This window comes from Cupressus sempervirens, chromosome 9, assembly GCF_028749045.1.
Source record: "Cupressus sempervirens isolate cs-2001-9-10 chromosome 9, ASM2874904v1, whole genome shotgun sequence".
Taxonomy (NCBI): Eukaryota; Viridiplantae; Streptophyta; class Pinopsida; order Cupressales; family Cupressaceae; genus Cupressus; species Cupressus sempervirens.
In genome coordinates, this window is record NC_143126.1 from 67,743,787 (window position 1) to 67,815,875 (window position 72,089).

General features: G+C 33.6%; 2 protein-coding genes across 2 annotated transcripts; both read right to left on the reverse strand.

Moving 5' to 3' along the window:
• Positions 1-34,419: 34,419 nt before the first annotated feature.
• On the reverse strand, positions 34,420-35,846 carry LOC149537653 (uncharacterized). The gene is made up of 2 exons (XM_089801426.1): positions 35,059-35,846; positions 34,420-34,962 (listed from the first exon to the last, which is right to left on the reverse strand). The coding sequence occupies exons 1-2, from the start codon at positions 35,155-35,157 to the stop codon at positions 34,786-34,788; spliced, it is 276 nt and encodes a 91-aa protein (XP_089657552.1). The 5' UTR covers positions 35,158-35,846; the 3' UTR covers positions 34,420-34,785.
• Positions 35,847-57,872: 22,026 nt separating this feature from the next.
• LOC149537654 (protein GLUTAMINE DUMPER 5-like) lies at positions 57,873-58,307 on the reverse strand. The gene has a single exon (XM_089802361.1). It carries the CDS (start codon positions 58,305-58,307, stop codon positions 57,873-57,875), a length of 435 nt encoding a protein of 144 aa, XP_089658487.1.
• Positions 58,308-72,089: the final 13,782 nt, after the last annotated feature.

Genomic DNA, 72,089 nt, shown 5'->3' on the forward strand with positions numbered 1-72,089 from the left:
TTAGAGCTACAGTAACTTGGCATCAACATGCAGAATGAAAAAAATGAGCAGGATAACAAGGAAACCCAGGATGCTCCTACATCAGACAATCAGGGTTGAAAGAAATGATTCTCCTAAATCATTGAAATGTCACAATCTCAGCTGAATCCAACTCAAATTGAGAAATCAATGAAGCATCTTCAATAGGTCTATTCTTCCACTTCACCAAATATTCATAGTAATCTTTTCTTTTTGTGCTCTTGCCAACTCTCTGATCCAATATCCATTCAACTTCTTCAATCTACTTCTTAGGATAATAATCTAATACAACAACTTCATCCTCTGACTCATGATGCTTATACAAAATAGCAATATTGAATATAGGAGATATAGCCATTTCATCAGGTAACTCAACTTCATAAGCATTACCACTATACAAATTCTTTAGGATCTTACAAGGTCCAAAATTTTTCATCTTCATCTTATTATATGTTCCAACTGGGAATCTTCCTTTCTTCAGATGAACTATCACCTCATCACCAACTTAAAAATCATGGTGTCTTCTAGACTAATTAGCATTCTCCTTATACTTTTTACTACTTTGTTCCAACCTCAACTTCACTTCCTTATGCAAAGACTCCATAAAATCAGAAAATTCTTCTCCTCTAGTGCTTGTCTTTTCTTCACCAGCAACATCTCTCAAATCTGATATACCTCTAGGATGCATTCTAGTAACAATCTCAAAAGGTTTCTTCCCTATACTCCTATTCATAGAATTGTTATACATAAATTCAACTTGTGTTGATACCATCTCCCAATTACTTGGCTTATTCCCAACCAAACATCTCAAAAAATTACCCAAGCTTCTATTCACAACCTCTGTCTGTCCATCTATTTGCAGATAAAATGTAGAACTAAAATTCAACTCAATACCTATCTTCTTCCACAAAGTCTTCCAAAAATATCCAACAAACTTACTGTCTCTATCAGAAATAATACTTCTTGGTAATCCATGCAATCTCACAATCTCTTTAAAGAAAAGTTTAGTAACATGCATCTAATGTCTTCTTACATGGTATCAAATGAGCCATCTTAGATAATCTATCCACTACAACAAATATGGAATCATACCCCTTCATTGTCTTAGGTAATATAAGAACAAAATCCATACTAATGTCACTCCAAAGTTTCTTAGGAATAGTAATAGGTGTATACAAACTAGTATTTTGACTCGCCCCTTTTGCAATTTGAAAAAATCCACAACTCTTTACAAATTTCTGAGCATCCTTATACATTTGTGGTTAATAATACTTCTCTTTCAGCAAACTCAATGTCTTATCAATTCCAAAATTTCCAACCAATCCACCACTATGCTTTTCCTTAATCAAATTCAACCTCATAGAACTTTTAGGAATACACAACTGAATGCCTTTGAACAACATATCTTCTTGAATGAAATACTCATCATACTTACTTATGTGATCTATTAGATTTGGTGCTCTGCACTCTCTCCATGTCTCATAAAAATTAGGATCAACATAATAAAACTCTTTCATTTCATTAAAACCAAGAACTTCAACCTTTATTTTAGTCAACAAAGAACATCTTCTACTCAATGCATCAGTAACTCTATTAGTAACTCCACTCGTATGCTTAATAACAAATGTGAAACTTTGCAAGTACTCAACCCACTTCATATGTATCTAATTCTGTAAAGAAACTCAGGTGTGGAAACAACTTCCTATACTAATCTCATAAGGAAAGTATGATGCAAATCCTATTAAAATCTTCTACACTTACAGATTCAATATCATGTAAACAACAATATTGCAGCCAACCATGCATACAGAAAATAGACAAAGAAAGAAACACATAACACAAAGATTTTCCAGTGGGGAAAAACCTTTTGGTAAAACAACCCCACCCCTTTAGAACCTACACAATGTATTATCTTCAACACAAGGTTACAATACACTTGTAATGCAAGTTCAACATCAACAACAGAAGACTCCAATAGCAACTCGCAGTACCAACAATACACCTTTTTTGCATCATCTCTCTTCACAACCCTAAAAAATGCTTATAACATGCGCTTAACTTTAGGGTTACTCCAAAAGGTAAACCGTATTAGGGTTTTACCATTCTCTAAGAAAATAGGAATCCCACTATTGGAGTAGAGTGTACAGTACTCAAATATCTTAGTTACCACATGTCTTCACCTGTCATTGAATCTTCCTAACACAACTCTTACGTGTCATAGGAATCTTTCATAACTATTTTAGCCATGATCTCCTTACACACAATTCAAGATCTCAACACATCAACATTATTTGCAAGAAATACATTTTCCAAAACAAATAATAAGAATAGGAATGATACAAGGTTGAGACACCTTATTCCTAATAGATTCAATTTATGTTGACTTCCCAAGTATTGTAAAGCTTTATGATCAGTATACAACCCAAACTCCTTAGGAATCAAATAATGTCTCCACTTCTTCAATGCTTGAAGAATAGCATAAAACTCTTTATCATACACAAAATACTTCCTTTTAGCATCATTCAACTTTTCCCTAAAGAAAGAAATAGGTTTACCTTCTTGACTTAATACATCTCCTATTGCATTACCACTCACATCACATTCAACTTGAAATACCTTATTGAAATCAGGCATACCCAATATAGGTAATTAGCAACCTTTTGTTTCAAAGTCTCAAAACTCTTATCAGCTCCTTGTGTCCACTTGAATTCCTTTTTATCTCCCCTCATTGTCTTAGTCATAGCATTACTGTAATGCCCCGCCAAGGGATCCAAAAGAATTAGCCTAAAAGTTTACTAAGTTTTCCAAAAAAATTATTTTTTTTAAACATGAAAGATAAACCATTCGTATCAAACACATACTAGCAGAAGTAATAACATACATTCAACTAAAAGCATACATAAGCATACATAACAGGTTACATTTCTTAAGGATCTCAAGACATTGAGTCACATTTAATTTAATTAATACTAAGTCTAACCACTACAACATCCACATGAAAGAATAAATAGAAATTCCAATATCCATATTACACATTTGTTTCGAATGCCTCTTGGCAATTAAATTTGGAATGCTAAATCATCCATTGTACATGACACAGGGTATGAAAGGCTTAAAAGAATATACATGTGTGAAAATGAAGTACATCATCCTATTCTAATCCATGATTCAAGTGCAATAAAGTAAATGAAACCAAATTCCATACATGATACATCATCATAGAAGATATAAACATCCATCGTAACAAATAACCATAGATCACAAACATAACTAACTAAGTGCACAGTTCCTCCCAACCGTAAATAGCATCATTACACCATCATGGGCCCTAGCCATCCCTCCGTGCCTAACATCCCAAGTCACCAAAGAGATCATCGATATTATCATAGTAGGGATGTCACTCCTAAAACATACTACATCATTTGCAGAAGAAATCTAACATGCTACAAGATATGCATAAAGAAATCTAATCATGCAAAATAAGGCATAAGATAAATAAACAACATCATCTATCATATGCTAATCATCAATATAAGGATACATGTCCATCATCATAATCCTAGAATAGAATGAATATAGACGCCAACAAAGAATGCATTAGCCACAATGTCTCAGATGGATCTCAAATGGTAAGAGTCAAAAAGCACTAGCACCCAACTGCATGGGACCTAAATGGCCCCCTCCCACCATGCTGAGGAGATAGTCTCAAGTCCCAAAAAAGATATTAAATCACATAAGAAAAGTACTCTCTAAGTCTAGGAATCCTAGAAGTATACTAACTCAAGGTTCCAATTCACAAACCAACATCTACTCCCAGAGGCACAACAAAGACATGTAGGAACCTACTATGCAAGCGAGAAATTGAATGGATCATGCTAGAGTTACCCTGGTAGTCTCTCAATAGACCCTAACCCCCTAGTGATCCCTATGCAGCCACTAGTATCCTCTCATACTGACGAGACATATTATGGAATGCAAGGTTCGCAACCAAGCATTCTCTCTACTCCCATCCTAGCCTGTACTAGCACTCGAGGCATGGGTGAGAACATTCAATTATCTTATTAGGTTCATTTAATCCCCATTTAGTGTAAATTTTTTCACTTATTAAAAAAACTTACAATGAGTTACCTTGGCAGCCACTTAGGGCCCTGGCCCCCATTGCAAGCCACTTCTCAACACTACAAGTAGATAACCTACCCTAAGCTCATGGAATCATAAATCTCAAAATATCAAAAGATAATCCACAATAAAAGCATCAAAACTCCATGAGCAACTGAAAAGCATCTATTAATAATCATGACCACAATAGTTCTCTATTGGCAACTGAAGGTATCCCTAATAATCACAATAATCATTGGTTCTTAACAAGCAACCAAAAAATATCTCAAAATAATACTGATCGAAGACTCCAAAATGGTTGAGTCACAACATGACATCATCAAGATCAGATAAACAGTTTCAATTCCATCAAATGACTGGATAATAACCCAAGTATAATTGATCAATGACTCAAAATGGTTAAATCAAGTGTCTTAGATACATATAACTCAACTTCACACAAGAAGACTAGAAAGCAATAACAATCAGTAAAAACAAACATCTCATAGAGCATGCCATCACATTACCATGGTTGGGTTTTAAAAGAATCGAAACCAAATAACATCAACATGCCATCACATTCACATAACCCCTGAGCCTTTGGTAACAACCTAAGACTGGTCAAAGCTAGTACAAACCCCAAAACCCCAAAACACATATAGCATAGTGAAACAAGATACAAACACATGTTTTGGTTTTCTTTTTCAATCACATGATTAAGCCAAATATGATGTTTCCGATTTTGTTTCAAGTATATTTCAAGAGTATAAGATTCTTCTACAAGTCAACCCATTTATTTCTTTGAATAATCATAGAATTATCCCTCAATTATTTTAAAACAATTCTCTAAAATAATCATAAGATAATTATTTACTTCTTTAAATCATTGAACTAGTTCCCATTGACTTTTAGATAAAATCATTCACATTATTCAAAACATTAGAATAATACTTATCAACTTTCTAATAATTAGTTTACAATTTCCTTTAAACACTTCAAGGACAATCATTTATTTAAAATAATCCTCATTGATTTTAAGAAAATCAATTTTATTAATAGTTCAATTATTTAATTCCACTTATTAATATCTCTTTTCTTTTTCCCTCATTTAAAAATCCATTTGCTTAAATTGACTAATAATTAATTACACTTCTTCTACTATTAAATTATCTTAATTAAATTTGATTTAATTAGATTAGATAATAAATCATATAAAACTAATGCATATTAATAAGATTCTACTTTAATTCGAACCCAAACCTGAATCAATTTCCAAATCTTAATTATAAATGTCTTAGATCTATGTTGGTTTAGTTTTTAATTCATTCCATGCTTTGATAGATTATTTTTGTGAAGTTTAAGCACAAAGAACTCCTGCTTATGGAAAATGGAGGAAAGATTGTCATTGAATAAAATAGTCTTAGTACGGTGGCCATATTTTCCTAATGAATCTTTGGATCGAGCCAAATTTGAAATATGTTGGAGAGGGCCAAGTTGCGTTAGATCTGAATGGAGAGATCGAATAGATTTTATCTAGATAAAAGGTTATGAATGTTTGAGTTCGGGTCTATGTAAGGGGCAGTGACAGGGTAGTTTGTGATGAATTTCCTTCATAAATAAAACTAGGGTTTCCTAATGTTTCTTTGCAACCGAATAAAAATTATCATACATATCTAGATTCTAATTTCAAGATTGAAGATTCATTCATGGAGTATATTCAAACACATATAACAGACATGATGAAGACACAAAGAGAAAGAGCATAATAGAATATGCAAAATAATCACAAGTGCCTACCTGGATACTGATGCTAATTTGCTACACCTTAGAAGATTGCAGAGAAGCTCCTCCTCTCAGAACTTTTTTCTTTTTGAAAATTCCTTCCTTCTCCAACATTCACAATTCCTCCAAGAACCAAAACCCCCAAGTGACTAGAAGTGCTTGTAGAAGTATATGAGCATGGAGAAGCATATGAGCTTCTCGAATGCATGTAAGCTTGTCCATACACACTAGGAGAGCCTCTATTTAAAGCCCTCTAAGATGCATCTAGAATGTGTCTAGAAGGAACTAGGAGATAAGCATGACAACTAAGCACATAACTTCCACAATAAGAAGATAAACATGATGAGGTCTCTAGAATGTTGTAGACACCATGTGCTCAAATAATGTGCTAACTCCTAAGTGTAGACAACACATGCATAATTAGAGTGCAAACTCTTGTGTTGTCAACATGACAACTCCCAAGAGCTCGCATACTCCTATGTGAATAAATGTAATGCACATTAATTTATTTAATATTCACTTTATTTTATTTTTTTAATTTATTAATTTTAAATCTGATGCACTAACTTTAATAAATCCACTTGTTTTATCTTAATATATTTTAATCACATGCATGCATCATGCAATCTAGAATCTTTTAATAATTTTAATATCTTTTCCACTTTTAAATTTATTTTTGAAACTTAATTGATAAAATATTTACTAACTTAAATAATAATAATATTACTTAACATTTATTTAAAAATGAACTCTAAATATATTATTATTAAATTAAATAAATATCTCCATGTTCCAACTTTAAACTTATAACTTTCATCTTCAAATTTATTTCTTTTTTTTAATTAATTTCCCAATTAATTAAATAAAATAAATATCATATTAATTTTCTATTAAATTAAACCAATAATTTAATCTTTTAATTAGGCTTAATTAATATAAAATACACCAAAGACTCATAAAGTAAAATACAAAAACCCATCATAGCAAAACACATACAAAATCGAACCAAGGGTTAATATCATGAATTATGTCATCTGATGCATTTGGAGGGTACTCGATTTAAATACTTTTCCTAATTTTCAATTAGGACAAATGGCTTAAAGAGTTGGGATTTGGACTTGAGAAATTATCTCCCCTCTCTTACCATTGAGATAATGTCATAGGGTACGCTCATCCTGGCAATTCAAGGAAGTCGATACCCGGTACCTGCAACTTACATAAAATTTATGCATGTACAAGCACAATGTATACTAAGCTAAATAGGCAATGGCAGGAAGTGGTGCATTATGTAGATCCCAACTAGCAGGTGACTACTACTCCCTTCCTTAACCACATCAGAAACGCCATACAAAAAGAAAATAAACACGCACACCATATAAATGCAAGTATGGGGTAAGTATCCATAAGAAAACACATACAAAATAAACCATCTATCTAATCATCATTAATAACTGGAAACACTGTAATAATCATCATGCATACATGAAATATAGAATACCAAATGATCTCATCATATAATAAGTTGAATTTGAAACAATATCTGATAATTCTCAAAATAATGTCACTAATCATCAACCATAAAACTATCCTAAAAGAGTTCGGTCACAATAGCAAAATGCGAACTAGGGCAGGCACTACAATTACAAATAGAACTGAAATTCCTTATAAACATTTTGTAAAATCTAGCCAAACCATGAAATCATCTTACCTCACCTACATTCTTAGGTGTAGGCCATTCCAAAATTTCTTTAACCTTCTCAAGATCCATCTTCAATCCATTAGCTAAAATCCCAAATCCCAAATGCACAATCTCCTCTTGCATAAAAGAACACTTTTTCAGATTAATCAACAACTTTTTTTCTTTCAACCTCTGAAATACTTGTCTAAAATGCTCAAGATGTTCTTCCTTAGTCTTACTAAATATTATAATATTATCCAAATAAACAATCACAAACTTATAGAAAAATCTTTTCAAAACTTCATTCATCAACCTCATGAAAGTACTAGTTGCATTAGTCAAATCAAAAGGCATAACCAACCATTCATACAAACCATCTTTTCCCTAGAAAGAAGTCTTCTATTCATCACCTTCTCTAATTATGATCTAATGATAGCCACTCTTCAAATCAATATTGGAAAAATACTTTGCTTCACTCAAACAATCCATTATGTCATCCATCGTCAGCATAGGAAAGCTATATTTCACTATGATTTTGTTAATAGCTTTGGAATTAGTACACATTCTCCATTCTTTTTAGGTGCTAATATAGTAGGTACAGCACATGGACTCAAGCTTTCTCTAATCAAACCTTTCTGCAACAACTCATGCACTTGTCTATTAAGTCCTTCATTCTTTGTAGGTGTTAATCTCTATGGTGCTTTATTTGGCAAACTAGCTCTAGGAATCAGATCCATACAATGACTTATACATCTTACTAGAGGTAAACCATCAGGAATATCAACAGTAATAATGTCTTTATACTTATTCAGCAATTTTGTAATTTCTACTAGTACTTGACTATCACTATCTACTATCACTTGCTCCATCATTACTACCAACACTTGGTCCTCTAGGAACTATGGAAAAAGAAATTTGATTCTTCTTCACTTCCTTTTCAAATTGCTTTCCATTAACCATGCAAAATTTTATTGTAGTACAACTACCTCATCTAGACTTTCAATCAAAGGTAGTGATGTTTGTTTCTTCCCATTTACCCAAAGACTATATTGATTCAATCTTCCACCATGTACAACATATCTATCATATTGCAAAGGTCTACTGAATAGAATATGACAACAATCCATAGGCATAATATCACACAAAACTTCATCAAAGTAATGTCCAATTTTGAGCTTCACAAGGCATTGCTCACTTACCAATATCTTATGCACATCTTTGATCCATGAAACATGATAGGGTTTAGGATGCTTTAGCCTCTGGAATTGCAACTTTGTAACTAGCTCCTCTTATGAAAAATTTTTAGAACTTCCACTGTTAATGATTACTTTGCAGCATTTTCCAACCATCTTACATCTTGTCTTGTAAAGACTTCTCCTTAAGAAAGGTTCTCATCACTTCCCTTATTACATAAGGTTCTTCTCACCATCAAATTTTCTCCAGCCTTAAATCCACTTGGTAACCCTCATCATCTCCTTGAATCACAACATTTTTGTTACCTTGCCAACTTTTAGAAGATCTACATTGAAAAGATCTATGTCCCTCTTTACCACATCTAAAATAATTACCATGAAATACACTTCTAGAATATGAATCACCTCTTCCTTGATAAGAATTAGTACCTCCTCAGTAAAAATTACCACTTTTCCATTTAGTCTTGCCTTTTTTATCATTCTTCCATTCAAATTTGCCTTTATCTTGTACAAAATTGTTAGATCTACCACCTTCACCATAAGATCTACCTCTGCGTCATCTAGAATCTACCACCTCTACCTCTTTGTCTTTGTTCATTCTTCTTTGCTAAGATCTCCTCAGCTTTCAAGGCATATTGGTATGCTTCTTCCACAGTTTCCAACTTCACAAAACTTATTTCATCGTGTATTCTAGACCTCAATCCATTAATCTACCTTGAAATTTTCTCAACATCATCATCCAGATGTCCAGCTCAGATGTCCAATCTATAGAATTCCTCAATATACTCTTTCATAGTCATGTCCTTTTGTTTCAAATTTTGCATCTTTCTCAACAAGCTAACTTGGTAATCAGTAGGGAGGAATTTTTTCTTTACCTTCTTCACCATCTTTGGCCAAGTTCTAATCTTTTCCTTTCCTCTCCTTTGTCTATCAGTTTGCAAGTGTTCCCACCATAGTGATGCATGACCTTTCAGCCTACTGACTGCAAACTTCAGCTTTCTATTATCAGGAGTGTTTTCATACTCAACAAACTTCTCCATATATATCTAAGATCCAATCCAATAAAGCATTAGTATCCAATTTTCCATCACAAGGAACAACTTCTATAGCAGGCTTTGAATTTTCCCTAGACAACACTCACAACAATCTTTCCTCATCTTGATCTTCTTTAGGTTCTGGATGTTGGTTCGGTACTACTGCTTCATCATCACTTACATCATCAAGATATCCTCCTCTCCTCTGGGCTATTTCCATAGCATCTAATCTTGTTTCAATTTGTGTCAACTAATCCAATATGGCATTATCATCATTATTTCCTCTACCATGAACCATCTTTACAAATTAGGTTCCTGCAAGATCGTAACCCTCTACAAGTTATAGGTCAAATTTGCAAATCTTACACCCTACAACCAAATCTAAATCAAGGTTCTACATGATCCAATCTCCACAAGGATGAACCTCAAGCTCTAATACCAACTAACATAGGAAAAGGATGATAACTAAGGCCAAAGGCTCACTCAGCTATCCAAACCACCCTCCAAGAGTTAATACCACATAAGCAAACACAAAGAACAACAACCAAAGGAGGAAAAATAGTGAAAATAGTTTTATTGATTCATCAAAATATCTTCATACATGCCTAGGTATAAGGCCTTCTGGGTCATGGCAAAATACAAATACATTCAAATTCAAAGATCCAATAGCAATTTTGCACTTTCTAGTTCTACTCTCAATCCTCTTCCAAAAACATGCCTAACTCTAAGCCTAAACACTCTATATATACTTGCTGAAATGGCTTATAGATCATTCTAGAACATTACATAAGAGGAAGGTCGACCTAACAATGGTCTAGACACATCCCAAAAAAAGATCTTAACATAAATGTCAAGATCTTAGCATTCACTAGGTAACTTGGCACATGAAGGAGTGCTATAGTAACTCAGCACCAACTAAGTGCTACAGTAACTCAACATCCATTAGAGCTATAGTAACTCAGCATCAACATGCAAAATGAACAAAATGAGCAGGATAACAAGGAAAGCTAGGATGCTCCTACATCAATATTTGAATATTTTGATTAGGAGGAGCCACATAGTTATTCTCATTATCTTGACCCTCAACACATAAAGCATTGGCATCAACCAAATCTTGAATCTTATGTTTCAAAGAATAATAGTCCTTAGTATCATGTCTAGGTTGTTGATGAAATTGACAAGCTTGAGGACTAAAATGTGGACTTGATGTAGTAAAAGGAAAAAGAGGTTTAACATGAGGAAGTGTAATCATATTAGCATTACCTAAACTATTCATAATATAATGTACAAAGACTTGGAAAGAAGAGTAAACTTATAACTCATCTAAAATTTAGAGGAAGAAGTAGCGACACTCTAAGATGTAGCAACTACTTCATCATCTACTACATTCATGGTTTTGTAGATCTTGATGTATTTTTGAGGTCTATGGAATTTCTTAGGATTATGTGTGGTGTCACTCTTATCAACAAGTACATGAGCCATTGGAATGACCAGCTTTCAAACTATCTCACTTGTAACTGATAATGATGAAGCATTGCACAAAGTTGTGAAAAAAAAAGGTAATCTTAGTAAGAAGAATCTTATCTCTAATGTAGTTTTGTAAATTTACAATAAACATGCGTTGAATATCAATATCAAACACATGATAATAAATCTAAGCATACAAATTCTTAAATCTACCATTAGAATCAATAACTTTATCTTTACGCACTTGTTTATAATGCATCAAATTAGTCAAAGAAATAGAAGGAGAAAGGTTAATTAAAAAATTTTGTATGAAGGAATTAGAAATTTTATGAAAAGAATCAATATAATAAGGTGGAAAAATTAAAATACCGTTACAAATCTTTGTCACAAGAGGTGAGATAAAATAGCTTAGCTAGAATCATATGGTCATGAGCATAGTGACTATATAGAACTTTGAAAATCTTACGTTGTGTGACAGATCAGCTTTACCATTATAAATGTTAGGGAAAGGCATATCAACTTGTAAAGAAGCAGTCATATGGATAATGTCAAAAGACAAAGGAATATCCATATCAGTTTAGGAACATTAAACTTAGATTGATTGAAGGAAGAAAGTTGTTATTGTAAAGAAGAAACAATCTGAGAAAGACTAAGAATAGCAAAATCATTAGAAGGAAGGGATGAAATAGGCACATTTGACACACTAGATAAAGTGTATGAATTAGTTGGGTTAGAAAAAACCAAAGGTGGAATGCTTAGAACCATGATAGAAGGGTTAGGATAAGTGAAAGGAACATTGTTATATGAAGGTGGTGAAGTTAGCAATGAAATAGGTAGAACACTCGTAGGCAAAGAAGGGACAAAAATACCATTGAGAGGATTAGATATATGAATACAAGTAATCACAATAGGAGGAACGTAAGTCAAAATTCTTGAGATAGGAATAAAAATAAGAAAAATAGGCTCAAGAGTAAAAATAGGAGGAGCCATCCCTATTTTAGAAGCAACTTGATTTAAAGGATTAACATGAATATGGACAAGGTGAGTAGGAAGACACAAAATATTAACACCATGTTCATTAGTGTGACACTTTTTTAAGGCCATCAAAAGTGGCAATAGTCTTAGTATTGTAATTTTCTTGTAAAATCCAATCATGCATTCTTTCGATCTTAGTAGCATGCTAATCAAATTGTTTAGGAGGAACTCATAAAACCTCATCCTCATCATGAGATGAGAGGGAAGAGTTATACTCCATATAAGGATTAGGATCATGAGAAACCATAGGGTCACTAAGGTTTTGAAGAAGACGAGAAGAGGAATCCGTATCAAAAAGAGCCATGAGTCTAGATATGACTTCTCCTAATGGTCAATGCTATAAGTAGCACAAAAATTAGTAAAGCTCATACACCAAACAAGGCAAGAAGACACTAAGAGATCTAACCTTATGATATGAACTCCAAACCAATATAATATAAATCATGCAAAGATAAATTACAAGGTAAAAGATAATGTCAAATAACAAATCTAACACCAAATTAGAGGTTGAATCACAAAATGAAAAGATGAATCTAACACCACAAAAGAAAGAGTTGACACTGTTGCATTAACCAAAAAATGTAGGGTACGAAATGTGAATCAAAGGAAATAAAACCTAATTTCATCACATAACCTAATCAGATATATATATATATATATATATATATATATATATATATATATATATATTAGTGCTAACCAAATCAACAAGGAGCACTAAAGAAAGAGAGATCTAGGAAGTATAGAGGAATGATATCCAATTCCTTAAAAATCCTCTGTGTGTGTGTGTGTGTGTGTGTGTGTGTGTGTGTGTGTGTGTGTGTGTGTGTGCATGCGATGAAAGCTAGATATACATAGATACGCTAATAGGATAAGGAAAGTGAAGGAACATGCTTTTGAAGTAATTTTTTTTGCTTGTTCTTCTAACTAAAATGAGTGGGAGATGTTGGATCTAACCCTAAAACTATGTAACAGATGAAATCCATAAATGTCTCAAAAAATTGGCAGGGTTGAACTAGTGTATCAAGGGAAAATTGGTTTATCAGGGGTGCAGTGTGACCCTAGTTGACTATGTTCAATGTGGATTTTGATGTTGTAGTTTCAAAGAAAGATAAAAATAGTACTTTGATTTGCAACTTGTTCATCAATTCGATATATGTAATTTGCAATAAAAAGGCTTTTTTGTTGTTCAAGAGTGCACTATGACCCTGGTAATTTTTTGTACAAACCCTTGGGGATGTCTCGGGACTCCAAAATAGTTCTCAAGATACGAAAATCATGTCTAAATTCTAAGGAAATCTTGTTTTAGTCCAAGGAGTAGATTCCAAGTAGATAGATGGATGAAAAGGAAGGACCAAGGGGAAATAAATCTTACATTGATCTTAGCACCATGGAAATAAAAGCATCAAAGAGGATGTATTAGGTTTTACCCCAATTTCACCTAGAAGAAATGACAAAAAAGGGAAGAAGATACGAAAAAGAAATAGAGATTAATGATCTCGCATTAAATAGCTATTAAACCTTCATTAAATTGGAGTTCTTCCAATTTAAGATGGTACAACTTTGTCCCATATCACCACTCCAATTATCTCTTACTATACTTCCTTCTAGCATTTCCACTCTTTGAATCTTTTCTACGTTTTACACTATCTTTACTCTTTTCATGATCTCTCATTATTCCTTGTTGAAGTTTGTCTATATTTTTGACATCACCTCATACAACATCATACTAAGAATTTCCCAAAAAATTCCCAAGAATTTTGACTACAATACTAAGACTTGTCCCACAGTGGAGTCGTCCACCTCTAAATAAATGTATACATGATTTTCTTATTAACACATATGAACTTATGCAATCAAAATCTTCCTTCAATTAATTATAGAGAGTGATTCATAATCTACCTCTAAGATATTCAAAGTTATCTTGTGGTAGTGACTTGTTAAATATATCAGTAACCTATTCTTTAATAAGCACATACTCAAACCTTATGTCTTTGTCTTGTACTTTTTCTCTTTGAAAATGATACTTTATGGCTATATTATTTTTATTTGAATGCATCAATGGATTCTTGGAAATACTTATTTCACTTTCATTGTCACAATTCAAATAACTAGTTATGAAAACTTTTTATGGATCCCTTTATTAATTTTCTTTATCCATATTGTATGTTGACAATTAATAGTACTAACAACATCTTATGTCTCTTATGTAGATTTTGAAATGAAAATTTTCTTCTTTCTTGTCCATAACAAATTAATCTTTTACCAATAAATAATTCTTTTTCTATCATCAACACTACCTATCTAATGAGTACTAGTGAAAATAATCAAACTAAAATCTAAATCTCAATCCTTTACATACCATAGTTGTTGGACTAACTGCAAACATTCCCCTTTAAGATTTGTGATATCACTTAACCAACTCCTTTGTTCTATAAGTCTAGTGGTTGTATCAGGAATTAAAAGGTTGTTCTTTTGGTACAATGACAACTCTAGATTGTAACAAGTGGTATCAAAGCTTGGTCATAGGTTTGAATCACCTCGGGTAACACTAAGGGGTGATTTTTGGACTGACCACCAACATTCCACTTTGAGATTCATGACATGACTTAACCAGCTCTTGTATTCTATAAGACTACTGGTTGTATCAAGAATTGAAAGGTCTATCTTTTGGTGCAACTCCAACTCTAGATTATAACAATAGTCTATAATATTTTTTTCCTTTGATATATCTAAATATTCTCTTTACATCAACCATATGTGATTCTTTAGGATTTGAAGAAAACCTTGCAACTACAATAGTTCTACATGTGTAGTATCTAGTCTACTATGAATAACATATTGTGATTTACCAATAATTGATATGTATAAGGTTTCATTTAACTCTTTATAGTTATCCTCCCTAAATAATTTATAGCTTCTAGTCATACATGTGTTCCAACTAGTCTGGAATGATATAGATACCTTTCTTCATCTGATGTAATTGAGTTCCAATAGAAAAATTGATCTCTCCTATCGCTAACATCTCAAAATATTTTCTCATTTCCTCTCCAAATGATCTTCTCAATTCATCACTTCAACCAAATATTATATCATAAACAGATATTTTAACAATCAATTTTTTCTCTCACTTTTAGACTTAAGATACACATTTCTATTATTATTGGTTTTAGTGAATCCTTTTTGCATAAGAGAGGCATGCTATATTTTATACGATTCTCTTCATTCTTGTTTCAATCCATACAATTCATTATGCTAATTATATGCCATGTCCAAGTACTTTTTTTAGTAGAAAAACCTTTAGGTTGTTCAATGTAAACTGCTTCTGAAACTCCATTCAGATATTTATATTTCACATCCATTTGATATACCCTGTATCCATTATAAGAAAAATATTCTATAATTATTTTAACACCTTTATGTCTAGCAATAGGAGCAAAATTTTTGCATTAATCAAGACCTTCCTCTTGTGCATTTTCTTTGCAAACAAAACTTTCCTTATTTATTATCACCTCTCCTTTCTTTTTCAGCTTGTTCCTAAAAATCCACTTAGTACCTATAAAAAAAATTCAATAGGCTTGCACACTATATTTCATGTTATATTATATTCAATTTGATCTAATTCCTCTTTAATTGCATTAATTCAATCATCACCCTCCAATGTATTTTTAACAATCTTAGGTTCAAACTCATAAAGTAAACATGTAATCTCCCATGCCATATTTCTTGTTAACACATCACACTAGGTATAATATTTCATGGAAGAGTTGGGACACTCATAAACTATAAAATATCTATATACACATAGCTAGAGTGTCATTCATCTTGCTAAGATTATTATTTTTATGAATAGTTCCTTCTCTATTAATTAACTATTAAAGTTTCATATTTACAAAAAAGAGGTTGGAGGATACAAGATCTCCTTATGAGAGTTCTTACATTCAAATACAAAACACATACAAAAAATTTACCATTTCAATTTTGAATGATTCATGGTTAAATCTAGAAAGGATACATACATATGAAAATTTAGGATAAATATTTGCAAAGATAATGCCAAGGGATAATTTGAACTCCTCTTTATCTTTGATTGGTTTTCTAGACTAACAATAATAAATGAAAAATTGAGTCTAAGTATGTCAATCTAGTGATATCTTGAAGGATAGTGATTTGGACATAGGATAAGTCTCCTAGTAGGAGGTGGTTTAGTGTGTAGCTTGATCAATCCCCTAGTGGGAGATTGTGAATTTGCAATGACTGATTAGGAAAGTACTTACACATTTCATAAGGAATGTGGTTAACTTATCAAACATTTTTGAGTTGAATCATAAAACATTTCTCAATGTTGATTCATCAAGTATGTTTAGAGTTAACTTTTTAAGCTAACACAAGTCATGAAATATAGCTTCTTGGAATAGTTTTGAGTTTTTAGGGAGATTGAAGATTCAAATAGGTTGAAGTTATTAGATAATAATATTGGACTCTCTATTTTCTAGACATAGTCCAAGATTGGGCTCACCACTTTAAACTTTTATGTCTTCTATTCCATTTATTTGTTATGTATTTCTTTGTTTTATTTACATGTAACTATTTTTATGTCAAAATAATCCTAATAGTATGTTGTGGTGAACATGATCTTACCTAATTTAAATTCCATGTTGACTCCTCCACCCTCACTACAATAATATTCAATGAAAAGTACCTACCTCTTACAAGTCAAATGCAAGGCACATCAGAAGAAATGATTGTAACATGAAAAATGACATCTTTGATGTGAACCCTGACCTTGAAGCCCTAGAAAATTTTTTATGTTACTACATAAGTTTTAATGTAAAGACATCATAATGGAGGAGAACATGAAACTTAATAATGATTTCTAAACTTGAATGCATGAATTATTGATTAAAAACTTCCTGTCAAATCCCTTGAAGATGCTTGACTTAATTCTCAATAGGGGATGATACTTAAGTTTCAATTCATCATTGATAGGTTTGTTCAAGTGAGAAAGGGAGTTGTATCCATATACATATCACACCATTTTTTATTTTATTTTTAGTCATGTATGACATCAAAGGTCACTTTAGTGCCAATCACAAAGTTGACTACATTATGATCTCATAATTGGGGCCAAAATATCTCGACAAGTTCCCTAGCCATGCTAGTCCAAGCATTTAAATTCATAAAATGGAATTTGAGGATAGGATTGTACTAAGCCTCTAAAAAAAATCTTGAGATAAATAGAAATCAAGAAAAAGACATGAACATGAAGCACAATCACCAAAGTGAACCCAAAATTAGTGTAGTTATAGAAAGATACAATTTATACCACTGTAGAGAGAATATTTTACTATAAATCTTTGGCTTGAAGGAAAAGGGAAATATCAATAGATATTTTGTGTTTGTACATATATCTTGAAAGTGTTCTTTCTTATGAATAATTCATTTTTTTATTCTTTGATAAGCCATGTTCATGAATAGTCTAAAATCATGCTATCATGTGCTCTTTAATGAGAATCAAAAAATAAATGTGCTACTTCATTATTAACATTAAATATCCCTTAGCATATCATAGGTTAGTATGATTTTAAATATTTCTTTATTTTTCCTTTCCTTTGACAAGCCTTAAAATTCACAAAATGTTATACAAATAGCTAACTTCTAAAATTTTGAAATTGTAATCAAGTACAAACCACATTTCACATTCGTAAGATTTTACATTGTTTATGTAAGTATAAAGGTGTGTGCGAATCTAACCATCAATGTCTAGATAGTGGGCCCTCAAGCATAAAGATAATTTTCTTGTCCTACATTGTTATAGAAGGACATATTTTTTTTATCTTACAATAAAACATGCAAATATCTGGTGGGAAAATTACAATACTGTAATGAACAAAAAGTTGGAGTTTTTTCGCTCTACTAGGGTTTTCTTGCTTCATGCGAACTTGCAATTTTTTTTGCGTATGGCCTTTCGCTTGCACTCCCCTCCTATCGGCACTTGTCATACCGCATTTACTACAAGAGCTTGAGGTTAGGATATAATGATTCCGGCCAACGGTGAACTAGTTGTTTCTGGTGTTCACGCTGCTTCTTCAGACAGCCATAGCACCGCCACAGAACAAACGCCCGCGCAAGTTTGTCCCGAAGGTTTTCCACAAGGTAATCCTAATATTGTCCTTCCTTTGCAAGAATTTGATGTTGCATGTGACTGGTTAGAACAACATACCTTGATAGGGTATTTTGTTGGTAGGACCCCCCCTGAAGCTATGCTCAGAGAATGGGTCAACAAAAGCTGGACTCCTCATGGCGTCTACCTTGACGCTGTGCAAAACCTTACCAAAGGCATTTTTTTATTTCACTTCGCTAACCTGTCGCATGCTGACGTGGTTTTTACCAATGGCCCTTGGTCTGTGCGTTCCTCTGTTCTTGCTTTTCAGAAATGGTCTCAAGACTTCTCTATCTCGGACGATAAAAAGCTTAGGGTTCCTGTTTGGGTTGAATTCCCAGGTCTACCCTTGCCCTGCTAGCCTTTTATTGAGTCTATTACCCAAGCCCTTGGCAAAGTTGTTACCAAGGAGCCAGAGAAAGTTTTTACTGCTCACCCTCAGTGACATGTTTGCATTGAAGTTGATCTTTCTAAAGATCTCAAGGATTCGGTGGAAATCCAGATTGGCGCTCAAACTTTTGCACAGAAGGTGCTTTACTTGAACCTACCTAACACCTATTATAGGTGCCAGTCTATGGAACACAAGATCAGGGACTGCCCTTTGGCCACGCCTAGGGTCAAACCCCAGCCTAAAGGGACACCTGTCAAGTAGGTCAAAGGAAAAAAAGAAGAATGGGTTACTGTTGGGTGCAAAGGCAAGCCTGCCTTGAATCCTTCGGCCCCCAAGCCATCCTATGCGGCCATAATCGCGATTCCTCCTACTTCCATCGAAGTGTTAGCGCCTGCTAGCGTGGAGACACCAGTGGCTTTTGTTGTACCAGTTTCGGTTCCGCAGGTTTCAAACCCTATTGGCTTGCAGGGGATTAAGGCAGCCGCCAGGACCTCGTCCTTAGCTGGGGCTCGTTCTCCTCTTGCAGTCTCTTCCATAGTACCACTAGCAACAAGGCGTTCTCGTAGTCCTCCTAGATGTGCAGAGATATCAGGGGTCAAATGATAGGCTGTAAGTCCAAATGACTTCCCGTCCCTTTCACCCAGTTTCTACCTTTTTGCAGAATAGTTACTCCTCTCTCGAGGACGAGGATGATATGGAAGAGTTTTCATGAAATTCCTCTCTTGGAATGTTCGAGGTCTTACAGACCTCCCCAAAAACCTCTATGTCTGGGATACCCGTCATAGACTTGGGAATTTAGATTTTCTTTGCCTGCAAGAAGTTAAGATTTTTGGTTTCATGCTTTCTGCTGCATGCCGCATCATTTGGCAGGATAGCATCATGTTTTCTTCTTAGCATGAAGTTGGCCGAGGTGGTGTAGTTACTCTCCTATCACCTCGCCTTCATTCTACTATTATTTCACACGGTTTTGACCCCACACATAGTATTATTTGGCTTTTTCTTTCCATCAAAAGTCATTCTTTTGGAGTCATTAATGTTTATGCCTCCAATGATGTTGTGGAAAGGGTACAAATGTGGGTTTGGCTTGCTAACAACCTGCCGCCAGCTACTTGGGTCCTGTGTGGGGACTTCAATATGGTTGAAGTGGCCTCTAACAAAGATGGCATTCTACCTTTCCATTGGATAGCTGGGGAAAGAGAAGCCTGGTTTTACATGCGTCATAAATTGGGCCTCTTTGATCCCAATACTAGCCGTCATCATGATAATGAGGCTTGGCACACTTGGTCCAATTTTTGAGCTGGTCCTGACCACATATTGAAACATCTTGATCGTGCTATGATCTTGGCGCAAGCTTTTTTTTATTTTTCTAAATATCGTGATCTACCTGTCATTCCCCTGACAGATGTGACATTGTCAAACCACTATCTCATTTATTTTGGCATTTCTTGGCAAACAGTTGTCCCCAAAGTGGTTAAGTCTCAATTCCTCCTCAACACGTCTGTTCTATTGCATGCCTCCACCATCTCCCACATACAACGTGTCTAGAATTTGGAACCACGTCCACATTCCCATCGAGGTTAGATTCAATGGTGGAATGATGCCATTACCAGAACGGCTAATTTTTTGCATATCTATGAGCGTCAACTGGAAATTTTCAAAAAATGTTCTTATGAAGCCAACACCCTTGCCCTCAAAAAATCTTCTGAAGTGCTCACATTCAACCTCTTTGATGTGGATCTGCAACTTCCGCTTGCCAAGCTTCGCCATGAAAAGAAAATTGTTGATAACTATGCTACCCGAGGAGCTCAAATCAAAGCCCGTCTCCACTAGTTGGAGGTTGGCGACAAAGCCTCGAAGGAGTTCTTCCAGGCTCTCCAAGCCCGTCATACCAATATTGGGATTAAAAAGATAAAACAGGGAACTGATGTTCTTTCCAATCTGCCAGACATCCTGCAAGCTTTTGTTCTTCACTATGAGAATGTATTTGCTTCGTAGGGCCATTCGGTTGCTTAGGAGGAGGCTCTCAGAAAGTGTATTACTATTACTCCAAACTGCCTCGCAGTTGAGCAACGCGCTTTCTATGAGCAACTTCTTTCCCTTTGAGACCTTAAAGAGGTAGCTTACTGTAGGGCCCATTTGCCGTTACACCAAAAGCCATGAACATAATTAACCACCTGTGGGCAGGGGAGCGTGTCACATCACCCAACACTTACTCCATGGTGGATGACAAATCCCCTGGGTTTGATGGATTTCCTTGTGAATTTTACAAACATCTTTGGGAGCAAATTGGTCCTGATCTGCACAAAGTTTATCTTGAAGAATACCATTCTAAAAGCTTAGGAGTGATCATAAATAAAGGCAATATTAAATTCATAGCTAAAGGTGGTGATCCTGAGGACATCTGCAACTAGAGGCCCATCACCCTACTGAATGTGTCTTATAAAATCATTGCTAAGGTGCTCTCTCTCAAAATTCACCATATGCTTCCTCTAATTGTGCGGCCTGAACAAACTGGCTTCATCAAATCTAGGTATATTCTTGACAACATCATTATTGTCTGGGAAGGTATGGAATGGGCCCATAAGTCCAAGTAGCAGGCTATCTTTTTAAAGATAGATTTTGCTAAAGCCTATGATCGCATTGAATGGCCTTTCATTTTGGCTATGCTTCAGGCTCTGGGTTTTGGTCCCAATTTCATTCAGTCTGTGGAGATGCTCTTTGGTGACGCTAATGCTTGCATCACCATCAATAATTCACAATCTAAAGCTTTTGGACTTTTTCGTTCCATTAGACAAGGTTGTCCATTAGCTTCAGCACTTTATGTCCTTGCTCCCGAAGGTTTTGGTTATTTACTTGCTCACTCTGTGTCTTCAAGGCTGATCCGTGGCATTTCCTTGCCTGATTCTTCCTCCTAGTTAGTCAATGGTCATTTTTCTAATGATTCTTTTCTTACTCTTCTTGAAGATGAAGAAAACATCAAAAATGCTTTAAATTGTCTTGACACTTTTTGTCAAGCCTCTGGCTCTGCCATTCAATGGCATAAAATGCTCTGTTACCGACAGTCTTTTTTGCCAGCTCCACCTTGGCTCAGCCAATTCCAATGGAAATAGGTTACTCATGGAGAAATTTTCCACTTTCTTGGCATTCCCTTTGCTTTCCAAGCTTTCCCTATGGAACTTTGGAATGTTGTGCGTACAAAGATTACCAAAAAGCTTGATTATTGGATCACTAAGCCGCTTTCTCTTGTTGGTAAATTCCATATTTGTTCTAAGGTTTTGGCTGCCACCCATGTGTTTTATTCTTCTTGTTGGGCCCCCTTCAAAGCTTCCTATCTCAAATTAGAATGTTTGCTAAGAGATTTTATTTGGGCCTCTGCTTCTGACCATCATGGTTTTCACAGAGTTGCTTAGGATTTCTGTTGTCTCCCAAGGGAATCTGGGGGTCTCGACCTGCTTTCCACTCGAAAGCAGGGCCTTTCCCTCTGTGCTAAATGGATTATCAGAGCTATTTTTGGAGATGAAGCCTGGAAAATTCTTGTCAGGCATTGCATCTCTTCAGGCTTCCCTACTAACAGACTAGCATGGAAGGGGATTGGTTTTCAGACCCTTCTCATTATGCGTGAACCAATGGTCATACAGGGCTCTTTCATTATAAAGAGCATCTGAAAAGCCTGGGAAGCTATTAAACCTTGGTTTCATTGGGCTGGTAATGAGTTTTGCAATGGGTTGTCCTTAAATTAGTAGAACATTTGGTGGTCTCTCCTATTTGCCTTCCAAGGTATTCCTCTTGCCAAGACTCAAGGTGCCAGTGCTCTGCATTTCTATAAACATGGCATTCACACTACTAAGGACATTTTTTCAAGAGTCACCATGAATTTTAGGTCTTGGGAGGATATGCAAGTTCAATACCACCTTGTACGTGCTGATTGCCAGACTTATGAGCTTTTGTTGTCTTCCATCCCTGTGCACTTACTTCATAAAGTGGGGATCCAGTCTGTTTGACCTTGGTGGTATGATTGGAAGTGGTTCCTTGCCACTCCATTTACCAATTATAAGCCCAATATGGGATACAGATGGCTTTCACCCCACCTTTTGATGGTGGAGACACTTAATCAACGATGGCATTTGCATTCTTCGTGTTCTCACTGGAGAAAACGGTTCAACACCATTTGGAGTGTCATTACAGAACCTAATATTTCTCACTTTGCTTGGTGCCTTGCTTTCCAAGGTCTTCCCCTGGGGCCTCGACTCAAACACATTGGGGTTCTTGATCCCAGATACCCCTTTTGTGGCCAACCTGAGTCCTTTTTGCATATTTTTTGGTTTTGCAAACGTGCTCAGAATTATTGGCACTGGATCCATGATTTTTTCAAGCCTTTCAGGCCCGAACCTTTTTCATGGCACATGATCCTGCTGGGTGATTCCCCTAGATTTCCTTGAAAGTTTTCCTAGATTTGGCATACTTTCAGGATGTAAATTTTGTTTTCTCTATGGAAAGATAGGAATGCAGTTTTATTCACTCACAGTTTTTTGGATGTTAACATTGCAATGTAGACTAAGGCATGCATTTGTAACAATGTCATTATGTAAATACAGGTGCAAGCTAATAAAGTTTCCCTGGAGGTTGCCCACTTACAAGAGTTGTTAAACCATTGGGGCAATGCTCCTTGTACCATTGCTAGAGTGCCTCCAGATGCCTTGGCTGATGCCTCCTCATCGCGCGGTTGTCATTTCAGATGCCAATCCTCTAGTAGCCATTCGCACACGCTGCACTCCCAAGGTCCTCGCCACCGCTCTCCCAGCGGTGGTCATGGTGATTTGAGGCGTCGCTCTACTTCCCCACTACATGGTGGTTCTGGCTGGTCTCCGGCTCCTCCCCCTGGACGGGCACACTCTAGCAAGTTTCCCCGGCTGGCCTTGGGAATTTGTCCTCTGCGTCCAGACAAGAAGGATGCAGAGACTACAACTACCCCAGATCCTGCGAATGCTGCTGATGGCTAGACTGTTCCTAGTCTGCCTCACAATCCCACTGATGCGTGGGAATTTCCTAATAAAGATGATCCTCCTCCCTCTGCTAGTACTACCTTGGCAGCATGAGGTTGTTTTAAAATGGGTTTTTTTTTTGATGAATAGTTTTTAGTTGTTGGCTATGGCCATGTTGTTTGCTTCGGCTTCGGCTGACTGAACTCATTCACAGGGTGATCCTGTATCCCCGGGCCCTTTTTTGTGAATTTTAATCTTAGTAAATTTTTTTAATTGAAAAGGACTATTCATCAAAAAAAAGTGGATACATCTGTCACCATAAATGGCCATTCATCTAGTAGTGATGTTGAATGATTTTAAATAAAGTCTAAGGAGAGAATAATTCTTGTTGAGTCCAAGGACTTGACATAACAATCTAGCTGGGACTGTTATTATGATCTTAGTTAAAGATATTTCAGCCTAAAGATTAATATTTTTTTATAAAATCTTCATTGGAAAACAAACTCAAAAATGAATGAAACTTTATAATAAAGGATGAAATATAAGTATACATTCAACAAAGAGAAAATATATCTATCATCATAAATAAACACTTGATATACAGTGAAGTTGAATGACCCTTATAGAAAACTTAGTAATGCTATCAAATTTTGCCTCTAAGAGCTCATTCTTCTTAATCAAAATAGTGATGGTCTCCTCCAACCTAGCCATATCTAGGTTCCCTTGGTATTTATCATTGTTCCCCAAGGTACTCACCTCCATCTAGACATCACTCCCCCTGGCATTCTCCTCCTTTTGATTAGAACCTCCCATAGGAACACCCCCTTGAGTCTTGCTATTCAAATTACTAATTCTAGCAGGAGACATAACTATGCATTATACTCCCATAACCCCTTCCTTACAAGACTTTGGTGTGTTTCCTTCAATTTTAATTGTATCAGACACCCAAGAGGATAAAGGGTTTTCCTATCTCCCTCCCATAACCTCCTCATCCTTCCCTTCACTACCAATATCTTCCCCTTGGTGTTCATCATAATTCCTCCTAGTGGCTTTCCTTTTAGGTCTATGGCCAGTTTTCTATCCATATCACATCTTGACAATTAATAGAACTGACAACATATTTTTCCCCTTAAGTAGGTTGTGCACATTGTTTCTTCCATCTTGTCCATTACACTAATCTTTCACCAATAAATAATAATTCACCACTTTTTTTTTCTATAATCAACACGACCTACCCACTGAGTTGTTGGAGTTTTAGGTGATTCTACAACACCCCCAGGATCAAATGAAAGACCAAGATAACTTCCACAAGAGATTGGCAAGAAAATTGCATGAAGATGCAAGAATGCTATTACTGATAATGGACTTGATTGACATCCAATTGATTGATTTTAAATGTACATAATAGGCCTCCTTATATAGGAGAGGTAATAATAGACAATTATAAGGAGAAGATAAGCTATTGCCCACACAAGGTGGAATCGCATGTCCACCAAAGGTGAATCATCCTCCATTATGAAATGAAGTATGTACAATGATGAGGATGATAATGTGATAAGTGCACTAAAGGTGGAATGAGATAACAACTATGACCACCTAGAGTGGAATTCTCATACACCATGTTTTTAATTGAGGTGCAAACTCCTAAGTGTATCAATCAAAAACTACTATGAAATGCATTATCCTAAGTAAGCTTAAGTAAGTGTAATTAGTGAATATTTAATTACACCAACACCCCCCCTTAAGTGCAACTTAGGGGAATGCACTTAAACTCACAATGCAAGATGGGTCCGAGCTACTAGGCCATTTTGGGTACCCATGTCCAATATGCAATTCAATACATGAAATGTAATCTCTCATAAAGTGGAGAAAGAGAGAAAACCTCATGGCAAAAAACCTCCCCCAAAAAGAAAGATGAAAATAATATGCATGGATGGATGGAGTACTGAAGACCCCCCAAAAATTGCATACATCATGTATATACAAAGAATGATCCCCCATAGGAAGGAATTAAGGAGACATGATATCCCCCCTATAATGAAGAAGCTCCAATATAAATGAAGAGTACCTGCAAGAAAAATATAATCCAACATGTCTACAAGAAACATGTCTCTCCTTAGGAAGAGATAAATACATGAAAAGATGAAGAAGCCACTCCATGTAAAAAGTGAGGAAGGAGGAAGAAGTTCTCCATGTATGCATCTCTAAAGACTGAATAGGTCTCTACAAGCTCAAAGATTCTATCACACCATCAAGTTGACCTATGAGATGTCAAAAATCAAGAGGACATGAAGTGTTGGGAATTCCAATCTCCAAAGAAGGTGAAAAATTATCTCAAAGAGAAACCCCCTCATATGTATTAACCAAATCTACATTATGAGACTCATTTCAAAGAGCATCTAGGAATTCATTCCACATTGCAAGATCTGAAGCATAAAGATCATCATGTTGAATAATAGAACTCATGTTTGAAGAAGCATGAGGTGGAGGAGTAGGAAGTTCAACACCTGTCTTAGGAAAAAAATGATTCAAGTTTCCAATGTTCTGCTCACATGAATTATTCACCCTTGATAAAGGGTTAGGTACATCATGAATATCATCATCATTATCAACAAAATGTGCAAAAGAATACAAGTGTGATGTATGATCAACAACTCCCATAGCAATGACATCTCTAGTCTCCATGTCCCTAATATAAACATAATCAGGAGTGAACTCAATGATTTTACCTTTTGCCCCATCAGTAATTTGGTAAATGAAAAGGAGATTAGTGGTCAACGACGGTACACAAAGAACATCATTAAATGTACCCTCTCCCATAGGAATAGAACCTTTCCCACAAACATTCATGTATGTATTATTACCCATCAATATATGTGGAGAAGTAAAAGGCTCAATAGAAAAAAACATATCCATAGAAGATTCCATATGATGTGATGCACCTGAATCAATAAGCCATTTACCTTGCTCAGGATGTGTGGAAGCAATGAGTGCTTGTCCTTTACCTTTGGATAATTATGTTGATGTAGAAGTTGTCTAATATTGAGAAGAAGGAAAAGACATTGATGAGGGCAACTAGATATTTTTCTTTTAAAGAATGTGAGTGAGGTCATCAATCTTCTTATGAAAATATTTATGCTCATCATGTCCTAGCTTTTTGCAATAAACACATTTATCTCTCTTTCTTATAAATGTTTCCTCTCTTGAAGAGGACTTGGATTCAATATTATGTTCTGAAGGAGAGTCATCACCTTTTTCAAGGTGCTTAGGATCCTTGTGTTGTTTGTTTCCCTTTCCTTTGGGAGCCTTTCGAGAGGAGTCATTTGCAACCAATGCGTGATACTTCGAAGGCTTCAACTGACATATGTGCTAAATTTACTTGTTCCCTTGTGAGCTAAGCTACAAATTCATCAAAAGAAGGAATTTTGTATGCACTACCAAGAGCATCCATAGTAGAATAGAATGTGGAAAAAAAAGATTCAATATTCAAGACCTAGCTTGGAAAGAATAGATAATATCAATTTCCCATCATCTTTAGTAATACCACAATTAGAAAGCTCCAACCTAATGGAATCGAACTTAGAGAAAAAGTCTTGAATATTGTCAAAATCACATAGACTTATACCTATAAGCTCATTCTCAAATTTGAATTTTCTAATTCTATCAGGTTTACCAAAGATTCCTTCCAATGTAGTTCAGGCATCATGAGGATGTGTGCAGGATGCAATATGATATAGAAAATCATGAGAGATGGTAGATCTAAGAGAGCCAAGTGCTTTATACCTTCTATCAAACCATTTTTTTCTTTTTGCAACACCTGTAGCTAGTTCTAGAGATCCTATTCAAGAATCATTCTAAGCAATCCAATATTCATCAACTAATTAGAAACAACTTGTTTCCATTCATGATGGTTATATGGAGTGACTAATGAAACTTTTGAAAAATCCATAATTAACCCAAAGAATGACTAAAATCAACTGATAACTCCTTCAAATTACTGATTCAATTGAGAAAATTGAAATACAAGTATTCACCAAGTGCAAATATAGCCAAAAAAGAACTATTTTGGAAAGTGATATGTCCACTCCAAATCACTGAAATCTTATTACAGATCTGGAAAGTAGAGAAAATATTATGCACTTTCAAAAAAAATTACACCTAAAAGTGTTACTAGATGTGCCCAAATAGAGCCTTGAAAGTTGTAAAAAATGGGATTTGCGATTTTCAGAAAACTTTAGAGATAGAGATCCAAAATCACCTGCACCACTATGTAGGTTGTGAAATTCTACCCTAAAACAAAAAATAATTGTTTGGAAAAAGGAGTCTATATGAGAGAGCTATCACTATTTGAAAATTGCCTCTAAAATTGTTTTTTTCTGAATCACCGCCACCGCACCTTCAAAAATCAAGTGGCTCTAGATTTGGCCTTAGATGTCTAATTTGGATGAAACAAAATCTGATTTAGGGTTTTTTGAACCTCCTCTATATGATGCCAATGTCATATTTGCACGAACAAGCTCTAATTTTCATCTGCAATAAAAGATCACAAATACAACTCTCAAAACCTCCTCCAAATTGTGATGTCCAAATTGTCAATGTTGCACAAACAATAAGTCAAGCCAAGGTTGCACTTCTTGAGAAGAGTCCTTCACACCTTGAGAGCTCTAATACCATGTTAGATTTTTAGGTGACTATATAACACCCCCAAGATCAAATGAAAGACAAGGATAACTTCCACTAGAGATTGGTAGGAAAATTGCATGAAGATGCAAGAATGCTATTATTGATAATGGACTTGATTGAAATCCAATTGATTGATTTGAAATGTACATAATAGACCTCCTTATATAAGAAAGGAAATAATAGACAATGATAAGGAGAAGATAAACTATCACTTGCACAAGGTAGAATCACATGTCCCCCGAAGGTGGATCATCCTCCATTATGCAATGAAGTTTGTGCAATGATGAGGATGATAATGTGATATGTGCACTAAAGGTAGAATGAGATAACAACTATGACCACCTAGAGTGAAATTCTTGTACACCATGTGTTTAATTGAGGTGCAAACTCCTAAGTGTCTCAATCACAAACTACTATGAAATGCATTATCCTAAGTAAGCTTAAGTAAGTGTAATTAGTTAATATTTAATTACACCAACATTAGTTAAAACATTCAAATTGAAATCTCAAACTTCTACATAGCATATTCTATAATATTTTGTTCCTTTGAGATATCTAAAGATTATATTTACATCAACCATATGTGATATAAATAGAATTTGAAGAAAACCTTGGAACTACAATAACTACATGTGTATTATCTAGTCTACTATGAACAACATATTTTAACTTACCAATCATTGTTCTATATAAGGTTTCATTTACCTCTTCGAATTTATCTTCATTAAATAATTTCTAGATTTTGATCATAAGTGTTCACACTAGTCTATAATATTTCATCCCAAAAGTCTTCATTATCTCCTTGAAATACTCTAATTGAATTATATAGATACCTTTCTTCATCTAAAGTAATTTAATTCCAACAAAAACTTTGATTGCTCCTATCATTGACATCTCAAACTCTTTTCTCATTTCCTCAACAAATGACCTACTTAATGCATAACTTCCACCAAACATTATATCATCAAAAAATATGTTAGCAATCAGTAGTTTCTCATCACTTTTAGACTTGAGATACACATTTCTATTATCACTTGTTTTAGTGAATCCTCTTTTCATAAGATAGTCATGAAGTGTTTCATACCATGCTCTTGGTGCATGTTGTAATCCATAAAATTCTTTATGCAACTTATAAATCATATCTTTACCTCTTTCACCTAAAAAATCTTCAAGTTGTTCAATGTAAACTTCTTCTTTTGAAACTCCACTTAGACATGAAGATTTCACATCCACTTGATATACATTATATCATTTATAATAAGCATATTCTATAAATATTTAAACACCTTTATGCCTAGCAATAGGGGAAAATTTTTTTCCATAATCAAGACCTTCCTCTTATGCATTTTCTTTGCAAACCAATCTTTCCTTATTTATTATCACCTCTCATTTCTCATTTAGCTTGTTCATAGAAATCCACTTAGTATCTATAAAAAATTGGTCAATAGGTTTGAGAATTAGATTTCATGTTATGTTCTTTTCAATGTGATCTAGTTCCTCTTAATTGCATTAACCCAATCATCATCCTTCAATGCATCTCTAACAATCTTAGGTTCAAACTCATAAAGTAAACATGTAGTTTCCCTTGCCATATTTCTTGTTAGTACATCACACTAGGTATAATATTTCATGAAAGATTTTGGACACTCACATACTATAAACTATATATAGATAGATAGCCAGAGTGTCATTCGTTTTGGTAAGGAATTTTTTTTAATGAATAGTCTCTTCTCTATTAATTAAATATTAAAGTTGCATATTAACAAAAAAAGGGATAGTGGATAAAAGATCAGCCTGCAAGAGTTATAACATTCAAAGAAAAAAAAACATACAGTTGTTTTACCATTTCATTCTATCAATTTTGGATGATTGATAGTTAAAGCTCGAAAAGATATAGATAGATGACAATTCAGGATATATATTTACAAAGACAAGGCCAAGGGAGAAGTTGAACTCCTCTTCAGCTTTGATTGGTTTTCTAGACTGAAAATAATAAATTAATAATTGATTCCAAGTGCATTAATCCATTGGGAGCTTCAGGGGTAGCCGTACGGATATAGGATGAGTCTCCTGGTAGGAGCTGATTTATTGTGGAGCTTGATCAGTCCCCAAGTAGGAGATTGTGAATTTTCAATGACTTATCAGGAAAGTATTGTACATTTTTCATAAGGCATGTGGTTAACTCATCAAACATATTTGAGTTGAATCATCAAACATTTTCCAAGGTTGACTTAGTTTTTTGAAAGAGAATATATAGTTTCTTGGAATAGTTTTGAGCTTTCATGGAGATTGAATATTGTAACAAGTTTAATTTACTAGATAATAATATTGGACTCTCTATTTTTTAGAAGTAGTCCAATATTGGGTTCACCACTTTAAATCTTTGTGTCTTCTATTTCATTTATTTGTTCGTTTTATTTGTTAGATTTACATGTAACTAATTTGTATCTCTAAATAATCCTAATGGTATGTTGTGTTGAAAATGATCTCACCTAATTTAAATTCCATGTTGACTCTTCCACCTTCACTACAATAATATTGAATGATAGAGACCTACCCCTTGCAAGTTAAAGGAAAGGCACATTAAAAGAAATGCTTGAAATGAAAAATAATGACTTTGGTGTGAACCCCAACCTTGAAGCCCAAAAAATATTTTGATGTTTCTTGATAAGTGCCAATGTACACACTTCATAATGAAGGGGAATATGAAACTTAATAAGGATTTCTAAACTTGAATGCCTGAATTCTTGATTACAAACTTCTCCACAAATTCCTTGAAGATTTTTGACTTAAGTCTAAATTGGGGATGATCCTTAATTTGAATTCATCATTGATAGATTTGTTCAAGTGATAAAGGGAGTTGTATCCATATACATCTTAAACCTTTTTCAATTTGATTTTTGGTTGTGTATGACATCAAAGATCACTTTTGTGCCAATCACAAAGTTGACTACATTATGATCTCATGATTAGGGCCAAAATAAATAGACAAGTGCACTAGTGGTGCAATGGCACCCATAAAAGAATTAATTTACCATCATTATGGTTTAATATTATGCACAAATGTAAGCATGAAATGCCTCATGGGTGAAGGAACCTGGAAGAATTAATATCTTATCATTATTATCTAAGTTGATGTACAAGTTTAATAGGTAATGTATCTTATAAAGAATCCTCAAACAAAAAGATTTTACACTATTTTGTAACTGAATGAGAATCAAATGAATGATCTTGGGGTAGTTGTAAAATAGTTTGTACACTGTTAAGATAGTCTTTAAAGGACATATCACAATGTAATGGAAGGGCATATAAGAGGATCGATAAGAGGGGAAAAGACAATAGGTTTGAAGAAGAGAGTAAATTGAGAAGAAACTCTGCTAGAGAGCCATACGTTTGTAATCTGTCATTAGTATATAATGGAAGTATGTTTTAGTTTTAATAATGTTTCAATCTTCTCTTTATCGATCTTTGTTATTACTTCCAAGTATTCAGTTATAATTCATTGGTTCATTGATAGAAAGAATGTTATAATAGTTTGGTTCGGATTCCAAGTTAAGGATAGTGAGTTTCATATTACCATTTTTTTTTTTTAAATTCTGATGCTCTGCATCAAACTGGTATCAGAGCTCAGAAGATTCTGAGCATGTAGATGGATAGAATCTACACCAGGCAGTGTTGGGTTGTTTTAGATTCTTATTTTGAGGTTTGTGGTTGTAGAATGTTGTCGGTTCGCTTAGCTGCAATGGGTGGATAGGATAGGTCTACCAAGGGATCATAGGAAATGATCCAGAGTCAAGGAGGATGGTACTTTGTGTGTCGCCAATAGACTTGGGAGAGAGGCATGATGGGAGTCCCAGGTGAGGGATAGGAGGTTTTGATGCAGCATGGACGAGTGGATTGTGTAATGGCTAAGGTACCATTGGAGGCGACCAACATAACTCCATTGATAGGAGTCAGTTTAAAGAGATAAAGAAAGAAAAGGAGGCATTGAAGCAATGATGGTGAAGAGGCACAGATTCTCATCAATGCATTTCCATGAGGTCATGGAAAAATTTGAAGTTCGGGAGTATGGTGCAGGGGCACCTGCCTCTATTAATTTTATATTTTTTAAATTCATATCCGAAATGATTTATTTTTTAAGTCATTGGAACCATAATGTGAAATGGTATATTTATTATGTTATTGTAATTGGGACATATGAAATTTGTAATTAAAATCCAAATATGGATAGGAAGGGACACGAGAAGGTAAACAGTTGTAACGATTTTAGGTTGTCTTTAAAAGAAAGGCATTATTGTAATAGCAGAGAGAGATCGACAGAGTGGAATAAGGAATAGGTTGTGAGAGGAAAATTGGGCTCTCTGGTTTTAACCAGAGAGCCATTGATGTTTTGTTGACTTTGACATTAAATGACATGTATTTTTATTAAGTTTTTATGTTTCCTTTTGTCTACTTTTGATCTCTATTAGGAAGGTTATAACAGTGAACATGAATCGGTTTCTCTCTATTGTTATTTGCAAGAAATGTAAATGATTTGTTTTATGTCATGACAGTCCAAAGGAATGGTAATGGAAATGGTTTTATATAAAAAGATAATTAGATCATCTGATATGAAGATTACTCAATGCCCTCTCCTCATCAACTAGTCATGCTAGTCCAAGCACTTAAATCCATAAAATGGCCTTTGAGCATGGGATTGTACTAACCCTCTAAAAAACATTTTGAGATAAACAACAATCAAGAAAAAAAATATGAACATGAAGCACGATCACCAAAGTGAATCCAAAATTAGTGTGATTATAGAAGGATACAATCTATAGCACTATAGAGAATTTTTTTTTATGAATCTTTGGGGTAAAGGCAAAGGGAAATATTAAGAGATATTTTGTGTTTGCATGTATATATATTGAAAGTGTTCTTCTTTGTTATGAATAATTCATTTGTTTATTCTTTGATAAGTCATGTTCATGAATAGTCTAAAATCATGCTACGATATGCTCTTTGATAAGACTCAAACAATACATGTTGTGCTACTTCATTTTTAATATTAAATATCCCTTGCCATATCATTGGTTAGTATAATTTTAAGGATTTCTTTATTTTTCCTTTTCTTCCACAAGTCTTAAAATTCACAAAGTATCATACAAAGAACCAACTTCTAAAATTTTGAAATTGTAGTCAAGTACAAACCACATTTCACATTTGTAAGATTTTACATTGTTGATGTAAGTGTAAAGGTGTGTGTAAATCTAACCATCAACATCTAGATAGTGGGGCCTCAAGCATAAAGAACATCGGTTTGTCCGTAAATGTCTGTGTTTTTATCTTACATCTAAACATGCAAATATATGGTGGAAAAAATAAGAATGCTCTAATGAACAAGAAGTGGATATGTCTATCACCATAAATGGGCATTCATCTATTAGTGATGTTGGATGATTTTAAATAAAGTCTAAGGAGAGAATAAGTCTTGCTGAATCCAAGGCCTTGACATAACAATCTAGCTGGGACTGTTATTATGATCTTAGTTAAAAGAGATTTCATACTTGTTTATAAAACCTTTCATCAGAAAACAAACTCATAAATGAAAGAAATATTATACTAAAAGATGAAATATTAGAATACAATCAATCAAGAGCAGATATATCTATCATCATAAATAAAAACTTGATATATAATGAAGTTGAATAGTCTAAATAAATCTATAGAAAATCAAGAATCGCTAAATCCAAAAACCTACAATAGATTAAAGATGAAGTTGTGAGAACCTTATTGAATCCAAAATTTCAATTTCCACACCATGAAAAAGAAGGGTGTTACTAAGTAAAAACATTTCAGCCTAACGAGTAATACTCATATATAAAATCGACTGTAATTGTGAGCTAAGTCAACAGATTTCAGCTTGAATACTATTATTTGTATATAAAATTGTAGAACTATCTGCCAAGCTGCTTGCCTAGGAGATAGAAAAGTGATCCCTGGGTGAACAAGAGGGCCCGTCTCCACATTTATCTTATCTTTTGGGTTATGATCTATAACAACAATCATATGAAGTGAGATGGCTCTTGTTGTCATGGGTTCTACCGATTCATCAATGTAAATACAAATCAGACAAACATATGCACAATAATCTCAAGAGATCGTTTTTCTACTTGTACTGCTGCAGCGCTAGAGCAATAAGATGATGAAAATCCAGCAGTGAAAACCACATATGCTATCATATCTCTATCCAAACCCAAAATGATACCATCACTTGTCAAATTAGAGCCCCCTGTTTTCTGTAGAGTGAGCCCCACAGGAAAGTTGTGTGGCGAGAAAAGTGGGTTTGTGGTCACCAGGCATAATCACAAGCACTTTCTCATTCCCTTCTTCCTCGCCATCATGGCACCATGTGACCTCGGACTTTAAGTGGGCAGACGCCATGGATTCAAGGTTGACCTGCATAGCATTTCGTCCTAGATTAGCACCGACCATTCTACATGCAATGCAAACCAGAATTATCCATGCAAATCCAACGAGAACCAACACACTCGCCATTCCAATGAACAAACCGATTGCTGGGGAACGCCATCCCAACTGTGCTTCATTACTTTGCTCCTCCCCTCTCGCAACATATCTCCCTTCAACATCCATGGCAAAATAGGATAACAGAAGGCCTTCGTCTTGGTTCAATTATAAGCACGAGATTACAAGGTCTAGTTTAGAAAATATATAACACCAACATCATCTACAACATTACAAATCTATCCAATACACTAGAAGTTTTTGGAGGTCTATTGAACTAATAGGAGGGCTACCCAGTTTCGGGAATCAAGTGAAAATAAGTTCAATTCAATAGATCTTTCAGTGATAAGCATGAGATCACAAAATCCCTTATCCAATTTTCATAGTGCTAAAAATATATTGCGTCAACATCTACAACATTACAAATCTACCCAATACAGTAGAAATTATTGGGTCTATTGAACTTATAGCAGAGCTACCCATTTTTCCCAATCAAGCAAAAACAAGTGCTAACATAAGACCTTTCCCTTAGTTCAATTTGATAGATCTTTCCGTAATAAACATGAGATCACAAGATCCAGTCTTATCCAATTTTCATATTAGACCAACATCATCTACACTATTACAAATTTACCCAATACACTAAACGTTATAAGAGAGCAACCCATTTTCCCAAATCTACAAAAACAGTGATAACATTGAGAAACAAAGCTGCTTATATTTGAAGGAAAAGAGCAAGAGGAAACATTAGGGAAATCAAAATCTCTTGTAGATTGGTATTGCCTCTTCTGATTTTGTCTTGGTAAAGAAATGGACAGACTAAAACAAGGGCGTTACGCATTTCAAGGCATTTGGGCATTTAAACCTAAGGGTCCATGATTAGAACTAAAGTCATTTGCCTATGCAACATTAAAGTGAAATTTTTAAGACAGTTAATTTTGTTTGCTAAGTAAAGGAAATGCCACCTGTATGTAATCACACGTGCATACTGAGAACCACCACAACGATGGATGGAACTCACTTTTTTCTCATGTACCTGTTTGCTTTTGATGTGTAGGTTGAACTTTCCCACATCAAAAGGGGACAAAAGTAAAGTGGTTTTGTATTGTGAGTTAGACTGAGATGTTTATATATGATTAATGGACCACATTTATAATAAAGTACCGTTGAAAGCTCTATACTGGTAGATAGTAACTGAGTTGACTACAGTCCGGCAACAGGGATGATTAAGAAGAATATAGTCAGTTATAGGTGTGATTTAAAGGTCTGTTTGGTCGCGGGCATAGGAATGGAGAATAGACATGTAATATTGGGAATAGGAATGGCTATTTCAATAAGAGGTATTTTTTGGAATGGGTATAAGCTCATTTTAGAGGCAAAATGGGAATATGTATTCCTATTCCCTATTCTGAGTGACGAACCAAACAGAAAATGGAAAACATATTCCAACTTTTCCATTCCTATTCCAGCAACCAAACAGGCCCTAATGGATGTGTAGAAAGAGGGCTTCAAAGATTTAAATGAAATTTTAGCAAATTTGATTAGTGATATTGCTATCAGGATTTAACTGTGTGATTTTGAGTCAAACTCATTGACCCATGTTTCATGAATAGTGATTCAACATGAATCCATCTCTCATGAATCTGTAGTTAAGCACACTCAAGCTGGAGTAGTATTGGGATGGGTGACCTCTTGGGAAGTCTCGGTGCTTCGCCCTTGTGAGCATCACCTAGATCCAATGAGTGCTAAGTGTTCCATTTATTCTCATGAGAGATGGATTCATGTTGAATCACTACTCATGAAACATGGGTCAATGAGTTTGACTCAAAATCACACAGTTAAACCCTGATAGCAATATCACAAGTTGACTTGCTGTGGAAATTATCTCCTACTTATCAATTGATGAGCTTAAGGGGCTTTCTAATGAATAGTTCATAAGGCACAACATTTGGTGAAGGGGTTGCAAGCTTTGGGTTTAACCATGGAGGAAACTCCATAGTTAAGCGCGCTCAAGCTGGAGTAGTACTAGGATGGGTGACCTCCCGGGAAGTCCCGGTGCTTCGCCCTTGTGAGCATCACCTAGATCCAATGAGTGCTAAGTGTTCCATTTATTCTCATGAGAGATGGATTAATGTTGAAGCACTACTCATGAAACATGGGTCAATGAGTTTGACTCAAAAACGTATAACAGAATTCATGTCTATATTTTTTTAAAAAAATATTTTTGATTGATCATAAATTATGATCTTAAATTATTAATTTTAAATTTATTTGTAATTGTTGGTTTTTTTTGAAATTGGTAAAAATCATAGCTCTGAACTAATTAGAAATTATCTCTATAGGTATAATTGTGGAGTTCTATTCCTCTTTCCATATTGCATGGTTTTCTATATAATTATTGCATCACATAACCTCATTTTAGTTTGAAATAATGTATATATATTTTTAAATTAAAATTATATTTAAATTTATTACTAACCACTCGGTAGTACTTATTTGTATAATTTCTAGATTAAGTTTTAAATTTAGTTTTTTTGAAAATGTTAATAATTATATGGATTGGGCAAGTTTACTGGTACCAATAAGTTAAGATTATTAAAGCATCTATGCAAAATTACTGAATCAGCTGTAAAAAAAATTGTTGTCAACATAAATAAATGAATGAACAGTAAAGAAACTATTTAAGAGAGTTACTTTTTGTCCTGAGAAACAGAACAATATAAACAATTATGCATTATAAGAAGATAACTAAAAACTTTTCCAGATCGAATAATACTAAATAAACAAAATCAAGTATAACAACTCTACTAGACTTCCTCCATCCTCGTTCAAAATTAATCAAAATTCTTAAATAAAACGATTCAACAATATAATAAATAAAAGTGAATTCAAATTAATTATTAGTTGAGAGTTTCAGTCATATAATTTGGTAGTATATCAATTGTTAGGAGGTATATCACCAATCCATTATGGGAGTAGTCCCTAATAATCGTTCAATCCCATGTTCAGTCTGCGTTGGCGCTGTTACGGAGGCCCACTACTTAGACAGAAAACAAATTTCGACTAAAATTCGGTAGGAACTTTACATAGAGGACGCCTTTTCTCCCATCGTAGCTGCTTTCCCAATGGAGCTCTCTTCCGTTGTCTGCATTTATTTTAACTTTTTGCTTTCGCTGAACTCACATTTTCTTTTGGGGTGTTCCGCTTTATGGATGGAGATAGCAACCACATGTCCCTTCAACCATTAGTTCATGTCCGCTAGACCATGTCTTATACTTATATACTAACTTTACCAATGTGTTTTTTTTAAATGTAAAGATAGGTATTTTGTTGCAGTCTTTCTATTAAGTTAATGTTCTTCTTGGGCGAATTTAATATCAAACAATAAATCTTATTGTTTTCTCTTGCAACTTTTACAATTGGAGTTATGTTTCATGTGTGGAATGACAATAGAAGGACACGAGACTTCATTCCATTCTCATTCAACATATGATGCACAACCTAATTCTAGAAACTTTAACCTTGCATCCAACAACTCTATTCCACTATGTATACTACAAGCTTAGCAAGCTTGAACTCCAAGCCTCACCATACTTTTTCTACAGAATTTAAGAGAACTAGAAACTTCTTCCTGGAACTTGATGTATATAAATGGATACCCTATCTCCTAATGAAAACACAAACATTATGGAGAAACACTAAAACATGGCCAAAGAGTTGTGAAAACTATCAAAAATTATGAAGAAGTTACAAAGATCACTAAAGAAACAACTCTAATGACCAAGATATTCAAAATGGTGCAAAAAATAAAGGTTTTAAGGAACCCAATGGATTCCTTATGTTTGTGGCCTACCAAAGGAGGTCTTACACTTCTAAAGATATTAGATGTAATGCTTCAAAGGTCACAATTTGTCTAAATTGTATTAATAAATGTACATTCAAATTGGATGTGCCCACATAATGCATCTGTCCTGAACCAAAATAGTTGAAGTGGTCAAGAATTTGGACAAAACAAATGACTAGGAAAGTTGCATAAAGTGGAAGCTTAGGTGGACATTTAATTTAGAAAAAGAAAACATTTTATGTGATGCAATATTTTATCATGTGTACAATTTATAATATTATATTTTTATCCCCACTTTACCAAGCATTTCATTTGTGAGATGCAATATAAAGTAGAGAGAGAATAGTTAAAGATGGTAAACTAAGATATAGAAGTAAAGTAAAATCGTATATCTCCAATGAGTTTCCCCTATGTAGATGATATTAAGCTTCATGCAAGATAGTGCTAATAAAATGCATCATTGCATATTAGCTACAGTAAAAAAATGGCAGATAATAATTTTAAAATTTTGATTTAAAAAATTATGGATATAAAATATAGATTCTGAGATAGTGATCACTAAGATTATGCTTGGTTAGATAGCAATAAATGTGCTAGGCTAACTAGTCAAATGATATAGTGAAATATTTAGATAGTGTGTTATCCCTCAAAAAGGACAACAAAATGAGATAGTGGATCAGGCTCTACAATAGAAATGAAAATTGTTCAAGTATGATATCCAACCCTTAGGATGGAACATGTTACATAGATTGGAACACAATTCATTCTATGGATACAATATATGTTGTGACATATAAACATAATGAGATGTTTACATGAAATTACATCCTACAAAGCTGACACATGATACCTACAATATTGAAAAGTTTTCAAAGTGATAGGGGATCTAGTTATTCAACATCAAAGCAACCCATGGTAGTAACAACTTATTAGTGGATATTTCCATTTGATCTACCCATCATGGTACCAAATTTTTCAGATTTGGAGAAGAACACTTGAAGAGAAAGATAAAATTAAAATTCAACATGGACGAAGACCTAAATGTTCCCAATGCATTGCATCATCCCCCAATGTCAAAAAGAAAGATATAAAATAGAGAAGAAATAGATAATAAATCAATAAAGTATACAAGAAAAAACACCTTTGTAATGCCCCTACTAAGTGACCCAAGAAGATGGCTAGTGTGTGTGTGTGTGTGTGTGTGTATATATATATATATATATATATATATATATATATATAGAGAGAGAGAGAGAGAGAGAGAGAGAGAGAGAGAGAGAACTTGATTAGAAGATAACTTTCATGCACTAGAATGTATCTATAACTAATCAAAAAGTTTGTTTAGTGAAACAATGAGAACCATGGTAATTTCCAAGGTACAATATAATTTTTATTAAATAGTACAACATTACATCTCTAATTCCTCATGGTCCCCTTAATTTCATTACCATGATAGCACTTAGATGACATTCCCTACAAAAAGTCATTGTTGAGATGTCATTTTGCATGATGCCTAATGGCAAGAATCCTTTCAAACTCCTCTCTTGAAAAGCTAATCCGAGGATCAACTCCAAGGTTTCGAGAAATCTTGTGACCTACTAGGATCTGCTCAATTGAAGATAAATGTGAATGTTCACAAGGAGGCCTTTCCTAATTCTGATAACTTTGGATAAGATGTAGAATCTATTTGCTACTTCAAAATAGTAAACACACAAAAAGAACTCTATTTTTATATTTTTCTATTTTTCAATAAATGCAATCTAACAATGCAACTATATGAATTTTGAATTTAACAAAGGGGTTAGTAAAGAAAATAAAGAAGATAAGGTGACAAGAACTTTGAGTAAATAACTTGAAAAGTAAATCCTAACAGACATAAACTATGAAAACAACACATTTGCGAGTTAAGCTTTTGAAAAGATTAGTGGATAACTAATGAGAGTAGGAGCAACACTTCCTTAATTCTACTAGTGTAATCATTGATGGGGAATTCAGTAATCGTATATGATGTTTCACTTTTCATCAAATTGCAAGGCCATGGAAAGTGGGCTCATGCAAGACAAAAAGCTATCAAGGAACAAAACAAGTGATCTCTTCTCGAACTAGATACGTCAGCAAAATTTGTAAACATGTAGCAAACACCAAAATTAAAAGATGGCACCACCAAAAATAACGCAATAAACTTTTGGCTCAATTATGGCATACATTCAAAAAATATAACACACTTAGGCAAGAATCACTACACTCCAAATGCGACCACCAAAAGCATATATTATTGCAAAATAATAGCGGTGACCTCTAATACAAATTATATTCCTGAATCTATAAGAAATTCTCTCCTCAATTTTTGTTGAGAGTGAGAGATATCTTTATGCAAACATATGCTTCTAAACTAATAAAACAAATCTATTTATGTACAAACTATCTATCTAATTGGTGCTAAGTAGGACTCCATCCATTTTTATATCATTAATTGGATACATGAGCCTTTACATGTCCTAAAACAAAAAAAAATTATGATAAAATAAGAAGAAAGACATCAATTGATGTAGAAGTATCTGGAAGTGCCAAAATTAGAAGCTCCATCTTTGCCAGGTGTTTTTTAGAGTTCAATTGCTATCAGAATACATTCGTGATGCATGGAAAGCTCTAAATTTAGAACTGGCAGTTAATTGTTGGCGCACCTCAGACTTCTTCAAAAATCTTTCAGAACACCACTAAAATATCACAAATATGCACCCACAAATTTCTCAAAATCTTCCATGACATTACTAGAAAAGTGCACCAATGCACCTGGTGCACCTGCACACCTCGGAAGCTCAATTCACCAAAAAATCAAAGTTCTCAATGTAAAAAATGGTTTTTGGGTTTTTCTCAAATGAGGTCTGGGAGCACTCTAGTGTACATATTGTCCCCCCTTTTTGATGATTTATACCCTCTTTATAGAAAGATACTTTCATACATTTGAACTCCTACTTCTTCTATATGAAATTCCAAGGCACCCATGTTGAATCTTGTCATTAATAATTGCATAAGATGAGGAACATGTTCTACTTCATATGTCCAACCTCTGTATCTTTGATCTCTTTCTTCTCTCCAACTGCCCTATCCTTCTCAGTGATCCAGATTATTCAGCTTATCCAAATTAATCAAATCTTTGAAAATTTTCACAAGATTTTCTAGGTGTTTTTAACTGGCTCTTCCGGAGGTCTTCTGCTCCAAATTTCAAGTTGAAACTTTCATTAGTCTCTGAAATTGGGCAGCCTAAGGCTCACTATTTTAGGGACTAAAATTATATTTTTAGTTCTTCTTTCCAACGATATAAACAGTTTTGAATTCCAAGCTCTAGGTCGAAAGTTATGACCCCGATAAGTTAAGGATGCCATTTTTACCTACAAAAAAAGAAAACATTAGTTTGGAGAGTTGAAAATACTAATTAAAACAAACCCTAATTATGACTTGAAAAAACTAGAAAACCCTAACTATTCGAAAACACCCAAAAACTTGATTTGTATCCCTTGATTGCAAAAAACAAGGTGCACCTAACACACCTTGGAGGTGTGCTAGGTGCGCCTAACTCTTTTTTTGAGATTGGGGTGTGTAGAAGCAGACCTCGTGGGGTGCACTAATGCACACCCTTTTTTTTGACTTAGGTGCAAAGAGGTGAGAGCAAATCGAGGTGTGCTGATGTGCACCCCTTTTGAAGTTTTATTTTATTTGTTTTTGTAGGGGGGTGAAGGGAGTAAGGGGTGCGTAGCTACACTATTATGCATTTACCTTTTGAAAGTGCTTTCTACATGTTTAGGCATACTAGCACACCTTGGGAGGTGCACTAGTGTGCCTTTTTCTTTTCCAAAATGACTCCTTCCCTTAGAAACTTGACTCTCGGAGACTGGGTTTTCGAACTGGGACCTAGATTAGTTTCTAAAAAGCCAAAAATAAATTAGGTGGTCCCCATTTTTAGAAGAAATCAGGTGTGCAAACCCACAATAGTAATCAAAACTAAAATATAAAAAGGATCATCGTTTAGGTTTGTTTGACTCAATCGATTAGAATTAGTGTCTATTCATTCATCTTTTAAAATTTTGTTATAAGAAATTAGATTCCCAATAAGGTAAAATTATAAATCATTCCTCTTTATCATAAATTAAAATACAAGATGTTTCAAGTATAAATATCAGAGATATTATATCATAGCCTTCACTAAATCAAATGCCTATACAGAGAAACATAAATAGAAACGACAACAACACAAGGCATCATAAAATAATCATAAGAAATAAATAAATGAGCATATTCCATAGAAAGTAATAACATTCAAGTAATGTGCAAGATAAATATGTAGGGACATTGATTCATCATGTAAGCATGATAAAACTACAAAACTTCCATTTATGAATATAAGACTATTTATACAAGGATATTAATTGCATCATATATTTAAATTACAAAATATTTTATAAAATATATATGATATAAGAATTAAGAGTATCAAGAACCGCCAGTGACCTCTATTCATAACCCTAATAAGATAATACACTAGATTACACAAAGGAAAGAGTGTCAGCACATAGTCCTTTCTCCTTGGGTTGTCCTAGACTGATCTCTCTAGACCGTGGCCCCAAGAAGGACTCAAATGATGGTACTCTAATATAAGGATAAGAAGCTTAAAGTATTTAATGATTCTATAGTAGTATATCATTATCCTCCACGATATTTATCATAAAGTAGAGGAGGCTAATCTTGAAGATATGTGATGAATAGAGAATCCCTAAGTGCCTCTCTTGAAAATAGTATCAAGGATGGCATTACTTAAATATTCTCATCCAAGAGATCAATTAAGGAAATATTGAATGATATTCTAAAAATAGATTACAATACTAGAATCTACTCAAGAGAGTGAAGCATACATGTTTCATAGGACACAATTGAATCAACTCATGGAAATTCATAAGGTTTCACAACATTGACCTCTACAAAAGGGGCATTTAAAAACTTAAGAGAATGTACATCCTCCTTATAAAGAAGAATCAAGTAGACATAGAGGTCATATGAAGTGATTTTGGATGATAGAACTTTAGCACAGGTTCTTTCTTTTAGAGTTTTAAATGAAATATATACATTTATCCATTGTAGAAGGTGTCAGGAACCTAGGAATGCTACGATGAGGATCAACAAGTGGTATAGGTTAAGAAGACATAATTGTTAGCAAGAATGCTAATGATATTCCTATGGGAGAGATAGTCACTATGTTTGGAGAGATGATTAAGTGCTTATGTGTTACATTCATGGCACAGTTTTTCATTGATGTCAGCATATATGTTTTGTAGTTATGTTAGTCAAAGTCACAGAGGAAGATTTGGTCAGTGAGATCAAAGGATGAAAAACTCTTTTTATTTGAATTTATAATCATGTTTTTAGAGATGTCTTGATGATGTATCTATGTTTACAAAAATATATATAAATGATTACCTAAATTTTAGCATATTTTGTAGAGACTCATCAAAGAGTAGTGCCTAGGAAATCGTTTAAATGAATTGTATCTATTAAGTGAGATGTAATCTAGTTGAGATGGCTTGGGTTTTATTTAAAGGCATGCTCATGATGATACAATCAAGGGAGAAAATGCTGGTAATGATTTTGAGATGGATGCTAAATTGTAACATGTCACATGTTCACTATTAGACTGACTATGTATTGGGATTTATTTTGGATATTGTAAATGAAATATAACACATGATGTATTATCTTAATAAGGTCCTACATTATTCATTGTAAATTGGGAAAGACTCAATGATACATTAATTAATTGTTAGTATAGTTTGATATAAAGGAAAGATGTTTTCCTTGGTTGTAGAAGCATCATAGTGTATTGTATTATTGATGTTGCATGTGTATGTGAGTTTGATTAGATTTTAGCAAAGGATGATGTTGATGATGTGTTGAGAAATTTAAAGGAACTATTTTGGAAAAGCTTTTATATCGATCAGTTCAACCTTGGATATGTTATCTTGACAAATTATTTTCTAAAAGTAGTTGTGAAGCAATTTGAATAGTGATTTAGTTGATGTCTTTCATCTCCTAACAAATTTGAAGCATCTCCTAAAATAGGTTGAATATTCTAGTAGAGATTCAAATTATCCTAGTAGGAACTCATATGTATTGATTATATTGAATTGGATCCTAATAGGGTCACATCCTTTCATGCAGAACATTTACATTAGTACATCATCCTGTGGGCATCATTCCCTGTTGGCTTTTCCCTCTGCTAAAGGGTTTCCCTAGTTAACAAATCTTGTGTATCTGTGCGTGTTTCTTATCTTATGCTTGTTTCATTTTTTGGTTATTGGAATTGGACCTAATAAGTTGAATTTGAATCTAATTAAGCATACAGCTAATTCACATCACCCCCCCACCCCGCCCCCCTCACCCCCCACACCTAGCCACTCAAATTGTATTGAAGGACTTTACTTTCTAATAATTGGTATCAGAGCATCAAGTTCTTGAATTGGACTCATCAAAGAGTAGTGCCCAAGAAATCATTTACTGGTAAATGAATTGTATCTATTAAGTGAGATGTAATCTAGTTGAGATGGCTTGGGTTTTATTTAAAGGGGTGTTCGTGATGATACAATCAAGGGAGCAAATGCTGGTAATGATTTTGAGATGGATGCTAAATTGTAACATGTCACATGTTCACTATTAGACTGACTATGTATTGGGATTTATTTTGGATATTGTAAATGAAATATAACATGTGATGTATTGTCTTAATAAGGTCCTACATTATTCATTTTAAATTGGGAAAGACTCAATGATACATTAATTAATTGTTAGGATAGTTTGATATAAAGGAAAGATGTTTTCCTTGGTTGTAGAAGCATCATAGTGTATTGTATTATTGATGTGGCATGTGTATGTGAGTTTGATTAGATTTTAGCAAAGGATGATGTTGATGATGTGTTGAGAAATTTAAAGGAACTATTTTGGAAAAAAATTTGTATCAATCAGTTCAACCTTGGATATGTTATCTTGACAAATTATTTTCTAAAAATAGTTGTGAAGCAATTTGGATAGTGATTTAGTTGATGTCTTATCATCTCCTAACTTATTTGAAGCATCTCCTAAAATAGTTTGAATATTCTAGTAGAGATTCAAATTATCCTAGTAGGAACTCATATGTATTGATTATATTGAATTGGTTCCTAATAGGGTCACATCCTTTGATGCAGAACATTTACATTAGTACATCATCCTGTGGGCATCATTCCCTATCGGGTTTTCCCTCTGCTAAAGGGTTTCCCTAGTTAACAAATCTTGTGTATCTATGCATGTTTCTTATCTTATGCTTGTTTCATATTCTGGTTATTAGAATTGGACCTAATAAGTTGAATTTGAATATAATTAAGCATACAGCTAATTCACATCACCCGCACCCCCCCCCCACTCAAATTGTATTGAAGGACTTTACTTTCTAATAATTGGTATCAGAGCATCAAGTCCTTGATATGAAATCTTAACAACTTATGGAGATCCATGGCATCATTCAAGAAGGAAAGTTTGAAGTTTGATGGGAAGAAATATGACCATTGAAAGGATAAGATGATGACACATCTACTATGAACACAATAGATAAGAAGAATGTGATGGAAGAAACTAATATAGATGCTTACAATGTTGAACAAAGTGAGTTATTCATATACAACATGTGTTCTAGAGAAGCATTAATTTTTACACTTCTAGAATCAAAATTTGTTGAGGTAAAATGTCTACATCTTGGTCATGATATTTGATAAGGTTAGAAGATATTTATGAATGAGGTCAACATGCAAAGGATTCTAAACTAAAAAATTGGAAAGTTGGGTTTGAGAATGCAAAGATGCAGGAACATGAATCAATTAGAACATTTAAACTAAGAATCTATGAGATTGTTGCAAGAATATAAAGATATGACAGAGCTATGACATAAAGTGAGGTATGCTATAATATTTTGAGATATATGACCTCATCTTGTGAGAATAAGGTATTAGCTATTAAATAAATTATACCATGTCAAATTTTAATAGAGAAATAATGATTGGAAAATTCTAAGCATATGAATCAAGATTGAATTAGAACTTACATAGATTAGAAATTGTTAGGATTAACCATAGCTAGAGATAACAATTACATGCAAATATAACCAATATCAGAAAATAATAAATCACACAAAAGAGAACACAAGACACAAGGATTTAACATGGTTCACCTAATCCTTGAGCTACATCCACCAATAGCAAGTCCAATATTATTATTATCTAGTGACTACAAAATGTAGTCCCTTACAGCTCAATATTGCTGCAAGAAGTCACAATCTCATCATACATTATGAAATCCCTAACCCTAAGCCATTTTATACAATCTTTTTTCTACTTACAAAATTAGGTTAGAATAAGTCATCCAATAGAAAAAAATAATAGTTGACATCTTTTACAATAGTAAATTCATTTTTGGCTTTGGGGGTGCTACCCCCAAACCCACATAGTAAAAGTCGAGTTGAAAACTATACCAAATAAAGTGAGAGAAATTAACTTCTGAGTTTGGTTATGCTCCACATCATAACCGAGACTTCTTTTAGAATTAGTGTAAAAAATGATAAAAGAATAGTAACCAAAAGGGCAAGCACTAGTGGACACTTTACAAAAATGTTGAGAGATGTAAGTGAGGAAGCTCTTTCATTAGTTGTAAGGAGAGAACCAAGGGGTAAGAAATATTTTTTCTTGTGGGACTTCAAGGAATTTGGTCATTTTTTATATCAATACCCCAAAAAGAGAAAATAAAGTAAAACCTAAGAAGCCTTATAAATCAAAGGTTATAAGAGATTTTTTTTGGTCAGTAAGGATAATGAGTTTTCTTTAAAGGAAATAATATTTTAGATAATGATGATGAAGATGAAATAGGATTTATTACTATAAAAGAATAATGTCTTATGTAAGAACAAAAAGAACTTTTATCACATATGTAAAAAAGAAAATATTTGATTCGATAATAGATAGTGGGTCTTCTCATATCACATGATAGTAGATAGAGAATACTTTTTGAATTCAATAGTTATGATGGTGGAGTAGTCAGAATTGGTATCAATGCTCCTTGTTGTATTAAGGAAAAATGATCTATAACACTTGATGGTAAAACTAACACTAACAGTGTTTATTTTCTTGATGGATTGAAACATAATCTTTTGAGTGTTGAACAACTTGTGTATAACATATATCTTTTGGAAATCAGTGAGAAAATATTAAGTTGATTGGAATAGGTGTAATGACTAAAGGTAATATCTTTCAATAAAATCCTACTGAGATGACATGTTTGGTTGATAAGATTGATGATAGTTGGTTATGGAAATAGAGGTTTTGTCACATAAAATTTAACAATATTGTCAAGATCAATAGCTCTAATGCAGTAAGAGATCTACCTAAGATCATGAAACCTTCTAGCATGATTTGCACAAATGTGCAATGGTTAAATAAAAAAAGAACTATTTTCCAAGTAAAGTTTTCACTTTAGTAAGAAAATTGGAGATTTTGTTGTAACTAGCCCATATTCTATAGTATGGCATCAAGAAAAAGATTATGAGGTGTGGGGGATGAAGGTAGATTCCTTGTACCAATAATTTCATGAGTAGAATAGGAACCACTACACCACTATGACTCTAAAACAAGGACTTGTAATACCACTAACTAGGACCATGTCACCAGACTTATGGTCGATCCCTTGATCTTATAGCTTGGTGAATCTATAGTGCATTAGATGTTTAAATCCTTGTTTAGATAGCCCTAGGTGGCTCTCTTCTCATCAGAAATCCTTAAGGATTCCCTTGAGTGTTCTTTCTATTTTTTCCTTTCTTTGCTTCCCTGTACACCTCTATGTAGGATTCTCACTTTTCCTTTGTATTAAGATCTTAGGTGATCTAGTTTTGAGTGGGTTTCAGTCTGAGCATATTCTCATGATAAGAAAGAAGTCCATTTTACTTATGCAATTTGTCCCTATCTTTAGCAAGGTGTTTCTTCTAGATTCCAACCTATGTTGTTGGATTTCTATTGGTAGTGCACTTCATCAGATAAGATCCTGAGGAAAAAAGTAATGGTGGCATCTCTAGGTGTATTTGAAGATTGATTCATGATGAGAAGATCCGAAGAACAAAGATCTAAAGTTACTAGCGTAAAGATCCAAAGTCAGAATTTGATTCTAGGTAGAGAAATAGAGTTCCATCAATTTGAATTCTTCCTCTTTGGAAAAAAACATATTCAAGTTCATTTCCAAAGAAAAGATGAGAAATGAAGAGAAAAAATGACCAAACCAATAGAAATATGTCTATTTGTTTAATTCTTCAGAAAACATATGTCTCAATGGTGCTTTTTTGTGTAGGAGGAAAACATGAAGCATCTATCTCAAGTGATGTAAAAGATAAGAAATGCTAAGCTTGGATGAGAGTACTTTCTGTGGAGATACCACAAACATCTTTTTGATGGAGTAATTTTCTAAGTGTGAGCCTGACACATAGGAAATAATCATCCAATTTCTTGAGGTAGAAAGTTCATTTCATGACTTCTCCAAGTTAAGTGATAAATAAATAGAAAAAGCCTTATGCAAAAATGAAAATAATAAAGTATTCAAGGCACCAAAGGAGTAGTCCTCATGATTTATAGTGCAAGCCCTTGTGCTAGATTTCAAAATTAAAAGGTTAGCTTCTCTTAAGCTTAAGCTAAAGCAATTCAGAAAAGAAATGATCCCACTGCTATAGGAGATTAAAGTAACTTTTATGTTATCGAATTCATGGAATCTCATATGTGTAGAAGTAAAGTGATTTAAAGAGCCATTAATCCACCTAATTTATTGAAAATCCAACTATTATGACTATTAGTTGTGAGCTATTTCATTCGTGTGGCAGCAACATTTGAAATTCTGAGTCTATATGACCATATTTCTGCCAAATGAAGTTCCTCATTTCATAATGGCTATTTTGTTCAAATAATTGCTTTTCCCATGTGAAATAAAAACCTAATGAAAATCAAGCTTGTTTGGTATGATCTTTTGATTTGATTAGAGAGTGAGCTTAAGAAATTTTCTGATACTTCTTTCAATTTTTTCAACCTAGGTGATGTGTATAGAAGACTAAACACCCAGCCCATAAATCCAATCACATAGAAATTGAAACAAAGCATATTTGTTAAGGTTGTCAGTTTCTCCATGGTTGTGCAAACACAAGAATTGGTAAAGGAATGCATCAAGAGGTACAATCTGTAGACAAAATAGGTCCTATTTCCTAACCAATTTATTCTTCTTTCCATGAATAAAGAGGTGATGCAATCTTCCTTTGGAATTCTTGTCGAGGAGGAGTATTATAACGTTGATTTAACATGTTTCCCTCAACTTATGAGAAAATCATGGACACTCCTATAATGCCAACTCTTCTTGACGATCATGTTATCAATACAATGGAATTCCTTAGGCATGATATCATCAAGAGGACAAACAACTATGTAGAGTAGACTAGAGTGAGAAGAAAGAGAAATGGAGCTGCAAGTTATGCTAGTGGACTAGCTTCTAGAATAGCTCAGTCATCTACACACACTTCCACTACTCTTGCTACATGAACATCAGCTAGATAAACACATTCCATTAGTGGATGAGGAGACTAACCTTCTAATAAGAATGTACAAGTCCCTCCAACCTATGGATGAGGATCTCTGCCAGATACTAGATAATTGGGTGATAAAGATGCAGAGAAAGATAAAGAAAAGGAGAAGGAGAAGTTAGTAGCCAAGGACTCCACCCCTATCCAGTCATCAACCTTGATGGTGATAATAACCCATTTGATGGTCAAAAGTATGAAGCATCTTAGCAAGGTCATATTCTAGCCCTCTCTGCTACTAAAGTACCTACCTTTCCATTTTCCAACCAAAGCAAGGTGACACCCCTAGTTGCAAGGAATTTTTTTAACCCAAAGGCCTTTTAATTATCAAATAATGTCCTTTTAACTAAATCTTGTTTGGAAGAGACTATTGATAGAAAGAAGAGGATATGTGAGGAAAGTGATCCATTTAAAGACCTTATTGTATAGGTAACTCAAACTCAACCAATATCAAAGAATCCAAAGAAGTAGAAGAACCTACCAAAATTGGCTATGGATTCTTCTATTGGTCACATGCTAGCAGAGATTGCAGAACCTTGGAAGAGGGAAAATTTTATGAGTTAATTCCTGATGATTTTCATATTAGAATGGTTGACATAGGCATTTGAGTGCATGATTCTATGGTCAATATTTTGAAATAAAAAAATGTTAAGATTGAAGACAAATTGGAGGAGTTCAGGTCAAAGAATGATGTATTGAAAGCCTCAAATAAAGAATTAATGGATTACATTAGATCCGTACTTGGAAGCAAAGTACATAAATGACCCAAGTGTAGAGGAGAATAAGAATTTATTGCTCAAGCTACAACAACAGAGGTAGTTTGGTCAAGTTTTTTGTGCTTGGAAAGATGAATTGAAGGCCCAAGGTCCCCTTCTCATTGAGAACCTTGGAAATCTGCTGCTAGACACTGATAGATTGAGAGAAGTAATGTCAAGTCACTAGAACTTGATGAATAAAGTATCAGGAACCCTAATAGAGAAATTGGCCCTATTACAAGAAGTGACTAACATGAAGACAAATGTTGTGGTTGACAAAGGCATTCTAGTGCATGATTCTATGGTCAATATCTAGAAATCAACAAATGTAAAAAATGAAGACAAATTGAAGGATTCAAGGTCAAAAAAAGAGGTAATGAAAGCCACAAATAAAGAATTAATGAATTACATCAAAGTCACACTTGGAAGCACATCTACAAGTACATAAATGACCCAAGTTTAGTGGAGAAAAATAATTTATTTCTCAAGCTACAACAGAAGAGGTAGTTTGGTCAAGTTAGTCATGCCTAGATAGATGAATAGAAGGACCAAGGTACCCCTCTCATCGAGAACCTTGAAAATCTACTGTTAGACATTGATAGTTTGAGAGAAGTAGTGTCAAGTCACCAGAACTCAATGAGCAAAGTATCAAAAATCCCAACCTAGATTCTAGCCCTATTACAAGAAATAATTGACATGAAGATAAATGTTGTTGTGACCCATGGAATACTTAAGTTAGGCCAAGAACCTTTGTTTCATTGGAAGCAATCGTTGGAATTCAAAATTGAGAGTTTAGTAAAGACTAAGCATGAACAAAAAGGTGTCTATGATTTAGTGAAGAAAGCAATGGATAAGATATTTGAACATTTAAAGGTTTTACACAATGAATCATATGTCACTAATAATGGCCAACTGGCAGATATCGAATGAATGAAGACTAAGTTTTTGGTATTTATTGAAGAGTCTAATAACCCTACAAATTTCCAAGTGGAAAATATTTTAGAACTAATAGAAATGGATTACATTTTGAAGCATGCAGCAGAGAAGCTCCAATCAAGGATCTTAAGAGTTGAAGAGTTGACATAAATGCATGACTATTAGATGATCAAAGCTGACAATATCCTTATTCCAAGTGTCCTAGAGTTGAAGAATGCAACCAATGCAATGAAGGGCTATAGAGCTAAGTCTATAACTCCAAAGAAAAATTGATGCTCTATCAAAGTATTACATTCTCCCTACCAAATTTGACAAGTGTCACCCCTTCTCTCTCTCTATCACTTTCTGATATTGTAGCCATATTTGGTATTCTCCTCATAGGCTAAATCTTTGTAATGGATGACTAACTAGTCAATCCTATTTTTTGAGTATATCTATTCAAAGATGCTTTTTTGGGTAATCATGATATGTAACTAGCCAATTCTAAAGGGCCCATAAATGTAACTTTTTGATAAGTGAATAAAATTGACAAAATTTTGATGTGAGAAAACCCCTGTAGTTGGGAATATTGTGTGAGAATCTACATCCATATTTTGATTATGTAGTTCATGTTACTTTAGCTTTAGTTCTTTCATGATTGTGAAATGAAATATGGTGTTAATGAAAGTTGTAGGATTGAAAATAAATTGGTATTTGTTAACTTCCTTTAGTGGTTATATGATATATTACCATCATTTATAGTACTCCCCCATTTCCTCTATTTTAGGAAAAATATTTTTATATGCATCTTGATTTTTGTTAGAGAGGCTTGGGATTTGTTTAATGTGAAGAATTGAGAAAGAAGCAATTAGTTGTTGTAAAATCTCAGTAATTTGGGCAATCTAGATATTTTTGGTTACTCATGCTCTTTCTTCTCATGCAGTATACATCTCTAGACAGTTTTTCATTTTTCCATCTTTCACTTGGTGTATTGAATAGACTACACTTAGGTGCTAGAAGAGCTTAAAAGTGACTCATATATGTTCATAGTTGTGGAAGTTGTGAGTCATCATTTGAAATTTGCCTAGATTGCTCAAAGTGTTGGGCAATCTAGTTACACCTCTTCTACTCTTAGGTTAAGAGCATACCCCTTAAGTTGTTGATCAACTAAAAACAATATTCATTGCAAATATGTGCACACAACGGAATTGTACCTTTCAATTCAGAGGTCCTTGATAGAACACCTATATTGACCCATTCTATTGCTAACTACTTTGTCTTTCACTACATTAGGGACATTAAGAATCAAGGTATGAACCGAACAAAGGAAGACAAACTATTAACCAACAAACTAGTATCAATACTAGAACCAACACCCTAACTAGAACTAGATCTTACACCAAGGGGTGGTACAAGATACACAAGAGGAACCTTGCCTATAGTGATGCTAGGAATGGTACCCTAGAGAGGTGATCAAGATTAAAACATATTTCCACCATGTGCATGGACACACCAAACATAGAGAAATTGATTTGTGAATAATTAATGTTAAATTAAGTGACCTATAGATTGAGAGAAGTGGAAGATACATCAAAATCCAAGATTTTTATTAACATAATTAGCAAATTAAGACCTTAAATTACCAAAGATGATAATTTATCATATATTTCTAACAAAATATATATCCTTAATATTTAAAAAAATTGTAAGGAATAATCTAAAATCCCTTAAGTTCTCCTCAAGATATTGACACAAATCAAATAATTCCATATGAGAACACTTATGGTCTATAGTGAGAAGAGAATTAAGAAGAGTTCATCAAATTTTGTTGTGATGTGGAAACTAATTAGACTCGAAGTTTTATTTGGCATAGTTTTTTGCCCTTATTATTTCTATGGGAGTTTGGGGGTAGTGCACCAAAGACGAGGTCAAGGGGCAACACCCCTGCGAGGTCCTAGGGAAGTGCCCCAAGTGCACTCCTAGTTGTTGTACAAGATGGGGTGAGGGGCAATGGTCCCACAAGGGTTTTTAGGGGCAGCACCCCTGAAGCTAAAAATGCCCTTATATTGTAAAAGGTGAAATCATCTACTATTTTTCTATTCTTCTAGCCCTAATTTTGTGAGTAGCAAAAGCTTGTATAAAATGACTTAGGGTTAGGGATTTCATGATGAATGGTGATATTGTAGCTTCTTGCAATGATATTGAGTTGTAAGGGATTATAGATTGTAATCAGGTTGTAATCACTAGATAATAATAATATTGGACTTGCTGTTGTTGGACATAGCCAAGGGATTGGGTGAACCACATTAAATCTTGATGTCTTTTTTTCTCTTTTATGCGATCTACTATTTTCTAGTATTGGTTATATTTGTATGTAACTGTTATTTATGTCTGAGGTTAACCCTAACAAATTTGTCTTTTAGAAATTGATAGAGACTATTGAAATGTTGAATCCCAATATTATACTAGGTTAATTAGGCCTACAAGGAGGATCTATATTCCTTTTAAATATTGGGTTTGAACTAGTGGGATTATACTATTTATGGAAAATGATTAGCCTTATGTTTCTTCCTACATGATTATTCTTCATGTAGTCTTGGTTATGAAGCTCATAGAAGATCCTCTCAATACTCTATCTAAATGGCTTGAAAGTAATAGATTTAAATATCACCTTCATATTGGGTTTTGTAAAATATGGGGTAGAATTTTTCATCCCTAAGATTAATTGAACTTCTAAAGAAGAATGACACAAGAACACCTCACTTATAACAATTTTCTTGTATTTTGGGGAGATTTTATTAAGGTAAAGAGAAAAAAGACTAGCTATAATGGAAAGGAATGGATATTGAAACAAGTCAATGATATAAGATGGTATATTATTTAGACTATATAAATGGAAAAATAAAACAACAAAGATTGGTTGATAAGCTCTATGAAATCTTTTTGCAATTCTTCATCTCAAGCCAAAGACTATAGTATAAATTTAGGAGTCAGTATACTCAGGGTGTGCATCCTATATGTTCATAGGGTACAAATGATTAAAATGGAAATACACTAGAAAGAATCACTCATCACAATATCATGGATGGTGAATGTAGAAAATATTAGTACACTGAATTAAGTGAATTGTAGGTAAAGGTGACCCTAAACTAGCATATGTATTAACCTCTTTCAATCCGTATTGTGGACAACATTAGAGATGTAAATAAATTTGTATTTTTGTCCACAAAGAAGAACCAAACTTTCCTAGACGCGCACTCTTAATAATTACTTGCAAGTAAGATTCAGTTTGTATGTAAGTAATTTTTTCTTTTTGTCCACACACACACACAGAGGGTACGGGGGGGGGGGGGGGGGGGGGGGGGGGGTGGGTGAGGGTTTGGTGATTTTTTTAATATATATTTAACAAACAAATAATTACCCACAAAGGATAACAAAAAGGAATGCATTTATTAATAGCCTAAATTTAATTTTCACATATTTGAATTTGGGGCCAAATTTGGAACACAATTATGTTGGATACCTTGTTCCACCCATTTTTTGGTTTCATAAAGGTTTAGGCACAAGAGGGTGACAAAGTATCACAAATCTACACCCCAATTGAGCATGTTTGCATGAATCAAATGCCATCTCCAAAATAGACACAACATGAAATCACAGAGAGTATACAATTGATAATGTTACACTAAATAATGGGTAAGTTAAAGAATCCTTTTAATGAATTTTAATGTAAGGACGAAATATATCACATCTATTACATTCATTTAGACAAAGAAACTTACGTTCAATCATATCCTATAGAATGATTGTACATCTCAATACATGTTTTGAATTCTAATTAAATGTTTGAAATGATAAAGCATAGAAGAAGAAATTTCATATAGGACATAAATTTCTTTTGTTTGAATAGATACACCTCTATAAGATAATTGGTCTCATCTTCCCTAATCTATACCATAATCTAAATGCATGTCAATGTAGTATATGGCTGTGATATTTGTCATGTCAACCCAATTTATGACATATAATAGCCTACATCTTGTAGGTAAATTTTCTCTTAGTAGACTCAATAATACATGAAATATAGATCACTCGTTTTAACTCACAAACCAATGGAGCCTCTTTTACAGTCCAAATCACTTTTTGTGTTTTTTTAAAGTATGTGATATATTCACATCTCATCATAGTATGTCTTTGGGGTTGTGGTAGAGGGAATCTAAGACTATTGTTATGAGCCTACTACAAAGCTGGTATTTTTTTGTCCTCTTCATTCTACATAATTCACATATTGCACAAATTAGGTAACAGGTGTTAAACCTATGTAATTTATTTTCATCATAGACGATGTTGTAACACAATAGTATTCCTTTCCATCTTGCACTAATAAAATTCCATGTGCTCCAATTTAATATGTTTATATGTTTATGTAATGTGGAAACTTCATGAATCTAATAATAATCCCTACCAAATTTTGACTTGAATACTATGACTAGAAGAATAGGATAGAACTAACATATTACAAGAATAGCTAAAAGCTGTCCAAATTTGATTCGTAGATGATACTGTAACTCAATAATCCTGTTTACTGTATTGCATAGGCGTAGGCCCTAATATTATATCTTTATTATGAAAAGTAATATTTGCTCTTTCTATTGTGAACTTGTATCTTAACACAGATAAATAATTCAAATTAAAGTCTCAGCCAAACCCTTTATACGTGTATAATTTTAAGGTGACTACCTACCAAGAACTGGAACGTGCATACTATGGTGGCATTGCACTGAATGCCTCCAATGGAAAGGCAGTAACGTGGAAAAACCTAAGAATTCTTGCTCAACATAAGGTCAAATCAATGGAAAGCAATTATTAAAAAAATTAGTACCACAATGATTGCAACATATGGCCATGTCAATGATCAGATACTGCCTTCACCCATTGCACTATTTCCCTTCCGTGCTGTTTCCTAATTGGAGTTCATTCTTTTTATTAACATTTGTAATTAGATAAAAGTCTATATGATCGAGTCTGAAAATGGACTATAACTTAAATTTGTTAACATCCACTGTCCACAATGCTGCCTCACTTTATTCAAGATAATACACTTGAATAAATTCAGAGTAAGACGTTGTTATCACTTTGATACAAGGTAATCCATTTGCTCTAATTATTCGAAACGTCAATCTGCTGCAATCACAGTCTAAAACATTGTGACACTTTGATTCAAGACAACCCATTTGCACTAATTATTCTAATTGTCATTCTAATTAGTCTAAAACATTGTATCACTTTGACTCAAGATAACTCATTTGCACTTATTATTTAAAACCTTGTATCACTTTGATTCAAGGTAATCCATTTGCACTTATTATTTAAAACATTGTATCACTTTGATTCAAGGTAACCCATTTGCTTTCACAGTCCAAAATCTTGCACTCACTATTCAAAATGGTGAACCACTTTTATTCAACAAAACCTATTTGTACCCACTACCCTAAACATTATGCAATTACAAAACACCCATATTGAGACCATTTTTTTACACAGAGTAAGCATAATGCGTCCATTACAACTTTTAAAAAACATTTACAAAACAAGTATGAAGAAACTGAAGTGACGTTGATCATTATTACCTCCATATTTTCCCAAATCCCAAGCTTCACTTTCCTCCCAAATGAGCCTCACAAGAAAAGTGTGTGGCCAGAAAAGTGGGTCTGTGGTCACCGGGCATGATCACAAGCACTTTTTCATCATCTCTGCGTATGACCTCAGATTTCATGTGACCAGGGGCCATAGATCCAAGATGGGTACTGCCATTACCTGAGCTTAAGTTCATCATATTGCCCCTGGACAATCTCCACCAAGAGCATATGAGAATAACAGAAGCAGAGGCAATTAAAACCAACATAGCTGCCACTCCAACAAATAAACAAAGTGCCGGAAAACGCCATCCCAAATGAGATCCATTGTACGCCGGTACACCAGAATTATTCATCCCTTCTCTAAACAAAAATCTATGACTATATTGATGAACAACACCCCTCACTCTTGACAGAACAAATGCTTTGAAAGACTTGTGTTTTTTTAAGCTCATTTCGAGGGCCTACTTAACTTTTTGGCTCGCCCATCTTATCCACAAAAGAAGACAACATTGTCATATTGACAGCATACGCATCTCAATGCAATCTCTGAGCCCCACCTGCATCCGATTTAACAGCCCACTAATTACTACTTATCCCAAATAAATTATTTAATTAAGATTAATCGTGAACAAATTATTAGATTCAGACTACATAATAAATAAATCAAGATAATAATAAAACAAATATTAGCACAGTCTTCTATCACAATCACAGCTGAATTTCGTTCAACTCCATTAGGTATATCTTAAATATTCTCTTGTAAAGCTCAAAATCGGCAATTTAAGTTATTTTTAAATTTGTAATGCTTAAAATCTGATTCCCAATTTTCCCTTTTTATCTTCCAGGTTGACTTTTTTAGTCCTAAATATAGTTATTAATATACAAGTAATTATACTTTTCATGTGAATATAAATTGTAGAATTATCACATCTTGAATTTCCTTGTGATATATTTGATCTGTCCATATCTTGAAATTTATCATTTAATATTGCAATGTAGATATTATAAGTGTAGATTAAAATTTTCAGTCATCTTAAAGTTCAAAGTTCAAATTAAATATTGTTGTTGATAATTGATTAACCATTAACCATTTCTATCTAGTACATCTTTATGTCATATTTATACAATCATTTATTTATTTTCAATTTAATCTTAAATATAATTATTGTCAAGGGGCCCTTGCTCTATTGATCTTATTGAATAAAGACCCCATCAAAATACATATATAATTATTAGAATATAGATATTGTGAATCTAATTCTTAATAATATAATATTTTAATTTACTTTCTTTTGAAATTTTGTACTTATCTTTTAATTTACCATTCAAGATTAAATATAATTTCGTTCTATTATAAGAATTAAATGTGTAGATTGAAATATTATTAAAATACAAGTAGTACATTTTATGTGAATCCAATTCATACTGTTATAATATTTTAATTTTAGTTTCCCTAAAATTTTGTTCCTATATTTAAATTTACCATTCAAGACATAATTTTGACCTATCTAGAAGATAAAGTGTAGAATTGAGTTAAATATTACATACCACATGAAGGGTTATTTCAATCTAAAGCATATCTTTTTTGTATAATTCATTCATTCACTTTGAAGTCATCCATAGACATGTTGAGGTTACCTAAAATTGTTATTATGAAACATTTATTAGAGTATTCTAGTAACAATATCAAAGCATTGTATCATTATGTAGGTAGGACCCACTTGTTTGTTGTTCTTGATTTTGATTAATTGCTAATTAGATACTTAATCTTTCACAACTTAACTAATGTTTATAGATATTAATTTCTTAGTATATTTAGATACCTGAAAAAATAAGAATAAATATAATTATTGTCAAGGGGCCCTTGCTCTATTGATCTTATTGAATAAAGACCCCATCAAAATACATATATAATTATTAGAATATAGATATTGTGAATCTAATTCTTAATAATATAATATTTTAACTTACTTTCTTTTGAAATTTTGTACTTATCTTTTAATTTACTATTCAAGATTAGATATAATTTTGATCTGTTATAAGAATTAAATGTGTAGATTGAAATATTATTAAAATACAAGTAGTACATTTTATGTGAATCCAATTCATACTGTTATAATATTTTAATTTTAGTTTCCGTAAAATTTTGTTCTTATATTTAAATTTACCATTCAAGATATAATTTTGACCTATCTAGAAGATAAAGTGTAGAATTGAGTTTTAGAATTGAGTTAAATATTACATACCACATGAAGGGTTATTTCAATCCAAAGCATATCTTTTTTGTATAATTCATTCATTCACTTTGAAGTCATCCATAGACATGTTGAGGTTACCTAAAATTGTTATTATGAAACATTTATTAGAGTATTCTAGTAACAATATCAAAGCATTGTATCATTATATATGTAGGACCCACTTGTTTGTTGTTCTTGATTTTGATTAATTGCTAATTAGATACTTAACCTTTCACAACTTAACTAATGTTTATAGATGTTAATTTCTTAGTATATTTAGATACCTGAAAAAATAAGAATAAATTTTAACAATTCGCTATTTCTTTCATTGACGATTTATTTCTCTAAATTACTTGTTCAATTCTACACATACTATTTATTTATATATTCTTATAACTAAACTGCTTTATTTACGCCATTATAATTTTAATCTAACCAATCAGAAAGATAACATAGTCCATAATTTATGGTCTTTTATGCATCTAAGATGTCATAATTTGAAGACACTATCTATTGACCAAAAAAGTTACTAACTAAAGTTTACAATTCAATAGTAGTTAAAAAAGTCAAAAAAAGAGTGCATCCAATCTCCTGAAAACGAAACTCGTTTGTATCTAATGAGGTCCCATTGAGATAAGCATTACACTTATGCTTCACATCAGGTTTTGTTGACTGTTTCCAACTAAAGCATAAGTTCATACTAGTTGTCCCAACCTTAGTAGCAGCGAGCTACGCTCCAAAAAAAGCGTATATAAGTTCGGTGAAAGTATGACAAAAACAAGTAAAATTTAGTCTACAGTAGAGATGCTTGTTTTGGGGTAGCATATCGGTTTCGAACTGGAATTCATTAGAAATTATGAGTTTATGAATATTGAAATTCGTCAGCTCTTGTCAAACCCTAAATTATTGAGCTATCATGTGCAAAAGGAAATTAGAGTTAGTGTTTCAAATGATAATAATTATTTTGAATTATAGATAGTAAAGATACATACATATGATGAAGAGATCAATGTGAAATTTTTAGTTGATTCCAAGTAGTTTTGGATAGAAGGATGATTGATAATTAGTTGATTATGAAGTCTTAATATAAAATATATGGATTTATTAATGAAATGAAATTATCAATAGAATGAGATGATATAGTAATTGATAAAATTTTAATTTTAATTACTATAATTTTAATTATAATAATAGTATGATCTGATTAAGTAAAGAAAAATACGGCTTAAATCTTTAACAAAACTTACCAGTAAGTTTAGTGGACACAAAGGAAAGGTTCACAATCAATGACACTTTACTAAAATAGAACCAACCCAAAAAGAAAAAATAGAAACTTAAACAAACCAAAAAGAACTTATAGAATCAGACTAGAATAAACCAGTAACAATGAACTAGCAAAAGACAAGAAACCACAATGAACCAGCAACGCAGCAACATGAGACCCACAAGCACCGACCAACACAACAACCAACAAAAGGAAAACCTAGGGACTTCCTCAACCACTTAACTTCTCTAGAAAGGAAGGTTGTTTGGAAGGGTGGAGGAAGCACCATCCCTAGGACGAGCATCTTGTTTGGCAAAAACTTGTAGACCTTCATTTTTCCTACAAGCTTCCTCTCTCCTTGTTCATTCAAACTTCCTTTGCTCCAACTCCCCATGAATCTCTCCAATGGCAATATCCATCCTATCCGGAGCCACTTTATATCATGAACTCAAGTCTTTAATTTGTTCCCCCAACTTGTCATGTGACTCCTTCATAGATGCCATGGCAATGATGATCTCAGTTTTCTCCTCTAAGGGCATCATTGCATGGATCTCTCATAATTACTCCTCCAACAGCTCCCAATTAGTGAGCTTTTCTAAATTAGTGAGCTTATGGATTTCAAAGGTCATTGGTCTCTTCCTTTGCATGGGGATTGTTCCTATTCCTTCCCCCGATGCATCACATTATAATTCAAATAGTCTGCTGAAATTTGGGGTTGCTAAAATTGGACAAGAACTCATGACTCCCTTAAGTTTATCAAAAACTTGTTGCACTTCCTCATTCCATGTGAAGGATCCTTTTTTGGTTAGATCTATAAGGGAGGAAATTAGTTTGGCAAAATATTTTACTAATCATCTATAGTAGCTACATAGACCTACATATCCTCTAAGATAAGTTAGGGTTTTGGGCCTCAGCCAATCTCTGATAGCACTAATTTTTTCTTCATCTACACTTACACGCTTGATAATTATTTTGTGTCCTAAGTATAGGATTTCCTCTAGTCCAAATTCACATTTTGAAAACTTATCATATAAGGATTCTTCTTCAAAATTTTCCAAACTTCCTCACTATGGTCAAGGTGTTCCTTTCAAGTTTTACTATAGATCGATACATCATCAAAAATATGAGTAAGAATTTTTTCAACTGTTGTGTAAAAATATGATTAATACATGATTGGAATGTTGTTGGGGCATTGGTGAGACCTAAAGAGAGGATGAGAAATTCAAAGTGTCCATAATGGCATCTGATAGTGATTGTAGGTATATCTTTCTTCCTCATTCTTATTTGATGGTAACCAAAGCATAGATCAATTTTTGAAAAATAACATGTGTTGTGTAATTCATTCATTAATTCATCAATCCTAGGAATAGGATACCTTTTTTTTTTTTTTTTATTGTTTAAAGCACAGTAATCAGTGCACATCCTTAGAGTACCATCTTTCTTCTTTAGTAATACTATTGGGGATGCAAAGGAGCTACTACTAGGTTAAATATGTCCCATGTCCAGGAGTTTTCTAATTATCCTTTCTGTTTCTTCCTTGTATTTCCAAGGGTGTCTATAGGGAGTGGTTATCACTAGTTTTTTGCCCCTTCTTCTAGTTCTATGGGATGTTCAAAACCCCTTTTTGGAGGAAGCCCTGGAGGAATTTCATCAAAAACTTTTTGATGTTTAGTTAGTATGGTTTGAATATCTGTGTGGATAGTTTTTCCATGTGTAGTTAATTTTTTTAGTATCATGCAATGCGTCATCCATTTTCCCTTGTTGTAATAGAGTATTTTTTCCATTTTCTTGCAAGTGATTACTTTTGGAGAGCCATCTAGTAATCCTTTAGTGTAACCTATCGTCCTTCGTGATGGAAATATATTTTTGAGTTAGGACCATCCATAATGAATCTCCCTAACAAATTTACCCAAGGCATCCCTAGGATAATATCATTCTGAATATTTTCCACATAAAATTTCCTTTTAATGGTGTGTCCTCTAAGGGTGATCTCTAGGTTAGGTACAATCTTGGTACATTGTTCAATAGTTCCATTCCCAAAAGCTACTTTAAATCCATAGAATTCTTCTATTCACAATTTCCTTCTAGATTAAATGTGCTTACTCATGAAATCATGTGAGGCCCTTGTGTCCACCAAGGCAATTATTCTTTTCCCTTTAATGTTTCCTTTAATCCAAAAGGTTCTATTCACATTCCCCTCTGAGATAAAGTTGTTAATACTCCTTGTTCACTCTTATCAGTCTTTATTTTCTTGTTAGACTTATCATCTTCACATACTTCATCTATTTGGTTTAACCACCCTCTTTTACAATGTTGATCACGATCCCATGGTTCTTTAAATTTAAAAAAGATAATTTTTCTAGCATAATTCTTCTCTTTTCTAGCATTTGTGTTCTCTGCTCTTGGGTTTTTTTACAAATAAAGCATAACCTTTCTCTGTTATCTTTCCTAGACCCATAATTTTGATAGGGTGATTTGGGTGGAAAATTCTTGGTTCTTTCCTTGGGTGTATTAGATTCAATTTTCTTAGCTTTCTGAATGGCCTCTTTAGGGGTTCAAGGTTCAAAAGGTTTTAATGAATTATTTTAGTCCTTCTATGAATATGTACATGAGTTGTCCTTGAGAAGTTAGGGACCATTATGTTTAGATCTTGAAATTTATTATTGAATTCTTCTAATGTCCCAATTTTTTTGATATGAGTAAGTTCTTGATAATACCATTCGTGATCTCTCAAATCGAATCTATTCATCAATTTTTCGGTGAACTCACTATAGGATGTGATTTTTTGAGTCCTAAGGAGTTTTGGCCATAGTCCCACCATCTATGGGCTGATCCTTTTAAATGTAGTATAGAAAATTTTCAATAGCATCTTTTTCTATAATTGGGATATAAGAAAGAGATGTATCTAATTTTTGGACCCAAGATTGAGTGGTTTCTTCCCCAGATCCATCAAAGCATGGTAATTTAACTTTATTTATTTTCCCTTGAAGGTCTTTATCTATGTGATGTTTTTTGTTACTTTCCAAGAGTTTAGATTCATAATATTCTTCAAATTAAATAAGTTGTCAAAGGTTAGGATCCAAGTTGGCATACATTTCTCTATTTTCTTCCATGTTATAAGTGGAGACTTCCTCCTCTCTAATAGGTTCTTCTCTAGGAATGAATGATGGGAAGGTTTCTCGTGGCACTGAGCTTTATGATGAGGGCTCATTTTCCTCATGAGAAGAGTGGTGATCTTTTTGCAGGTTGGACTTCTTATTTTGATTATTATTGTTTCTTAATTTATGTATACTTTCAAGTATAATTTAATTAGAATTCTTGTTCCTTTCAAATTTTTCATTAGTTTGTTCTATAAAGTTCCTTAGTTCCCTAAGCTATTTTTTTGGCCATAGTATGGTGGTAAACATCTCATAAGGTGGTAGGATTTAAGCTCTAATAGCATTGTAATGTTCATGTTTGGTAGTGTTAATTGATTTCAGCTCAACCTGCACATAGAGACTTGTTATAAATGCATTAGTAATAATTCTATCTTCCTACCCTATAAATTAACCCCAATCCTAAGGATGTCTCCAAGGCGGGCCTCCTAGCTCATAGCTACTTTTTCATCTTCCTAGGAGCACACCCCTTAGGATTCTTCTTGGATGAGCATCCTCTATCAAATGCTACACATATATGCATGTGTTGAAAACATCAAAATATTATGGCATATCGACTATTGATCATGGCAAACAATGGAGATCTTAATATCTACATGCTCCATGCTTTCATATTGATTCTTGGCCATGGTGGATAATGGAGATCTCTAATATCCCACATGATCCATGCTTCAAGTTCATTACTATTCATGGTGCTAACCCCATAGGTTAACGCCACATTATCATATAAATAATATGTTAATAATAAATCAATAAATCTCTTCTTGTTTACACTTTTTCTATAACCATAGGTTATAGCTTACATATGAATTTTCAATAATTACATCTTAAATCTAGAAAAGATAATTCATACTTAATTAATAATTCGTATATAATCATAACTTTATGCTTAGTGATTATAATACCAATATGTACCTCTATGCGGTGGTCAATCATTCAGTTGTGGAAATGATATGGGTAGGTTGTACCACTGCAACTCTCATGGTCCTTACTATTCATGGTGCTAACCCCATAGGTTAACTCCACATTATCATATAAATAATATGTTAATAATAAATCAATAAATCTCTTCTTGTTTACACTTTTTCTATAACCATAGGTTATAGCTTACATATGAATTTTCAATAATTACATCTTAAATCTAGAAAAGATAATTCATACTTAATTAATAATTCGTATATAATCATAACTTTATGCTTAGTGATTATAATACCAATATGTACCTCTATGCGGTGGTCAATCATTCAGTTGTGGAAATGATATGGGTAGGTTGTACCACTGCAACTCTCATGGTTGTGACATTGTGCACTTACGTGGAGATGTGTCTAAGTGTCATTTCTTCTTGTGTTTTACCCATCCTTCCATTCCTTTTTCTCCCTCTCTGATGTCTTCTATCATGTGATGTGATATGTGAAGTCTCATTCTTAATACAAAGGATTACATGAATATTAATTCATATATATTATATTTTTATCATTCACCATTAATAATAATGATTAAATGATTAAATCATTATTATATTAATTCATATTATTTTAATACATGAATATTGTTTTGATTAAGTAAAAATGGGTTTTGATAGGACCCAAAACATTTTACAAAGAGAAAATCATATAAGCATTAAAAAACCAAATGAAACTATGCATTAGCACCAAGAGTAGTAGCATCTAGAACCAAAGAACCCCCCAAAAAAGGGAAAATAATAGAGACAACAAAAAAGCCAAAGAAAGATAGCAAAAGAACAACTACAAATTCTTCAACAAGTCCACATCATAATCATGTTCATTTTAGTTGTAGAAGCCCTTAGCTCATCAAGCTCTTTATCTTCCGTAGCCTCAAGTTTCTTTCAATTTGCCCAAGTACATTTACTAGGTCCTTGATCATCCCTCAGCTCCTTATTGCCATGGTCCTTTCTCCCCTAATCCAGGTTCTTGAAAAGAATCTTTATATTTTCAATAGCAGCCTTTAAAATTGAGCAACTCGATTCAACAATCTTTTTCATTGTATTCCAATACCCATGACTCAGCTACCTAACTTATCAAACCTATTCTAGAGATCTTTCACCATTTTGTTTGTATTTCTAATTGTCTACTCTAGGGGTGGAACTCTTTTCATTTTACTTGTTACATCTTCAGTAGTACCAATAGGATTAGTAAGCCTATCTAGGTGTTGGCTCAAAGTTCTCTCCTGCTATTGGTTTTACTGAGATGCTCAAACTCCCTCTAGATATCCTGTATTTGATCCTTAATTAAATTGTTATCCCTCCTCATCAAACCTAGGTTTCCAAACATGCCAGTCACATTCCCATGATCTTTAGTATCAAATCTTTGTCTTAGATTTTCCCACCCTAGGTTCACATTAACATTCGTAATGCTATCTTCTAGGTTCAAATTGATATCCCTTTTGGGCATCTTCTTCTTACCCTTAATTTCCATATCCCCCATATAGGAGAGAGGTTCTACATCTAATTTTCCCCCATTACCCTTCTTACCTTTTTTTTCCACAATCTCCTCGTCACTACCCAAATCACCATCATAATTCACCTCATCATTGTTCCTTTCCCTTCTCTTATAAGATGATCCATGATGGGCAAAAATATTCCTCTTATTCTCCACTGACTAAAACTCCTCTCATTTGTCTCATCTTTATAGACATCTTCAAACTCACTCCCTTCTGTATCATAATCCTCAAGAGTCTTCCTACTCATATGAGGGTTTTCCACTTTCTTCATTTTTAACAAATCTATGATTAAAGCCATAAGCCCTTCATGATAGGCATGGTCCCCATCTGGGTCATTCTGTAAGCTCAAAATAGTGTTATCTAAAGATTGTATGAGGTGAAAATGGAAATTAATCCTAACCCCATGCCTAAAATGGTTCATCGGCATGAAATGATGACCATAAATTTTTTAATAATGCTCATCCACAGTAATGTACTCGATCAAAACAAACAAAACAAATCTCCAAGGTCTAGAAATACTTTTAGGGATAAAGTAAGAGTTACTAATTTTAACCAAATTTTCTCTTTCCTGGTCTGAATCCATAAAAACATCAGTAGCTCTATTTGAAACTTTTCTACCCCTAAAAAAATTGATCCCCTCCATTTCCAAACCCATAGCTTTAGTGATAACATCCTCAGTGACCTCCATGCATTGATTCCCTACAAGAATGATTCCATTCTTCCAAGTTTTGATAAATTTTAGAGTGATGGAGGGATTACTGCCCTTAAGTTTTTCTAGGTAGCCTGTAATCTTGCCCCTTTCTAGAATGTTATAGACATTAGGTTTTTGTTTCCACCCCAACCAATTACCAAGCTCACATCTCATCTTCGTGTCACCCATATCTCTGTTCCTTCTAAAATTACCTGTCTCATCTAAAAAATAAAGGAAATTCATAGCCTTGACCTCGAAGAAATAACTATCTCTTTTGTTCTCCAAAAGCATCCACATTTTGTCTGACAAAAAAAAAATGATCACATCATAATTGTACCCCGACTATAAATGCCTTTTCCAACTCACCTCATAATTATACTTCATTGTAAAATTAATCATTTTTAATATTTTTTTTTTCTACCTATCTAATTGTCCTCCATTAGAGATGAGCCTTCAATAGGGATGTCACTACCATTATACCATACAATCTTCATGTGACTTTTACAATCCACGTTAGCAGCCCAATCAACTGCCATATTAGGCTCTCTATAATTATGGGTAATAATACATTCATCAAATGAATTAATCATATTTATGGATTTGTAAATTTAGTATTATGAATAGTCCATGAAGGGGTATTGATCTTATTAAGATAGTTGATGATGTTTAAAGAGTCCCCTTCAAGCCATATTTTATTAAAATTCATACTCTTAGAAAACAAGAAATGATGTAACGTAGCACTAGCCTCCACTATATGATTAACTTGATTACCTATAGGGATCACCATCACCCCATTACCTAGCCATTTTCTTCTCTAATAATAATCCTACATCCTACAATCCCTAGGTTTCCCTAAAAAGTGCCATCAAAATTGATTTTATACCACGCCTTAGGAGGAAAATCACATCTAGCATTGCTTCTAAGGTTGTTCTCCATGTGAAGATGATGAATACCATCCACCTTCTAGTTCTTAATGATGGTAGTCTCCCAATTGCCTTTGGACCCTTGATTTTTACCACTCATCCTAAAAATTTCAGTCACCACCCTCTTGATCTTGTAAAATATCTGGTTGGAATTTGACTCCTTACCTCTGAAGACCCTATCATTCTTTTCTTTCCAAACCCCCCAACAAAACTCAGGTAGCAAAAAGTTCCAAATATTTATAATCAGAATATTGTGAGGAGGAGCATTCCAAGCAATAAAAAAATCTTGGATATTGTTAGGAAAGACCTACTCAATACACAAGACTCTAAGAACCTTATCCAATAACTTTCTAACATACAAACAATGTAAATTCATATGATCAAAAGATTCCTCTTCCTCCTTGCAAAGGTAGCATTTGTTGAGAATGCATAAACCTTTATTCTTTAAATTGTCCATGGTGAGAATTTTACCCTACAACAAAATCCAAAAAAATATGTTAACTTTAGCAATCATGCCCTTGAACTAGCCTTTCCCCCAACAATGTTAATGAAAATCTTCAAGATTTTGAGCATATAGAGAGGAAACTAAGAATATTCTATTGGGTTTAAGTTTCCAAATGAGAGAATCATCCTCTTCAATTAAAAAGATAGAATTCAACATTACATTTAGATACTTGAGAGATAAATCCACTCTAGAAAAGTACACACATTTACCATCTTCTCAATAATTAGCAAGATAAATACCAAAATCCATCTTACATTGCATCATATAGCCATTCCAATGTTGATCAATACTAAGAGGGTGATCTAGCACTTAGATATCATCCCAGAATTGGACAATCTCACCATTGCCCACTTCCCATCTCATCCCCTTGTTCACTATTAATAATTATATCATTAAATCATAGTTCATAGTTTCTTATTGATTTAAATTTATAATTGAGGAACTTATTGAATAATTTTATTCTCCTAAATAATAAGAAATAATATTTCATTTAATCATTCTTAATTGTATTTACATAATATTTTGTTTTAACTATTAGCATGAATGTTGATGATATTTCTTTGGGTTAGTATCCTAAGCATTAGAGAGTATTCACATGTTGCACTCATGACTGTGTTTTTTAATTATGTCAACATAGCAGCAAGTCTATGAGGATAGAAAATTAGACAAAGATCTTCTTTTTACAAATAATGTTTTGATTGTTTGGTGATGTGTGTTCATGGACATGTTCGATAAATTTTCTTGATCTAAAGGTTCAGTGTGCAACATGTAAGTCAAAGACATAGAGAAGTTGTACCTAATTTACAAAGAGTAGTACAGAGAAAGAGTACTTATAAAAGTATGATGATGACATTAGTTAATGCACAAGTTCTACTATCACACGTGTGAGAATTTGTATGGACTATGAACCAACAGTGCTATTGTAATTGTAAATTAATTAGTTATCTTATTATAATTAATTGGGAAAGCCTCAAGGCTGACTCAAGGAATTATTTTGAAAATATAGTATAAAGGAAAGATGTTTTCCTTGTTTGTAATGTACAAGAAAGATTGAAGTGTATTTGAACTACAAAAAGGAGCAGAGTGTTTACTGAATGTGAGTAAGTGATCCAAGTGATTATTGGATGCAAGATTTATGATTTGGTTCCAAGATCAGGAGTAGAAGTTCGGTTGACTGGATAGGAAGAGAAAGGTGTAGTTTAATATTCATTTAAGTATTCTACAAGTAATAATACAAAGATCATCTAGACATTTCATTCATTGATCTTTCCCTTGAAGTTGTTTGGGTAGTGGGTCAAGTTGTCTTTCACAACTCCTAACAAGGTTGGAATCTCCTAATAGGGATTCAAAGTCTCTGAAAAGGGACTGATATGTACTAAATGTTGTTATTGACTCCTAATAGGTTCCATCCTCTAACAAGGAATTTTTATATTAGTACATCATTCTATGGGTAACATCCCCACTGGGGTTTTCCCTCTAATCAAGGGTTTCCCTAGTTAACATAACTAATGTTATTGTACATGAGTATCTTTTTGGTTTTTCTAATCACATTTCTCATATGGTTAAAGTTTAATAATGTTGATAATTTTTATATTAGTTGGATAAAAAATTCACGCGCGCACCCCCCCCCCCCGAATTTATATTGGTGGACTATATATTCTGATAATTGGTATGCGAGCATCAAGTCCTTAAATAATAAGCTTAATAGATTTGAGAGATTGATGGAGAATCTTTTCAAATAGGATAGTCCTAGATTTAATGTGACCAATAGTGATAATTGGAAGGAGAAGATGAAGACTTGTCTATTATGAATGGGTTCAGGTTATTGGCTTGTGACTAAGAGTGAAAAGAAAATTCTTGAAGAAGTGAAACTCGAAGAATGTAGTGAAATAGAGAGAGACTTGTTCATGGGAAGCATGAGAGCTAGAGAAGCCTTACTATAAGATCTTCCAGAGAATGAATATAGTTAGGTAAATTCAATTCAAACATCTCTTAAGGTTTGCATAACTTTAGAATCTATTTTTGAAGGTGATACGCATGCAAAAGGAGTAAGATTGTAGAATTGGATATGTGCATTTCAAGATTCTAAAATGTTCAAAGATGAATCTATAAGAAGCCCTTAAAGATGATCAATGGATTCAAGAAATGAAGGAAGAATTAGATTAGATTGTGAAGAAACAAACATGGGATTTAGCTCCTAGACCTAAAGATAAGAATGTGACAGAAACCAAATGGATATTTAGAAAAAAGATGAATGAACAACGTGAAGTGGTAAGAAAAAAGGCTAGACTTACATGCAAAGGATATTCACAACAAGAAGGAAGACTATGAGGAGACATATTCCCCTTGCCATAATGGAAGTAGAAAGAATGTTGTTAGCTTATGCAATGAATAAGAAGTTCAAAGTATATTAGATGGATGTTAAATTAGCTTTCTTGAATGGAGAAATTAAAGAAGAGGTATATATTGAGCAGACTGAACATTTTCTTCTGACAAAAGACAAAGATATGGTATGCAGTCTTAAGAAACCTATATTTGGATAAAGCAAGCATCTAGAACCTGATATGCAAGGTTGGACAACTATTTGGAAAAACTTGGATTTGCTAAAGGTGTGACAGATAGTAACTTGTATTTGAAATAAATTGAGAATAATTTTCTAATAATAGTAATATTTTTTTATGATATCATATTTGGAGGAAATGATGAAGAAAGAGATAAATTTGCTAAAGAGATGAAGAATGACTTTCAAATGAGTATGATAGGAGAAATGAAGTTTTTCCTAGGATTGCAGATTGTGGAGAACAATGATGGTATTTTCATTTCACAAGCTAAGTACATAAAAGAATTGTTGAGGATATGTGGATTGGAGAGTTGTAATCCTATTTGTACACCTATGATAACTAGTCAAAAGTTATCTAGCAAAGATGAGACACCTACAATTCAGTAGAAGAACTAACGATAAATGATTGGAGGTTTGCAATATCTGACTCACACTAGAC

Excerpts from the sequence above, each read along its gene's own strand:
- LOC149537653 (XM_089801426.1), bottom strand. The coding sequence starts at position 35,157 with ATGGATGTTGAAGGGAGATATGTTGCGAGAGGGGAGGAGCAAAGTAAT. Across the intron at positions 34,963-35,058 it reads TCGGTTTGTTCATTGGAATG|GTCAACCTTGAATCCATGGC; the intron begins GCGAGTGTGTTG and ends AATGCTATGCAG.
- LOC149537654 (XM_089802361.1), bottom strand. The coding sequence starts at position 58,307 with ATGAGCTTAAAAAAACACAAGTCTTTCAAAGCATTTGTTCTGTCAAGA.